Source organism: Adiantum capillus-veneris, chromosome 18 (genome assembly GCF_014529385.1).
Source record: "Adiantum capillus-veneris isolate H3 chromosome 18, ASM1452938v2, whole genome shotgun sequence".
NCBI classification, from domain to species: Eukaryota; Viridiplantae; Streptophyta; class Polypodiopsida; order Polypodiales; family Pteridaceae; genus Adiantum; species Adiantum capillus-veneris.
Window position 1 is genome coordinate 81,725,154 of NC_140948.1, and position 72,089 is coordinate 81,797,242.

The following is a 72,089-nucleotide window of genomic DNA, read 5'->3' on the forward strand; positions in this document are numbered from 1 at the left end:
CTCAAAATTAGAGCAAAATGTTTCCTGTACAGATTCTACCATAGAGTTGATTGATGATACAGATGTTATAGGTCAAAGCAAGGGTGATGTTGAGAGCAGCATGACCATGGATTTGGGTATACCAGATTTGTCAAATTTGGATATACTAGATTTTGAGGACTTGGTTATGCAAGTGTACGTGTTTGAAGATCTGCAAAATGTTGATTCAGAGGGGGTGCAAACTCCTTCATTGACAAGTTCTTGTGACGCCGAGCTACCAAAGTGGAAAATTGATCTTGAATGTGATGATGGTGATTCAGAGGGGGTGCAGACTCCTTCTTTGACAAGTTTCTATGACCTAGAGCTACCGATGTGGCAAACTGATCCTGAATTTGTTGATGATTTAGAGGGGGAGCAAAATTCTTCTCTATCAAGATTTTGTAAGATAGGGCTCACACTATGGCAGAATGATCATGAACTTGATGATGCTCATTCAGAGGGGGTGCATAGTGAAGTGCAATCTCTTGGTGTTGAATATGATTGGTTTCATTGTGCCGATGATACAGACAGGGCAGTAGATGAAATTTTCAATGTGCATGCTGAACTTTGTGCTACAGAAGTGCAAAGATATTTGGATGAGGGTGAAAGACTTGCAGAGAAATTTAAAACACATGTGTTCAGTATGCATGTCATATGTGGAAATCTTAGTTTACAATAGCCTGAGATGTGCAAGATGGAGGAACCTTCTGAAGTGGTGGACCGAGACCTTATGTGCTTATTGGACGAAGCTTTGGAAGGATTCTCAAATACAGATGCTAAGGATAACAATCAATCTAGATTCATGCATGAGCAAGTTTATTCAGATGCAGCTGATGATGACCTTATGCAGTTGTTGGATGATGCTCTACTTGATTTTGAGCCTCTACAAGATAGAGAATTGTTTTTGATGCATCTTGCGAGCCTAATGAAGAGAGTTTTTCTAGAGAATTGATGTATTCATATATGCATGATTGGGATTCCAATACTAGTGAGGGTGATCGACAATTGGATGAGCCAGTTGCACAGGGGATATGGCAGTGTCTAGTGATACCTGATGCTATATGGGATCTGATGTTACCCTATGATGTAGGAGATTTTGAGCTAGCTTTTGACCCAAGAGATGACAAATATATGCATGGTCCATGGCAATTGACTTATATGCCATATGATCTAGGAAATTTTCATGAGGATTTGTGGGTTAATTTATGTTTATGCTCTACTGGTTGGAAATTCTTGTATTTTCCCTATGATCTTGGAGGATGGTGCAAATTTTTCAAAGGAATGCTCATAGTGGGTCAAATGATTGGTTTCCCATTTGATCCCAAGGGGATACTGAAGTGCAAGTTCCAGATTTGAAGAGTATCAGTTATTTTTTGTAGCAAGTTGCATGGTACAAGGTTTTGGTTTCTAGATTATGCTAAGTCAGAAGAGTTTTTGGTTACGCGTTCAATAAAGATACATGGTTGGCTTCTAGTTGACTTCTTTGGACAATTGATGAAGTATCTTTACATCTTTTGAGTTGGTTCTGCTACCAGAACTTGAAGTAAAGGACTTGACGGTCATTTCGTGTGCAGACAGAGTAAGGCATACTTGATCTTGAAAGGGTTCCCTAAAGAGAGTTTGATGGTCAAGCCGTGTGCATCATTAACTGGAGAACTTGAGTCTGGTGGGGTTCACTAAACACGTTTTCCATAATTGAGTGCTTTGGAGATACAACATATACGGTTTAGAGATTTGTGATGGGAAGCTACCTAATGATTAAGCTAGAACATTGATGATAGGGTATAAGCCTTATATTATTTTCCATATGTTTACCAGTTACATGAGTCTGATGATGGTAATGAGCTTAAGGTACCTATAGCAGATGCAAATTCAAGTGCAGTTGGTACAGACCGGAGGTTGTGCAGGTTCAGAGGGGGTGGATGTCATGCAGCTCCGATCCCATGCTAAGAAAGATACCAGAAGGATGCACGTCGAGCTTGTTTGAAGCTTACATGATTATCGATCAGTGTTCAAGGCTTGGTAACAAGCTACCTTTATGAGTAATGTATGCTAGATGCGGCTTAAAAGGGCCAATAGATGTCTTAATGATGCTAAAAAAGAGTATTCTTGAAGTAAGCACAGATGGGATTTTATGATCTAGAACTATAGTGCTTGAAGTGCTCTACTGGCCTGTCTTTACGACTTGTCGATTGGAGCTACAATGAAGAAGTTATAGTAGTTTGAAGTTTGAGTCAATTGCGTACCGGATTGGGCAAGTGAAACTGAGGGATAAAAAATGAAGTGAATGCACGGGGCTAAAGTGCTCACTTTGTGGAGTGCATCGGTCTTTTCAGATTGTCAATTGGAGCTCTCGTTTTGTCGAGATTTTAGCAGATTAAGTTTCATCGGGGGCCAGTTCCGTATCAGTTTGGTCGCCTCAATCAATGTGCCATTTGAGAATTTCTGGGCTTCAACCACGTTTTGGAATATCTTGCAGTTAGTGGAGCAGTAAGTGCTTGATGAGATTTCAGCTAAAAGGGGCCCTGTCGTATTTGGCATATCTTAGCCGATATGAATGCCAAATGTGTTGTGATAGGCAATGCTTTGGTTGATATGTTGTGCCTGACAAAAATTTCATTTATTAGAGACCGCTGATAGCAGGAAATTCCCAACATGGATATGGCTTAAGCAGTTGCAAAGTCAAGGGTCTCTCTCAAAATGCAATCACCTATACTAGCATCTTGAAGGATGTGCCAATATCCACGACACATAAATTGTAGCAAAATTCACGATGGTATTGTCAGTCAAGGACTGCTGAAAATCAAAAGCCACTCTAATTATTGCTTTGGCCAATGTGTATACCTAATGTGGTGCCCATTAGGAGGTTCTTTGATTAATGTGACACCAAGGGCCATTAACCCAAAAGGCCGCCCATAAACTAAAGGCCACCCACCCATGACCTAAAGAGGGGTGGCCACCCAATTAGGGGGGGGGGGGGGGGTCTCAGGACTAAGTGGCACGGGCATGGGAGGGTGGGATCTACGGTCGGGGGATTGTGGGCCGTAGATCCCAGTGGCGGCGCCGAAAGTAATCTAGGGTACCCTAGTTTACTTTTTATAATTAAAAAGTAAACTAGGGTACCCTAGATTACTTTCGGTTGCCGCCCTTGTGCATACATGTTATAAGTAAATTAGGGTCTCCACATTTCACAACGCGTGCATGGCGTAGTGGTTAGGGTGTGCGCCTCTCATGGGTGAGGTCACGGGTTCAAAACCCACGTAGGTACCCTAGTTTAATTTCAAAACTCGGGTACCCTAGTTTACTTTTTACAAAAGTAATCTAGGGTACCCGCATTCCAGATCTACGGCCCACAATCCCTCGGCCGTAGATCCCACCCTCCCATGCCCGTGCCACTTAGTCTTGGGGGGGGGGGGGGGGGGTTGGTTAAGTGTGAATGAAGGGAAAAAATAATAATGGAGAAGGAGTGCAGACAGCGTAAGCGAATGTAGGGGAGAGAAGAAGGGCTAGCGGCGACCGTGGTGATGCTCCAATGGCGTCACCCAAGAAGACAAAAATTTGCAACTCTCCGGCGCGCTCAAATTCGGCTCCACTCTCGTCGAGTTTCGAGTTGGCCCACCTTGGCCCTGCCACATCACCAGGTGGGTTGTCACGCCGTCGTGACAAGCCGAGAGGAAACTTTTTAGCCTAAAAAAGAGGAGAGCTTTTGGAGAATAAAGGAGGGGCAAGAAAGGGAATTATGGCGTGAAAGAGCAGAAACGAAAGAGAAAGAGGGTTTTTTCTGTGGCATGAGAATGAAGTAGAGAAGAAGGAGAATATTGAGCTCTTTCTAGGGGCTCTCTCGCTTCCTCGAACAAGGCATGACACTCTCCCTCCCTCTCTCTCTCTCTCTCTCTCTCTCTCTCTCTCTCTCTCTCTCTCTCTCTTCTAGAGAGGAGCACGAGCAAACAAGAAGGGGGCTTGTGAAGCAAGCTAGGAAGAGAAGCATCTCTCTCTCGCTCTCGAAGCGTAGCAAAGAGGTCGAAGCTAAGCAAGGCGGATCTCTCTCTCTCTCTCTCTCTCTCTCTCTCTCTCTCTCTCTCTCTCTCTCTCTCTCTCTCTCTCTCTCTCTCTCTCTCTCTCTCTCTCGTGGAGAGGAAGCCATTCTTGATCAAGAATATAAGCAATAAGATGCGGATTTGGCAACACAGGGGAAGTTTTTGTGACCAAATCATCATAATTAGCCTTACGTTCATCAACATCGATCACCAACGGACATTTTGAATCAGTGCACGCTAAACTAAGTTGGCCTAGATTTTGTAAACAGGAGCTTAAACTCCTTAATCTGCAATTAATCATCTTAACCGTGTTGTTAACAACACCGCCTTGGCAATTGTGCTCGACTTTTGTCAGCATTAATAAAATTTTGTTTATTTGTTATTGCACTTCCATTTTGGAGAAGATATTAGGCACTTGTGCGGTGTGGTACATCTCTTCCCTCTCTCTTCTCCCACAGCTAGCAGCCCCGGTGTTGACCCGGCTCACGTTTCGAACACATATCCCCTGACAACGGGTTTTCATCGAAGCTTGGGCACTTCCATAGACAATCCCACACACTTATTGGAAGAGACAAAACCCTAATTAGTGTCCCCACACACTTGAAAGCAAGTAAAGAGCAGTGTGGGACTACACTATGTGCACCATAGGAGAACCCTCTTCAAAGAGGTTGAAAGTGTTAATATTCAACCACAAACAAGCATGCCTTTGTCTTACAATTATGCCACTATGAATGATGTGGCATTTTGAGCCATTTTTGACCCAAAATGGGTACTTTTTTTCCATTGTATGGCCTTTTTTTACCATTTCACACAAAAATGACCCATTTTGAACGAAAATGACAAACGAGCTAGGAAAATTCCCTTGTGCTCAATTTTCATATTAAAGGTCATTTTTTCACTTGGCATGACCTCTAAATAACATCATTGATAGTTGCACATACCGGCTGCTATTTGATCGAATTGAAATTTTTAGAAAAACGAGTGTGCCACCATGATGCACTTGCCATATGTACATTATTAAGCCAAAAGATACCATATATGTGGTAGTCATTTGTGTGAACCAACTCACGATCGTCAGGACACTTTTTTCCTCACTAGGAGATTTTCTTCCCTATGCATTGTATATACACCCATCGATCTGGGGCTAACTTATCTTTCTATTTGCACACTAAGAAATACGCTTGTTGTTGTGTGCCTTGAGCTTCTTCATCTCCTCCAAATTGTGTGTGCATCCTTGCAACCCTAATTTCAACAATTGGTATCAAAGCAGGTTGATAGTCGCCAGCCTTGCCAGCACCCCCTACTCAATTTCTCTAAATTGGGTGAGATTTGATGAATGTCAGCAAGTCGAGCAATACTTCAGGAAAGCCCATGGCACTTGGTCTGCTCAGAGCTTTGATTCGGTCTTATTATAATCTCTCTTTCCACTACAAGCAATATTGTGCACGCAATTTTCCTTTGTGTGGAATTTTTGTCAGTGCATTTTTTGTTGAATTGTCCCTTGCAGTCCTCTTCGGGTTGTGCTACACAGCACGTGTTAGTCCTACTTTGTTTTTCTCTTTTGGAGCAGTTTTCACATCAAGTGCAATCACTTACCATGTTTGTTGTTGAGGACAAATTGAATAGGGATAACTATTCAATGTGGGCTTACATGATGATGCATGCTCTTGTGTCAAAGGATGTTTGGAATATTGTGCAACGCATTGATGTACATCCGCCTTCTGTGGATACAAGCTATGTTGAGGATGTTATAGGTTCTAGCACATGTATGTTGCTACTAAAGTTGTTTTGCCTATAGCTGAGCAATCTTGTTGGGATGTTAGAGATGCACAAGCTCATACATTGATTGCATAATCTATGAAGTTCACTACTACTCCTCATTTTCTTAGCAAAACTAGCACAACAGGCTTGGGATACTCTAGCTGGTCTTTATGAAAGTCACAATTGAGGCAAAAATTGCATTGCTGCGTTGTTGTGTTGTGGCATGTTTACAATGTGAATTTAAATGTTCACCTCTCTCTTTATGGTTTTAGATATGTGAGACCAAATGCGACAATAATTTCATATATGTCATGTAACGGTTGCCACGGATGTAATTGTGGACATTTCTTACTAGGGAGGCAAGACCCTAGACGTGGCACTATGGTGTGTTTTCTTCAAATATAATATGTGAAGTTTAATTTAGAAATGTGTAAATTTCATGTGTGCGGAGATGGCGCACTCGTTTTTCCTAGAAAGTTCAATGTGGGCAATCTCGTCCAAAAATAGCAACTTTTATATGCAACTAAAAATGATGCATCTAAAGTGCTTGCCAAGTGAAAAAATGAGATTTAGCATGTAATTTAAGTCCAAGGGGGTTTTCCACAAGTTTAGGGGTTTTTCCTAGCTTGTTTGGGCTTTTTAGAGGCAACAAGGGGCATTTTTTGGGCTAAAGACTGCCATCAAATGTTCAAAAATGGCCAAAAGTAGCTCAAAATTCTACACCACTCAGGGTGTCCGTGATTGCAAGATGTGAAGAGATTTTGTGAAGAAAAAAAATATCACCACGTGAGCCTCTTTGTGAAAGGATACACAGGCTTCTTCTATGGTATGCTATTGTAGTCCTGTATTGTTCCTTGTATTTGAGTGTGTGGGGGTTCCAATTAGGGTTTCTTCTCTTCAAACATATTTGTGTCATTGTCTATGGAAGTGTTGAAGCTTCCATAAAATGGCCTCAACAAAGAATTGAAGGACAAAGAAAGAGTTTTTGAAAGGGCAAACATGTATTGTACATGTGCAATGTCTACACAAGTCATCACACACACAAGAGTTTTGAGTCGATCTTGGTTATTTTTAGCGTGAAGCTTTCATGGATGGAGTTCTGTTCATATTAAGTGTGTCTTTTGCTTTGAATCAACTATAATTTGCTTGATTTTGCCTACGAACTCTCAAAATGAGAGGCTTAGTGCTTTCCTAGCTCCACTATGTACTTCTTAACACCAATTAGGTGAACCTGACCCAAAGCAAGCTAGGGTGAGGGTTCCAAAGCAAAAAATCTTTAAAATTATGGAGCAACAAGAGCAACAGTGGATGATTTTTGACCAAGGTACAATACAATAGTTTTTTGACCAGGGGATGTTCTTATGCAACATCAACAAGCTGCAGAAACAAGGGAGATGTTAGTCACCAAGGCCCTTCAGTTCATTGTGAATAAAATGGTTTGATTTGAAGGTAAATATGTCACAAAGTATCTTTGTGGTTATGTGAAAGAGATGGAGTTATCCCACATACAGAGTTGATTGGGGAGCGATTCAAATTGGACTTAAAGGAAGAATACTTCATGGATTACTCTAAGAAGATAACAAAGCAAATTTTGTTAGAGTGGGTTTCAAAGATAAAAGAAGGGATTTCTCTTATTGAACTTTCAAGGGAGTTTGAGTGACGCTGTCAGGAGTTTTTTGGAGCAAGGAATTGCGCATATGTACATATCCATGCATGGTGCATCGACTAAAGGATTGCCCATTTTCCATAGCCATGGTTACGTGGGGCCCACATGTGTACAGGTAGGACAACATGTACATAGTGCATCGATTTTCACTATTACCAGTACCAGTGTGTTTTTTCTACAATAAGGACGAGTTGGTAGCGTGTAAAAATTCTCGAGGAAGCTATCCGCGGGCCGACGACATGAGGTAAGCAGGTGCGTCAGATGGCATCTAGTGGCGTCAGGAGGACGAACGGGGTCAATATTTGCACACGGATGAGGACGGACACAACGTGGGTGTTTTCTCGTGAGAGTTATGCAGAAAGGTCATCATTAGGACCACTTTTTGGGGCCACTTCACGTGGTTGCGAGACGCATTATTGAAAAGAAATGAGTGCCAAGTGTGCGGATGATGCAAAAAGGTGACAACTATGCACTGCGAGGTCAATTTTTGGCCTGTTCGGGGTCCGTTTGAAGTCAACTAAAAGGCCAAGGGTGACCAACTAATAAAGCTAAGTGTGGGAACTGAAAAAACAAAGAGAAGACCAGAAAAAACGTGGAGAAGAGAGGAGGAACAGCCGCAGGTGTGTTTTTACTCATTTTGGAGCTTGTTTTGGCCGTAAACTAATCATCCGAGGTCGGATTTGAGCACTTTGACATTGTAGACTGGGGTTTTGGGCCGTTCCGGACGCAATGGCGCTGTCCATTTTGCCAAATTCCTCACTCTTTTTCTGCTATTTTTCTGTGTAAGTTTCTCCTATGAGCGAAGTTTCTGCTCTAGTTTGTGATTGTATCTGGCTTATTTTACCCATATTTTGTGAGCTATTTGCCCCATTGGTGTTGGCCCAAGCTCAATTGTATCTAAACATCATAAATTCTCCTCTTTTGAGCTGAGTTTTTTGGGTGTGTGTGTGTGTGTGTGTGTGTGTGTGTGTGTGTGTGTGTGTGGAGTGGGCAAGTGGATAGTCTCTCTCCTCTCACTCCGTCTGTGTGTTCCCTGTCTCGGCCAGGCTGGTTGTGTAAGCCGAGTGGTGCCCCATAATGTGAGTGTGTATCATCCCAAGAGTGTGTGTCGGGTCGTTATAGAGGCGTTGTGTGTGTTTCCATCCCGCTCACATTCTTTTGGTGCCCCCACGGAGGATCTTCTTCGAGTACCTTTTGATTCGAGCTTCAAGCTTCGAGATTCGGGATTACAAGTTGCAGACTACAGATTACAGGTTACAGGGACATGTACAGGTACAGGTACAGGGACAGGTATAAGTGATTCACATAGGTACAGGTAGCTGAAGTACAGTGATATACTAGCATTGGTGTCACTTGTAGTTGTTGTGGGTATGCATCATTTGGCGCCTGTTTGAGCGCATTGTCTGTTGGATTGTACGTTACTTGTGGAAACTGCCATTGTACGCATTTGTGGAGCCATACTTGGTTGTATTTGGCAGTCCCAGCCATTTCTGAGACTTGGTCTGGAAGATAGTCATTTCTGAGACTTGACTATACGCGATTTGCATTAGCCTTCGTGTGAGGGTCAATAGCGTGAGGTTTTTATTGAGCTGGGGGATTCTCAAATGTAGAGATCCTTTCGGTGATACAGGTAGCTGGAGCACCCTTTTTTTGACCTCGCCATAGGCTATGTACTAGTGAGTCCTACTTGATGCTCGGGTTCTATTGTTGACAGTTTATGCATACATATACAGTCTATATTTTGGGTTCCTACTGTTCTATTTCTGGGGAAACTCTGCCAAAATTTTTCCGAGTTGTGATGGCTGGTTTTTTGGTCTTTTAAGCCATTTATGCTATTATGCTGCTGAAATTTTGGCAAAATCAGAGGATAAGACAGGTGTGCTTTCTTGGGAGTTATATGGTTGACTTTAATGGATGATCAAAATGGACCTCAATTTACTCCTTTTCATTTAACTCAAAGAATTCATATAAATGTTCATGTGTCCAGGAAGATTTTTTTTCAGCAGCGCATAGTCTTTATGTTTGGGCCAAGAAGATTACGAGAGATCTTGGAATGTCCTTTGCCTGTTGTAATTCCAATGATCAACTACGAAAACTCATTTGATGTGCATGTGTTTGTCCTTATCTAAAGTTGAGCTCCATTGAAGTTTTTGGGAATTGAGTCAGTCAAAAGTTTTGGGTTCTTGCACGTGTGTTTGAAGGGGTTCTCAAAGCATAGTAGCTTGGGTAGCCATGGCTTTCTCTTATCCGGAATTTCATGGAAGAAGTGGGGAAGATGCGGAAGACTTTCTGGAGCAAGTTGAGGTGGCATGCATAAGCAACAATATGTGTGATGAGGACAAGATTTTGAGGCTATTTGGATTGCTTTTGAAAGATGAGGCCCGTGTTTGGTTCATGGATTTGGAAGCTAAAGAAGCAGTGGCTTCTTCTTATGGTTTGAGTCTTGACAAGTTTATAGAAGCTTTTTTAGAGCGTTTCTAGGTCTTTGAAGATACAAATGCAGTATGGAATGAGCTCAATGCTCTTAAGCAAGGTTCTTGTCAAGGTGTTGATGCCTATGTACACGGTTTTACAGATTTATGGACTCGTTGGTGTGTTGCTCTTAAGGATGAGACCCCCCCTTGTTCATTGAAGAAAAGTTTTTTTGTTGATGGTTTGTCACCTTGGTTGCGGTTCGAGGTTGAGTTGAAGAGGCCCGAGTCTTTTGAAGATGCGGTATGCATTGCAAAGCACAAGGAATGGAAGTTTAAGCGTCTTGAGGAACATGGTATTAGTACAGGTATGCATGTGCAAGATGGATTTGACATGGAAGATGAAGTTAAGCCTAAGCAGGTGAAAAGTAGCCTATCCTATGATGTTTCTCGTTTCTTCCCAAGGTCTATTGTGAAGCGTAAAGAGGTCTTGCAGATTGACAGGTTTATGGAAGAGCCTAAAGAGGTGAGTAATGCTTTGGATACAGGATTGAAAAGTCTTGAAGAGGATGCATTGGCTACTTGTGTACCTTGTGATTCTGGGTGTGAGTGTGAGGTTGAGGTTATTGATGATGAGCACGTATATTTGGATACTAGTTCCTTGGAAATTAGGGAAGAGGGCAAGGTTGAGAGCGATTTTGTGGATTTGTTGGATGTGGAGCCTGTTTTGAAGCCATATGTTGATGGATGTGCAGTGATTGAATCGATTTGTGAGCATGATTGTGGTTTAGAGCAGGGATCTGTATTCTTGGAGACTGATGAACCCATGCTAGAAGCTATGGATAGTGGTGATAGCCATGATTATGATGTGGATGAAGTTATGTGTGATGATGAGTATGCTTATGATGAGGAGAAGGGGTTTGGCATATATGAGTCCAATCTCAGCTATGTGGATGCCTATGCTAGGGATATGTGTGATGCGGGGATACTTTTGTGCTTTGGATATCAACAACTTTACCTTAACACAATGCTTTTAGCTACTTGGGTGCATGATTTGCAGGTTGTTGCTATGGCTGGTGAAGCCAAGATGCCAGGTGATGAGTCACTTGAGTTGTCTCTATCGGCGGTTGGGTTGAATGTGGCATGCAATATTTATGCTTTTGGAACTCCAGACAGGGCGGATGTGTTAGTTGGATATGCCTATGGTCCATTTTGGTTAATTGTTGACAAATGTAGGTGTGGTGTTATGATGCTTCTTGTGAATCAGGCGATATGCCTTTGGCCTTTTGATCCAGGTGGAATGAGCATCTACTAGTGCTGCTGCTGAGCATGAATGCTCTAGCAGGCTAGGGGGTGGGCAAATTATGTCAGGAGTTTTTTGGAGCAAGGAATTGCGCATATGTACATATCCATGCATGGTGCATCGACTAAAGGATTGCCCATTTTCCATAGCCAGGTGGTTACGTGGGGCCCACATGTGTACAGGTAGGACAACATGTACATAGTGCATCGATTTTCACTATTACCAGTACCAGTGTGTTTTTTCTACAATAAGGAGGAGTTGGTAGCGTGTAAAAATTCTCGAGGAAGCTATCCGCGGGTCGACGACATGAGGTAAGCAGGTGCGTCAGATGGCATCTAATGGCGTCAGGAGGGCGAACGGGGTCAATATTTGCACGCGGATGAGGACGGACACAACGTAGGTGTTTTCTCATGAGAGTTATGCAGAAAGGTCATCATTAGGACCACTTTTTGGGACCACTTCACGTGGTTGCGAGACGCATTATTGAAAAGAAATGAGTGCCAGGTGTGCAGATGATGCAAAAAGGTGACAGCTATGCACTGCGAGGTCAGTTTTTGGCCTGTTCGGGGTCCGTTTGAGGTCAACTAAAAGGCCAAGGGTGCCCAACTAATAAATCTAAGTATGGGAACTGAAAAAACAGAGAGAAGACCAGAAAAAATGTAGAGAAGAGAGGAGGAATCAGCCCAGGTGTGTTTTTACTCATTTTGGAGCCTGTTTTGGCCGTAAACTACTCATCCGAGGTCGGATTTGAGCACTTTGACATTGTAGACTGGGGTTTTGGGCCGTTCCGGACGCAATGGCGCTGTCCATTTTGCCAAATTCCTCACTCTTTTTCTGTTGTTTTTCTGTGTAAGTTTCTCCTATGAGCGAAGTTTCTGCTCTAGTTTGTGATTGTATCTGGCTTATTTTACCCATACTGTGTGAGCTATTTGCCCCATTGGTGTTGGCCCAAGCTCAATTGTATCTAAACATCAGAAATTCTCCTCTTTTGAGCTGAGTTTTTTGGGGGTGTGTGTGTGTGTGTGTGTGTGTGTGTGTGTGTGTGGAGTGGAGTGGGCAAGTGGATAGTCTCTCTCCTCTCACTCCGTCTGTGTGTTCCCTGTCTCGGCCAGGCTGGTTGTGTAAGCCGAGTGGTGCCCCATAATGTGAGTGTGTATCATCCCAAGAGTGTGTGTCTGGTCATTATAGAGGCGTTGTGTGTGTTTCCATCCCGCTCACAACGCTATGCTCAATTGTCTGGAACAAAGTGAGGTTCTTTGGATAGTGAAAGATAGAATTGTTTCTTCAAGCCCCATAGGACCCGAGCTCCAAGAAAAGTTAAAGCTATTGTTAGAGGATAAGAATAAAATAGAGTTTAAAGGTAGAGCGGAAAGAGGTTGAAGATGCAATCTCATTGCTTGCTAAGAGGCAGCATTGTAGGGACAAGATGGTGCTACTCCTACCTCTAGCATGCCCAAGATTCCAACAAAAGCTGCTAATGTGACTCCGAAAGGTGATAACTCTATGCTTGACTAGATTTTTAAGGGCATGCATGAAATGAAATTGAAGTTGGCCAGGCTTGAAAATAAAGGGCTACCTTTTGAACAAAAATCCCAAAGTAAAGAAGGGTTTGTGCATAGATGCATATGGTGTGATTGTAGAAACCATGGCAATAGAGATTGTAATAGCTTTAGTTATGCTTTAAAAGGGCATCTTGTGTTTTTTAAGGATGGGAAGATCCACTTGCCGGAGACAGGTATGTTGTTAAGTGCTAATTTTGGAAAAGGGAATATGTGAAAGTTACTAGAGGATATGGTGACCAATCATGCAATCTCTGCAGTGGAGGTCACTACCTATGAGGCAAAGACACTACAAGAGGTACTTCACATTAGTGACACTCACAGTGCGACGTTCAAAAGTGAAAATCTACGGCGTCGCTATGGGTTTCGCTATGAGCGTTGTTATTTTCTTTGTTAACAAAGTGACGCGTATAGCGAGGCTCATAGCAACACCCATAGCGACGTCGACAGGGATAAAAAATAAATCGAGAGCGTCAAAAACTCAGATCTCAAATCTTAGTTTCGACGCTCTAGCAAAACCGGGAAACTCTCTCTCTCTCTCTCTCTCTCTCCCCCCCCAACACACACACACACACACGAGGAGAGAAAGGAGAGCTAGATATGCTTCTTTCCTCTCCTCTCTCTCATGTTCCCTTCCCCTCTTTCTCTCTCTCTCCCCCTCTCTCTCTCTCTCTCTCTCTCTCTCTCTCAAAGATACAGTGTGTGTGTGTGTGTGTGTGTGTGTGAGAGAGAGAGAGAGAGAGAGAGAGAGAAGAGAGAGGTAAGGGGAGAAAACAAAGAGAGAGAGAGATAGACACTGTATCTTTGAGAGAGAGAGAGAGAGAGAGAGAAGAGAGAGGTAAGGGGAGAAAACAAAGAAAGAGAGAGAGAGAGAGAGAGAGAGAGAGATAGATAAAAAAAAATAGAGAAAATATGAAATGAAATGTTATATTAAGATTTAGGATTATGTTAGATTTAAAATTAGGGTAGATTAAGATCTAAAATTAAGTTAAATTACATTTAACTTATATTTAAAATTTATGGTAAATTTAAAATTAAGTTAAACTTAAGTTTAGGTTAAGATATAAATTAGATTTAAGATTAGGTTAGATTACATTTAGATTTAGGTTTATGTTGAGTTTAAGATAAAGTTAGATTTAGATTTAGGTTTATATTTAAAATTAGGGCAAGATTTAAAATTAGCTAAGTTGGATTTAAGTTAGATTACATTTAGGTTTATGATTTAAGATTAAATTAGATTTATGTTTATTTTGAATTTAAGATTAGATTATATTTAGATTTATGTTAGATTTAAGATTAAGATAAAATTTAAGATTAGCTAAGTTAGATTTAAGATTAGATTAGATTTAGATTTCAGTTAGATTACATTCAGGTTCAGGTTAGAATTAAAATTAGATTAAATTTAGGTTTATGTTGAGTTTATGTTGGGAGAAGAGGGGGAGATCGACCGCTTAACTATTCAACACAAGCTCCCAAGCATCACCATCAACCTGTCCACCTCTTCTTCCAATTTTCAAGCACACACACTCACACCTAGACTATGACACACATACACAGTAAACATAGAATTGACATAGACATGCTTGTAAAAGAGTGTAAGAGATGTATAAGGGATATGTTAAAGGATGGAGACTAGATTAGAGAGTACACAACAAAATAACCATAGCATAAGAGAGTAGAGAAGAGAATCTGCAAGAGAAAGGCCTAAATCTAGCCCCAAACTCCACGGCACTTCTCTTGTGGAGTTGGTATTTAATATATATTATTTTTTAGTTTAAGGTGCCAAAAATTGAGGCCCCTCTTTTACAACCACTTCACTTTTGTAAATGAGTGAAGCTCGTTAGTTCTTGCATGACCCATAAGGGGAGTTCCCACTACAACTATTTACAGAGCCATAGTGGCTTATTGAAATGATATTCTAAAATACTGTGCAAATATAAAATGGCCAAGAGTAATTGCCGTCGCCTCTTCATCAACTCCCCGCATTCCACTCTACAAAATCATCATCAACTCAATTAGTAAAATAAATAGACAACACATAATTAACCATTACGCTAGCTATCCCAATTGCAGCTAACCACTACAACAGGAAGGTGCCCAATCTCGTAACATCCCTCCCACCAGGGATAGCAACTGTCCTCAGTTGCTCAATAGAGAAATCAACTGGACTGTGAGTGATGAAAAGTGTAGAGAAGGTTGGGAAAGTTGCGAAAAAACTTTTCAGGCATCCATTTGGCATCCTCTCTAGGGTGGCCCTTGAAAGTTAGAAGGTAACGGTTATAAACCATTCCAGTGTGTGTAGTGGTGGTCTCATGATTAACTATTTTATCATGGATGAGTTGCTCTTCTTGGTCTCATGATCAACTATTTTATCAAGGATGAGTTGCTCTTCTTGGTCTACAAGTGAAGGTGGGTCTTCATAAATGTGGTGTGTAGGTAGGGTTCCTCGGAATGGGCGTAAAAGACTAATGTGAAAGGCATTGTGAATGTGCCAATGTGCAGGTAGTTCTAAACGGAAAGAAACATCATTAATGACAGCTGAAATTTTGAAAGGTCCATAAAAACGAGGAGCAAGCTTAACAAAGACATTGGTATCAACACTTTTGATCCTTCGTTTTTGGATACGAAGTAAAACATGATCATCTTCTTTGAATTGATATGCCTTGCGGTGCTTGTTAGCATGCTTGGTGTAAAGTTCTTGTGAGTGTTTAATGGCAGAATGCACACTTGTATAAATATCATAAAAGTCAGTAGTGAAATCATCAGCGGCAGGCACAACATTAGAAAGACGTGAAGCTGGAGTAGGAAGAGAGTGACCATATACAATTTCAAATGGAGATTTACCAGTGGCAGTGTGAGTGGTGTTGTTGTATGCAAATTGCAAAATCTGCCCATTTCTTAGGTTGAGAAGAAACATAAGCCTTTAACAAGTCAATAATAGTGCGGTTGGTGACTTCTGTTTGACCATTAGATTCAAGATGAAATGCAGAAGTGAAGTCAAGTGTAGTGCCAAGATTGTCAAACACAGTAGTCCAAAAAGCACTACAAAATTTTGAGTCTCGATCAGAAATAATCACTTTAGACAAACCATGATGTGGGAAAACAGTCTTAAGAAACAAAAGTGCAGCTTGATGTGCTGTGAGTTTTCTTACAAGGAATGAAATATTCTTGTTTAGAGAAACGGTCAATAATAGTCCATATCATGTCATGTTTGTGCATTGTGAGTGGGAAACCAATGACAAAATCCATTGAAATATGTTCCTAAGGTCTTTCAAGAATGGGGAGAGGGTGTAAAAGTCTCAATTTTTTACCTGTAGCTGCTTTGATTTTTTGACAAATCAAACAAGTTGAAACATACTATTTAACATCCATTCTCATAGTAGGCCAATAGAAATCACGACATAAATTTTGAAAAGTTGCAGTGAATCCTCTATGTCCAGCATAAGGTGGTTTGTGCAATTCTTCAATAATTAATGTACGAAAAGGTTTAGTCACGCACAATTTTTGTTTGAAACTTAAGGAAGTTTTCTTGAATAGTGTATTCGAGGAATGTGTGTACAGAATTATCAAGCATGTGCAACCATGTTGTTTTGAAGTCATCATCATGTGCATAAGTGTCAGACATAGTGTCAAATGAAGTTCCCGTAATGGTTGATAGATGATTAAGTGAGGGTCTTCTACTCAAAGCATCAGCTACAACGTTTTCTTTACCAAGTTGGTATTGAATGTTGGGCTGAAAACTTTGGATAAAAACGGCCCACTTAATATGTCTATCATCTATTAAGAGCTGAGAAAGTAAATATTTGATACTTTGTTGATCAACTTTAATGATCAAGTCAGTACCCATTACATAGTGTTTCCAAATTTTCAATGTATGTACCACAGCAATCAAATCTTTATCATAAGTACTGAACTTTGCTTCAGACGGTTTGAATTTACGACTTTCAAAAGCAATTGGATGGTTATCTTGCATAAGGACTGCAACGATACCTTTTTCACTAACATCAGTGACTACCACAAAGAATGGTCTTTCAAAATCAGGCAATTGCAATACAGGTGCATTAGTCAAAGCATGTTTAAGTGCATTAAATGAGCTTTCTTGCAAATCAATCCATTCATAAGGCGTGTTTTTCTACAACAGGAGAGTCAAATAATGTGATTTGAAAGCAAAATTATAAACAAATTTCCTATAATAGCTACAAAGACCAATAAAATATCGTAGCTCATGCAAGTTTTTGGGTCTAGGCCATGATTGAATGGCTTCAATTTTCTTTGGATCGACATGTATTCCCTTACCCGATATAATGTGTCCCAAATATTCAATTTCAGATTGAAAAAATGAACTCTTTTCAAGATTCAAATACAAGTGACTTTGTGCAAGCAGATCAAATACACTTGTTAAATGTTGTTTATGCTCTTCTTCAGATTTACTGAATATCAAAATGTCATCAAAAAATACAATCACAAAATCTTGATGGTCAATGAAAATTCTATTCATCATATGTGTGAAGGTAGTTGGTGCATTTGTCAAACCAAATGGCATGACAAAGAATTCATAGTGTCCAGTTTGTGTTCTAAAAGCAGTTTTATAGACATCATGTTCAAACATTTTAACTTGATGGTACCCTAATTTGAGGCCAATTTTGCTGAAGATGTTTGCCCCTTTCAGTTTGTCTAATAGATCATCCACTCTAGGAATAGGAAACCTATTCTTAATGGTGATCTTGTTTAAAACCCTGTAGTCGATACACATACGAAAGGTTCCATTTTTTTTCTTGACAAGAAGTACTGGAGCTCCGTATGGTGAACTACTAGGTCGGATTAGGCCTCGGTCAAGATCAGTAATTTGAGTTTGTATCTCCCTATGTGCGGCTGGATTTACACAATAAGATGCTCTACAAGGAGGTTCACTACCCGATATAATGTCAATTTTGTGGTCTTCTGGACGTGATGGTAGAAGTCCAGGTGGTAGATCATGCATGAAACAATTTTTAAATTTGTGAGAGAAATTTATCATGTGTGGAGTTACGTGAAGTTTCAGTTTCAACAGAAATTTGATTTATCAATACTCGATATGTTTTCCCCTGTTTTTAAATTGCTCGTTTGGCTTGAGTGAGAGAGAAGTGGAAATTTTTTATGTGCCAATGTTGCTTGGATGGAGAAATTTTTATTATTATGAGTGAGAGACATTGTACGTGTTTTATAATTAATCAACGGGTCAACTTCATGAAGAAATGGCATTCCCAAAATCATATCAAGACCATGCAATAGAGACTTGAGTTTTACAATTAAAACGTTGATTAGTAAAAACAGTTTTGACCTTGTGAGATGATGAGATTTAAGAGAGAGAAAGTTGTGCCAATTGTGTGGAAATGAAATCATGGCTACTATCATCATCTAACAGAATGGTGACATTTTCACCCTTAACAGTGCCTTGCACTTTAAACAAAGTATGAGGAGATATAGGAGTACCTGAGGATGGGTTGTCATCGTTATCATAATTAGGATCATATCCCTCACCGTAGTTAGCTTCCACTTCATTGTCGTCGGGTGTAGCATCTTCCATGAGGTTAAGAGTAGCTCCGTTGGGGTGGTTGTTGTTGAAGGATTTTTTACTTGAATTTTTGTTGACTCCATTGGAATGGCCATTGGATTGACTATTGCCCTTAGTATGACCATTTGGGCACTTATCTGCATAGTGACCATATTGAAAGCATTTAAGATACTTCACCTTTTTGTTACCATTAGAATTTGGAGGAGAACGTTGGTTGAAAGAATTTTGGTTGCCTCGTTTTACTGGGTGTTGTTGTTGCTCGTATGAGGTTGAGCAGTTATAGGAGAATTGTCGAATCTACGTCTTTTGAAAAAAGTACGGCTTTGGTGTTTGTTTCTGTCAAAGTTAGTAGAGAAAGGAGGTCTCTTGTTGCGGTTAGTATTAGCAGGTTGATCTGCGTGAGAGGAATGTCCACCTTTTTTCTTTTCTGCGTTGAGAGCCAAATTAATAGCCTCTGACAGAGAATCTGGTTCGAACATATCTACCTTAGCACTAATTTGTAGTGCCAAGCCTGATATGTACTTTCGCTTCAATTTCCTGCGACTAACATGTTCAATAGCTTGCAATTGAATTAAACAATTCCAAAAACGGTCAGTGTAACCCTGTACATCTTTATTTCTACCTTGTCGAATTAAATCCCATTGACGTCGTGCTTTAGCTTTGTATTGTGTTGACAAAAATTGGGGTAAAAACACTTTTTTAAATGCATGCCAGGTGCGTGGTCTTCTTCCATGTTGTTTGGTGGCGTTCCACCACAATGCAACGCTGCTAGTGAGATGATTTGATGCACATTTTACCATTTCACGCTTGGGAAAGTCATCATCATGAAAATAGTCATCTAGTTGGCTAAACCATGCTAGAACCGTGCTAGCATCTTTAGTGCCATCAGAATCCTTGAAAGTGAAAGATTTTGTGCTAATTTTATTTTTCTCGGGTGTCGGTGCAGATTCGGTGCGTGCAGAATACAATAATTTATCTTCAAGTTCTTGCCTTCGCATGCGTTCATATGTGAGTGATTGTTGCAGATTTTGAAGTTGTTCCGCAATCGTGGGCACCTGAGGAAGGTGTGCCATGATTGCGTGCTTTTTATGTTTCTCTTTTTTTATATATAAATAATTTTTTAAAGAATAATGCTTAAAAAGAGCTATTTACTGATATTTACAGGTACAATTTGCGAAATAAAAGAGTAAAATAAATAACAAAAATGTAATGTACTTAGCTGAAAAAATTCGGTGGCGTCCAGTCCGGAATGGCGATGCGCTAGGAAATTGCTAGAAAAGTGGACGGTCCGACGGTGCGTCACCGAACCGGTTGAATTTTGTAGCGTCCACTCTCCCGTATCCCAAAAGGTGGTGGTAATTTTAGCTTTCAGTTCGGCGAAGAATGGACAGCAATATTTTCTTTTGAACAGCGAGAAAGAAGGCTTGTGCAGCCAATGAAGTTAGTCGAATTGGTTTCAATGGAGTCGGTGGCTTGTTGCTGATTTGGCTTGGCGAAGACCGACCAAGCGAGTTATAAAAGGGTGCACGAGTCCTTAATAAAAGGGCCAATTTGATCCTTAGGTTGAATGGCCACAATTGAATTGGAAAGCCTTTGGAGGCTTGTGTTAAATGAGACTGAGGTTTATGTTAAAATGGAACTGTATGTTGCAGTGGGAGGCCGAAGTAAGTGGATTACTGCAATGGGCGACCGGCCAAAGGACTTAAGCCACACCTTTTTTTTAAAGAAGGTGTGTAAAGGCTTTATATAAAGCCTTGCATGGTGGCAACTGGCGTGCAGACTCCAACAGACAATGCGAGTAGTAAAGGAGGATGGAGACGGTGCTACAATGGTTTTTGGGCTGCGAGCAAGGACAGGAAAATATTCAGCTGTCCAGGGCACTCAATCCAATGCTGACCTTGCAAGATTTGAGCAGGGTCGGTGGTTGAGTCCTTTTGCATGCAAGGGAGGTTTCCCGCAATCGACAATGGGTGGCAGCCCTCTAAGCGAAATGAGTTCTTTTATTCCTCGAATCACGGTTTGCAGGATTCGTTTGGTGGATTGCCGATGCAACTTCAAAAGCCCTCACAAACTCTTCTTCTTTTAATCTTCTTCTTGATATTTAGTCTATTCCAAGCTTTAGCCGTCCAAACTTCCTTCTGACTCCTCCGATGTCGGATTCGGCTCTTGTTTTGTCTCTTGCTATTCCTTTCCAACAATCCACAAGATTTAGCTAATATACTGAATTGTTAAGCTTGCCATACCAAATTTGGATTGTCGGTAAGTGAAAATTACTAGCCGATTTGCCAATTAATCGTCAGATAAGCCTTGATTTGCAAATCCGATGCTACAAGCTTGAAAATTCCTCTTTAAAATTCGACAATCAGGTTGTCGGTTGCCACGAACCTGTTGGAATTAGGGTTGCAGAGAAACACACACAGCTTGGAGAAGACGAAGGAAGCTCAAGGCACACAATAGAGAGTGTGCTACTTAGTGTGCAATGGAAAGATAGATAGCCCTAGAGTGATGGACGTATATACAATGCACGGGGGAAAAAACCTCCTAAAGAAGGAAAAAATGCCCCGACGGTCCTAGTGTGTTCACACACATCACTACCACATGTATATGGTAACAAATCCCCCCTGGAGTGATGCGGTGAACGAGAGCTGGCACATGAGTAAAGGGAAGTGCCATGCCCTGAGGACAGGATCAGTCCACAAAGGGGAGTAAGCCCAAAGCTTTGCGGAAAGCTTCAAGCTTCTCACGAGACAATGCCTTTGTGAAAAGATCTGCAAGGTTGTCCTGTGTTGGCACATAAGCCAAGCTGATCTCTCTTGCTGAGAGCCTCTCCCTGACATAGTGGTAATGCACCTCAATGTGCTTTGTGCGAGCATGAAAAACTGGGTTCCTCGCAACTGCCAATGCGCTCTGACTGTCAGTGTAGATAGTGTTGGCAGTGTCCTGTCCAACACCCAAGTCAGCCATAAGGCGTCTGAGCCATACACACTCAACCGTAGCTGTGAAGACTGCCTTGTACTCAGCCTCACAACTCGAAGTGGCCACAGTAGGTTGCTTCTTGCTCAACCATGATATACATGAACTGCCGAGCATGAAACAAAAACCACTTGTGGACACTCGTGTGTCAAAACAACCAGGCCAATCTGAGTCCGAAAAAGCATGTAAGTCTGGCGGCAATGATCTCCCCTTGGGATAAAACAAGCCAAGATGTAAAGTGCCACTAAGGTAGCGGAAAATCCTCTTGACAGCCTGCCAATGCTTAGACCCTGGGCTATGCATAAATCTGCTGACCTACGAGACTGCAAACTGAATATCTGGCCTCGTGTTGCATACATAAATGAGGCAGCCAACAGCAGTTTGGTAAAGAGTGACATCAACAGGATCGCCAGCATTATGTAGACTCAACTTCAAACCTGTTTCCATGGGAGTGGCAATAGGTTTGCAATCCTCAAGTCCAAACTTACATAGCAATGTCTCTATGTAACTTTTCTAACACAAGGCAATACCACCATCACACTGCTTAAACTGTATACCCAAGTAATGATGCAACAGCCCCAAATCTTTCATCTTGAAAGTAGCATTCAAATCAGCCTTAAATTCAGCAATATGTCTCTCATTTGGTCCAGTGATCAGCAAATCATCAACATAAAGAACCACAATGAGAAATACATCATCCTCATGCTTTACATACAATGTGCTTTCTGTTGGACTGTTACGAAAGCCTCGTTTGACCAAATGAGTGTCAGCCTTCTCATACCAAGCACGAGGAGATTGCTTCAACCCATACAAAGCTTTGTTACATTTGCACACCTTATCCTCTTGTCCTTTCTTGACAAAACCGCGAGGTTGTGTTACATAAACTTCCTCAAATATGTCACCATTCAAGAAAGCAGTAACAATGTCTGATTGATGTACATCCCAACCAAAATGAGCTGCCAATACACATAGAGAACGTACAATATTCATACGACAAGTGGGAGCAAAAGTCTCTTCATAATCTATGCCTTTTTGTTGTGCATAACCCTTTGCAACAAGTCGAGCCTTATGGCGATCGATCTCACCATCCGGCTTGCGTTTCAACTTGTAAACCCACTTCGTACCAATGGCCTTTTTGCCAGGAGGCAAATCACATAAAGTCCATGTGTCATTCTCTATAAGTGCATCATATTCTGATTTCATGGCAGCAATCTAATTTTCTGAATTCTGTGCTTCATCAAAAGACAGAGGCTCCTCAACATCATGTAAACTAGACACAGCCAAAGCATAACAATCTGATGCATAAGATGCATGGCGAGAGCCTAAACGAGTACGACTAGATAAAGGTGCATCCAATTTACTGTCACGCAAAGTGTGCACCAGCCATTTTGGCATACCTCTAGCCTGCTCATTTTCAGTCCTTTCCTCATCAAGTACATCATGTACATCTGCATCAGTAATAGGCTGTTCGAAAACATTTTCAGAAACCCCCATAGGCTGTACATTTGCCTCATTGGAACTTACATTCGTATTTCCACCACTGAAAAGAGGCAACAAAGTGTCATAAATGTCCTGTGAGCTTACATTACTGTCTCTAGTACATGACAGCAAGGGCTGAACAGAATCTTCCACAAACACTACATCCCGTGAAACCAGAATACGTTTTGTTTGCGGATGATACAACCTGTAACCTTTGCTTTCAGCACTATAACCAACAAAAATACATTTGACAGCTTTATCATCCAATTTTCTGCGCTGCACTTGTGGCACCAAAGCATATGTCAAACAGCCAAAAACACGCATGTGCTCAATAGAAGGCTTTCTATCATGCCATGCTTCATATGGAGTAATAGACTGCAAAGCTTTCGTAGGACACCTATTAAGTACATAAGTGGCACACATGATGGCCTCAAGCCAAAAAGAATGCGGCAAAGCTTGACTTTTGACCATACATCGTGTCATTTCCGTTGGTGACCTGTTCTTCCTCTCAGCAACACCATTTTGCTGAGGTGTATAAGGAACTGTACATTGGTGTTTTATCCCACGACTAGCCAGAAATGCATTAAATTCATGAGACATATACTCCCCCCCTCGATCGGAACGGAGGGTGCCCATATTACATTTTGAGACATTTTCAGCCATAGCCAAAAATTGTTTGAAGCACATAAAAACTTCGGACTTCGCTTTAAGCGGAAATACCCATGCATGCCTGGAGTAATCATCAATGAAAGTCACGAAGTACAGGTAATTGCCCAAGGACGGAGTTTGCATGGGCCCACAAACATCACTATGCACAAGCTGCAACCTGCATGTGGCCCTAACTGAACCATCCTTTGGAAACTTAGAACGCTGCATTTTACCCAGAATACAGCCTTCACAATCATGTTTGATTGGTGCTTCAAGAGGTGGCAAAGAAGCAACCATATCAGATTTCTGCAAACGCAGCAAACTGGCAAAATTCAGATGACCAAAACGTGCATGCCAAAGTTTTGCATCTGAAATAGCCCTTGAATTTGCAACAGCATTTGCAAAATTTTGTCCACACTTGTCATACAAAGTGAGCTTATACAGCCCACGGCACAAAAGCCCAAATGCAACAATTTCATCACCAAAACAAAGATCATGAACTGTACATCTGTCATCCACAAATTTGACTACAAGTCCAAGTCTAGCAAGTGCGGATACAGACAAGAGATTCTTCTTGATCCCAGGTACATAAAGTGCATCAACAAGTGTGAAGGAACTGCCATTAGCAGCAGTGAGCACAATCTTTCCAACTCCCTGAACTGGATAAGAGGCGTTGTTGGCACAAGTGACTGAATTCCCATGAGGGACAGACTCGAGAGAGGTAAACAATTCACGATGTGAGGTAATGTGCTTTGTAGCACCACTGTCGAAATACCACACATGTGAATCTGCAGCAACTGACAAGCATGCATCATGGACAGCGGGATTGTAAGTGCACTCTGCGCTAAAAGCCCATTCTGCATCAACATCAGCATCACAATCTCCTTTCACAGAAGACTCAACAATGGCTGCATTTGTAGTGGAACCAACATTTGCAGTGGAACCACCCTCTTTCTTCTTAGCCTCTTTGGCCTTCAACTTAGGACACGACTTGATCAAGTGATCATTGGCTTTACAATAATGGCAACGCATCTTCTTTTTGCCCTTATCACCAGAATTGCCAGACGAAGTGCTGCCAACTGAAGCATTAGGAACAGAATTTTTGCCACTCGCAGCAGAACCATAAGAAGTGGCTGCATTACTGTTACCACCCTTTCTTTGAGAAGCAATAAAAGCATGTTCAACTGCACGCTGCCTAGTCCTGTTTTTTCTAGAAAGTGACTCTTGCAACAGCAATGTGCATAATGCATCAAACTTGACAACTTCAGGATTTCCTTGGGTCATGAGTCTCCAAGTACTAGCAAAAGTCTAGTAGGAATCTGGTAAGGCATCAAGAACAGTCTGCACAAGGGAACGGTCCGAAATGACTTCACCTGCAGAAATGAGTTGCTCATTGATATCCTTGACACTAGCAAGGAAAGTGTCCATATCATCTTCCTCATGCATAGTCTTCGACTCTAGCTCTTTACGCAGCAAAGCAATTTTAGCCTCATTGCGGCTTGCATAAAGACTTGCTAGAATATCCCAAGCCTGTTTTGCACATTTTGCTGAACAGATGTGAGGTATAATGGTGCGCTTCACAGACAACGCAATCAATGCATGAGCCTGCGCATCCTTAACATCCCAACGAGCTTGTTCTGCCGTAGGCAAAACAACTCTAACAGCTGCAATCCTTGCAGCAAGACCTGCAACATCCTCAACATATAAGCCCACATAGGGTAGTTGTCCCCATCCAACCTGTCCTCAGCAGCAAACATCTTGAACACATCTGTGTTGTTGTTATCAGTCATGGTAAATGCTGCACCTGATGTGAAAACTGCCCGAAAATAGGAGAAATGGAGCGAGAACAACTTGTGCTATATAGCACAAACCGTAGAAGACTATCAGGCACCTGTTATGCAAAAAACGGCACTGACAGAAAATCTGCACAAAATGACGAAATAGCCTGTGCAAAACTGCTCGTAGTGGAAACGGAGGCCGAAATGAGCCCAAATCAAAATTCTGAACAGACCGAACTCTTCGAGCTCTCCCAAAATATTTGTCGACCTGCGAACGCTCGCCAAAGCTCACTGAAATCGGAGAAAGTGAGCAGGCGTGTGCTGGAGCAGTTAGCGACTAAGCCCAGGAGGACGTGACCTGCTCTGATACCAATTGTTGGAATTAAGGTTGCAGAGAAACACACACAGCTTGGAGAAGACAAAGGAAGCTCAAGGCACACAATAGAGAGTGTGTTACTTAGTGTGCAATGAAAAGATAGATAGCCCTAGAGTGATGGGCGTATATACAATGCACGGGGGAAAAAACCTCCTAAAGAGGGAAAAAATACCCCGACGGTCCTAGTGTGTTCACACACATCACTACCACATGTATATGGTAACAGAACCTTCACTCTGATACCATTGTTGGGAGAAGAGGGGGAGATCGACCGCTTAACTATTCAACACAAGCTCCCAAGCATCACCGTCAACTTGTCCACCTCTTCTTCCAATTTCCAAGCACACACACACACCTAGACTATGACACACACAGTAAACATAGAATTGACATAGACATGCTTGTAAGAGAGTGTAAGAGATGTGTAAGGGATGGAGACTAGATTAGAGAGTACACAGCAAAATAACCATAGCATAAGAGAGTAGAGAAGATAATCTGCAAAAAAAAAGCTTAAATCTAACCCCAAACTCCACGGCACCTCTCTTGTGGAGTTGATATTTAATGTATATTATTTTTGAGTTTAAGGTGCCAAAAATTGAGGCCCCTCTTTTACAACCACTTCACTTTTGTAAATGAGTGAAGCTCATTAGTTCTTGCATGACCCATAAGGGGAGTTCCCACTACAACTATTTACAGAGCCATAGTGGCTTATTAAAATGATATTCTAATCTACTATACAAATATAAAATGGCCAAGAGTAATTACCGTCGCCTCTTCATCAACTCCCTGCATTCCACTATACAAAATCATCATCAACTCAATTAGTAAAATAAATAGACAGCACATAATTAACCATTACGCCAGCTATCTCAATTGCAGCCAACCACTACAACAGGAGGGTGCCCAGTCTCGTAACAGTTTAAAATTAGATTACATCTAGATTTATGTTAGATTTAAGATTAGATTTAGGTTAGATTTTAGGACATGTCAATGAAGGCTTTGCCCCAAAAGCAAACACTAGGTACACAACAATATGTATATTCCCATCAGAATACACCTATTAACTCATCCACTAACCATGTTCAATTAGCTCATAATCACCATATGTTCAATTAGGTTAGATTTAAAATTAAATTTTGGACTTAGTTTTTATATTAAAGTCTACCTTCGAGATTACGAAAAAAAATTAGAGTTCGGCGAACAGTGATCCCTCTCTTCGTCTCTATGGATACGACCTTAAGCTGGAAAGCTTTCAACGGCATGATACTCAAATTGAAGGCCAACATGTAATGTGCTAAGTAATCCCTCGAACAAGGATGTGTTGTGAAGAGATGTTAAGATGCTGTGAATTGCTACAACTAGAGAAGAGGCAAAGGGGTTTTGTCCACTACATGCACTGTCATGTAGACTTGGGTGTGTAGATTTCTCGTACCCACAAATATAAGCATTGAACAATAAAGACGAGATAATAACCCAATGGTTCTGATCTCCGTGCACTTCTAGACCGAGGTGTGCGTAGATCGGACATGACTCAAGAATGTGAGGTAGTTTATAGTGTGTGTGTGTGTGTGAGAGAGAGAGAGAGAGAGAGAGATAATACAGAGGATGCCAATAGAAGATTAAATTTATGTCCAGGTTATAAGGTTTTTACATTCATTATGAGTAGTGACGAGGATGTGGGGCCATCCAACCGAAACACCTATCTCTGAACAAAGATCTTATGTCCTTATAATCAATGCAACCATGCTGTACGATGGACAAGACACATTTCTTTGCAACACATTCGCGAATTTGGCGAGTTTGATCATCTATTATAGATCTAGCCCGGGGGATTCACTATTAGTAATGGAGGGATGTCACCTACGTGCATCCAAATTAGAGAAACCCCCCTATATACAGTATCTTACATGCTGAGCTACCCCCCTACATACAGACAAGATACGGACGTTCTCACAATGAGCCATCCCCCCTCATACGGATTTCGTACGGAATGTAATGGCCGACTATTTTATGTATACTAGTAACATGACAATTTAGAAGCAAATAACATATAACCTCGTGATTGAGATCCTGAGCTCGATATTGACTAGGTGCATGAGTGTGAGCCTTGAGGATTTTGCTTAAACAAAAAGACCTAGCTGAAGAGAAAGAGGACTGTGGATAGATTTCATCCAATTGAGTGTAGAAAGACCCCCAATAGGGAAGAAAAGGCATATCTTCAAGATTAAAATACTTTTCCTTGGGCTTAGCGATGAAAAACAAATCATTAACAAACTACAACTTCTTTGGAGTAGAGATGAAAACAAGTGTACCATTACTATTTAACAAACTGATTGGACACTAGTGAGCCATGTGCCAACCAAAGATTCCTTACTATTCTTGTGCAAAGCTTCTCACACACTAGCAAGCGTCTTGTTGGCCTACCATGGATAGTGACTATCCTCTTGTTCTATCTAAGGCTGTGAAGGAAGGAGCTTATGACATCTTCTCAATCTATCCACCTCCTTGTCCTTCCTCCCATAGTAGCATCTTCGTCACTCTCTTCATCCTCGCTGTGCTACATTTCAACTTGGGATTTCGTTCTGCAAACAAATTAAGGGGGCATATTTGCTCCATAACACAAAGAGGAGAAGCTTCCGCCTAGCTAGTGTCAGGATGAGCAAGGAGGCGGGAATACCTACTACTTTATATGGCCTCAAGCTGCTCTCCATATAAGCTAGCTCCTTGCAGCACTTCGAGCATGCAACCACCTTGACACGACCTGTCAAAGCTGATCAAGCTCAATCTTAACTGCATCAACCTGCTTGAACTTTGCCAATATTGTAAGCAAGACCTCATGCATTTGTGAATCTAGCTTGGAGCTAAAGCCAGATAAAGAATCAACAAACAGCTCGGCTTCATGATATTTTGATAAATCACCCAAAGTTTGAAATGCGTCAAGAAGTAGCAGCTCATCAACATGTGACCCTTGAGCCAAAACCAATAAGCTTTATTGGGTAAATGAGCCTCTAAAAGTGTGGTGCACACCTCAATGTGAGAAAATCAAACACTTAAGAAATCATTGTTGATCATATCCACATCCTTATTGTGCCTTCTTGTGACAACCATTGTAGCGAAGTACCTTATACTTTTGAATGAGGCACAAAAACCCACCTCGCCTTTTGGTAGACTTTCATAGCTTTTTGGGGCAAGTTGATCTTTTGCAATACGTCTAGCAAGAGACAGATGCACATTATGCAAGGAACATAGACACAAGGTCTACTAGAGGTCACTTTTGTTGGTGGTGCAGTGTCTTGGACTCTCATTAAGAGCAATGTACGACCTTATCGGCTCTCTTTTTTTTCTCGGCTTCCTCAACTTGGCATGTCTGCTAGTTAGTAGAGACCGAGAAAATACAACATGACATCAAAAGCATGACACCTACATATAGATATCGACCAAACATTTTTCACAATGACCTGATAATTAGACATCTGGTTTCCTCCAAAACATTTTCAAGTGCAATAAGTAAATAAAACATTTCCACTACAGCAACTTGGATGGATTTACCTCTTTGCGGTGGCTGGGGCCAGAGGCCAGACTGAATTTTCTCTCCTTTCTTTTTTGCCTCTAGAAGTATGATCTTAGCTACCAGCTCCCCCGTAAATCCCCTGTCAATCCAACCAGCTGACAGCGCATTCACTAGCGAGGTATAAAGTTCTCAACTGCTTCCTGATCCATTCAGAGGTCTAATGGCCTCTGCTGCAGCACTTGATACAAGTGGCTCAGACCTCCTCGCTGTACACAACAATTCTCGAGATGGCAAAACAGAAAGAATTGATAGAAGATGGTTCGCCACCAGTTTTGATGCGAGTTCAAAATGCGGGTCGACATCAAGTCCAATGGTAGCTCCTAACAAACTCAATGCTACCTCTTCTGGGAGGTCCTTGTCTTTGATGATGTGTTCAAGCAATTTACCAGCCCCTCCCAATAGCTTATCTTGAGTAAGGCCGCGTGTTACCTCAAAAGCCCCTAGCTTAGCATGCTCTGGATACTCCTTCCCTTTACGTAAATAAGGCAGACAAGACCTAAAAGTAGCCCACCACAATGGCCTGCCATATCTCAGAGCCTCAATGCGACTAGCAATGCTGTTAAGAGTTTTAGCGGGAAAGAGCTGTAGTGAATCCTTTCCTGAGATGTCTGTTGAGAAGGTCCCCCAGATTGGAGGTGCTAGCTTGACATTACCAGCAGCTACTTGGTCCAAAGGGTCAGCCCAATCCAGAGCAGAAAAATTTGATATTTCAGAGGATGTGTCCATAAATAGAACAACAATTCCACATCTTCGAATTGCACGGGTGACTCTTCTGATTGGAAGGAAGCAGTTCAACTGATTATCATTCCTCACCAGATGCCTAGCTTCCAGCTTCTGAGCATTCTGCATCATACTGTTTGGCCATAATCTCACAAATTCCAAATGAGCTTTGGTTTCCCACGTGGCCCATGTAATCTGCTTGCTTTGCTGAATTTTAGTCAAACCATCTTTCTGAGTGATCACACCTAGAAATTTCTCGGTTTGCTCTTGCACCTCCTCCCAATAATTGTTGCCTTGTCTTGTCTCAATCAAAAACTTTTCATGACTCCAATCACTATTCTTGACTTTATCTTCCAGCACACACAAGTAAGCCAAAGTAAAATTCATGCAAACTAGTTTCCCTTGTAGGCTCTCATCACTGCCAAGATGCTTCATAGCTTGTTGATGGAACCATTCTGAAATCGGAGAGATCTTGGGATAGCCAGTCCTAGCTGCAAATGAACAATAAACCACCCATACATCCTTCTTCCACAATTTTCATACCAACCTGCTCTTCCCCCAACCACTAGACTGGAAAAGGCCAGCAGTCGGAGCATAGCCATACCCTTGCATTATGCACGTCAAAGCCTAATGCATAGTGGAGACATTGTCTGGGTTCTGGAATTCCATGTTAAATGCCTTTTCTAAAAGATCGTGAAAAAAAGAAAACATCAGAGAGCAAGGGCAGAAAGCTTTGCTTATCTCCAGTCAGTCGGCTTACCTGTGGTACTCAAATTATCAGGTTCTATCCGCTGTTTTTTTTTTTGGGTAAGCCTGAAAATAGAGAATGAAGCAAGATGACAGGTGCATTTCAATCGTCAAAGCCCTACTCATAGACAGAGATAGAATAAACTCTTTGCAACAGGGAGGCCAAATACATACCAGACAGCACGGGGCTCTCAGAGGAACTACCCTGCTCTAGAGAAGGTTTCGCCCGTACCTGCTCCGGTCATGAAAATATCCACCTTCCCAACGGTATCCTTTCGTATCTCTGGCCCTGCTTAATCAACCTAATAATTTCTAAACATACATATATTTGCCCGATTGTACAACGGATAACGGCAAGACTACAGACAATATTTACATCCTCAATAGATACATAGGATCTTCGAGGCGTACCAACCTGTTGATTGGATATGAGCACCAGGATTCATGGTGTTCATTGCTTGATTGAGCATGTACCTGTTAGGTCTTGTCGCAACCAACCGTTCTGCTTTAGCAAAGAGTCCAGCTATCCCTACAGCAGGATCTGAAAGTAAAGTTTTTTTAATTCATCTACCCTAAAACGCTCATCAGAGACAAAAGAGACGTTCAACTTAATGGCGATTAGGAGCGACCTGTAAGGTAGATCTCTGTTTCCAATGCACGCAGAATCATGTGCCGCTCTAGTGAATATGATGCGGGCATAACTGCTACAACTTTGTATCCTTTATGGATACCAAAAAAAGCCAGGGAGATGGCAGTATTTCCGCTAGTGGGCTCCATTAGAGTAGCAAGCCTAGGTTTGATCAATCCACGCCTTTCGGCATCTTCAATCATACTGTTAAGAGTCACAAGGAGGCTCAGAAGCATGGCTGCCAAAGCAAATTGAGCAGGCGCAAATGCCATGCTGTTGGACAAAAGAACGAACAAGCATTCTTATAGAAGTGCGATGCGGTCCTTGACATAACTGAGGGGTTGGTGCCACTCTAGCTTCCCAACAATTTGAGCTAGGGCTCCTTCTTTGCTGGCTATATTCTTGAGCTCCACCAGAGGAGTCCATCCTATTAGCTACAAAAGCCAGCACCAAGCACATTACACATACAAAAAGGATTCTCTCTCTCTCTCTCTCTCTCTCTCTCTCTCTCTCTCTCTTTCTCTTTCTCTTTCTCTTTCGCAAAAACGAAACAATATAATCAACAAATCCAAGAGATCAGTTACATGAAGCACATTGATCAAAGGACAATGTATAGCTACATTTACAAAGCCTTGCAAGGTCTGAATAATTGTGTTATGCCATGGGCCAGCCAGATGGGTAAACAGGTTGTCAACAGGGCTCTTTCCTATAATGTTGTGCTGGATCACAAAGCTGAGGAAGGCCAGCATAGCAAGCCGGCCATTTGCAATCTCCTTCTCCTTGTATTCCAGAGAAGTAGGGAAGTTGAAGGGGTTGAAGATGCCTCCAGGTATCCAACCTCGCCAGGGGGCAGAGTAAGCTTAGGGTTGAACAGATCGGTATTCACACTGCCAGGGTACTTGATGTCTTGCCATCTTCTCACCTCCACATAGTGGAACAAGATGAACTCGATCACAAAGAGAGTGGAGGCGGGGGCGAAGTACTCGACCTTGCCCGCATCATACCATGCACGAACATTGATGAGACCAATCTTTGTCAAGATGTCGGGGATCAACGTGCCAGCTACTCCAAGCATTGCCCACCTTCCATTTTGAAGCCCTTCTTGCACATACCATTTGAGGTTGGCAGGATCCTCAGCCAAGCCGAGGGGGTCAAAGCCATTGTCACCAGCAAGGTTTCTATCAAGGTAAGCAGGGGATGCCAGACTGGGGATCCATTTTCCTTTCTTTGCCTTGGCCTTGAAGGCACGAACAGGGGAAGGGGCAACAACAGAGGCCACCCTAGAAAGGCAAGAGGTGCTCCCGACTTGCATAGACACGAAGAAGGGCAGGAAATGCCCAATGTCGCCTGCATGGTAGCCATTTTTGCAAGCATACACGAGCTTCTCACTCTTGGGCCCCCTCTTGTTCTCTCTGCTTCCTTCTAAGCGCTTGATTGCTCGCGACTTCTCTCTCTCTCTCTCTCTCTCTCTCTGTGGCACCTCTGTGAACCTAGGTTTAGTGTAATCCCACCTACAAATTTTGAAATTTACCTCTAAATTTTATTTCTGAAGGTGAGAAAACCTACAAAATTTTGAAAAAAATATTGTAATTTGGTGTAAAAACCTTCAAATTTTGTCAGTTTACCTCTGTTGTTTCACATATGTAGGATTGCCAAGTTTTCGGATATTTTTTTTCGAGCGCTAAGTTGGAGGCAATGTTCTCCTTTTGCGTGGAAGGGTCGTGGATGCCCTCCACGGGTACGCCCTCAGTCTGCATCGTCTCCTGCTTCCAAACAGTGAATGCGACCCCAGTACGACTCCACCTAGAAAAAGAGAAAAAATGCAAGGAAAGACGAAGCAAAATCGGCATGAAGAGATTCAGCTATGGATCTGAAGGGTGTAGAGAGGGAGAAAGACATACCATGGTAACATAGGGCAAGGCACAGGAGGGAAGCTTCAGGAGGAAGGGATGCTGTCAGCGTGAGGAAGATGGCATCCTAGGTAGTGGTAGAGATATGGAAGAAGACTTTCTTTCTCTCTCAGAACTTGCCAGGGACCGAACATTTGGGACAAGGAAGTCGCAACAACTGCACAACTCAAGCAAGGGCGAGCGTGTGGTATGAGTATCCCTTAAGTTTAAGGCTCTTTGTTTTAACCTGCCCAGAGTGCCCACACGCGGGATATTTTTTTCGTAAAGGCATAGGGTAAAGGGGCCAATATAAGGCACCCTCAGTCTCTAGCCCTCTACATTGAAAGAATGGCCTCCCTTGGTGAAACCTTTGTGATGTAACCCCAAGCTTGAGGGTTCGAGGCTCACGGGTTGCGTTCTCTTGGGTGTATTCTCTTCCTTTATTGGGGTGGGTGGTTCCCACGGTTGCCTCTCGAGGTTGTAATGTACATCAATGTACAATTGTAAATACATGATATGTGTAAGCAAGGATCTAGATGAGAAGAAAGAGTTTGAAAAGCTACTAAACAATGCACGCACATGCAAAGATTGGGAAACTTATTATAGATTACAATGATTGGTATTGTGGGTGCAAGAGAAGCTCTTGATCATGCCATTGGTGTTGCTATTGAGTTTGTATATTAAGAAGAAGAAGAGAAGAGTGACTTGGATGATGTGCAAGAAGACAACAATAAATAAAATGAGGGTGTAGATGTGGAGACAAAGCCTATGCACATGGTGGTATCGATAATGATGATGTTGAAGAGGCTAATGAGGGTTTGAATGTCCAAGATATTGATGCCTTGGCTACATAAAAGAAGATTAGTCAAGTTTATGGTAGCATCGACCCCAACAAATCTAGAAGCTTGTTGTACAACTTGTAAAGATGTTAGCTAAGGGAGAGGACAGGGAGGTACCATATCTTTTCGTTGGTATAGCTATCTTAGTTTGCTAGTGGAGTAAATCAACTCTTTGAAATACCAAGAACAACACCCTCATGTGAAAGATTCTTTAATTGGCTTGTTAGGCCATGTTCTTATGGCATAAGCACTTAATATCCCCCCCCCCCGTGGGGTAGGTCCCCCCTCCCTTATGCATATGGTATGAGCATGAAATAATGGGGGGCTACCCCTATTGTATACGCTTATGTTTGACCTCTAAAAACCCCCCTCTTGTACACTCATGTGATACCATACGGAAATCCATAGTGAATCCCCCGGGAGATCGAGTTGTTGTCAATTATAACTTGTCGGATTCTAACGTTGGCCAACCTGCAACAATCTTGCAACCCAATAGATGTGTACACATGCGCTTTGGTCAAGCAGCATACGTGAGGCCACAAGTCTTACAGCTCGGAGGATGATCATGCAGACCACATTCCCAACGAGGCAATGTTTGAGCCCGAGATCAATGAAATGATCGAGATGATCATGGATTCAAAAAGGCTTATCTATGATGATATGAAAAGTGAAGCCGATACGCCATTGTATGATGGAGCACGTGTGTCTAGATTGAAGGCGCTCTTGGTTCTTCTCAACTTGCAGGCAAAGTTTGGATGGAGTGACACTAGAGTCACAACGCTTTTTAGGTGATTTATTACAATGTGTTTACTTCAATATAAAACTCTAGATGTATAATGATTTGATAGATTACTTACACAAGTGTACCGCATTTTTTGCAGTGTAGATTGCTCAAAGAGCACATACTGTGAGCTGATATTGTGATGCCAGATTCTAAAGAGTAATCAAGAAAGATCTTGCGAAACTTGGGGATGGATTACAATTCAATTCACACTTGTCCTAACGACTGCATTCTTTTCAGAGGGGAATACATAGACATGGAGAAGTGTCCAAAATGTGATTCCGAGAGATATCGAGTAGATCTCCACGGACAAAAAATTCCACAAAAGGTTTTGCGACATTTTCCTCTGCTTCCTTGCATCAAAAATTTCTTCGAATGTAAGTCCATGGCCGCCCTAGCATCATGGCACAAGGAGAATAGATCTTCGGATGGTGTGCTACGGATTCCTGCAGATTGCGCAGCCTGGAAACATATAGACGATACATGGCCGAATTTTGCCATGGAAGCTCAAAATTTGCACATAGGCCTGGCTATAGATGGCATAAATCCATTTGGTCAGAGATTAACATCTTACAGCGTATGGCCCGTTGTCATCGTCAACTACAACATTCCCCCGTGGTTGACTACTACGAAGGGGCACCTGTTTCTAAGCTTGATTGTGCTGGGGCGGCATAAAATGAAGAATATGGATGTGTATCTTTTTCCACTATTGGAAGAGCTACAATAATTGCGGATTGGCATAGAAGTGGTGGATATGAGACGACACAAAGGTCGACGGAATGCTTTGATCGAAGGCGTTCTAATGTGGACCATGCATGACTATCCCGGACTAACATAATGCTCAAGTGATTTACACTCAAACTCAAACACTATAAATCTTGGTTTTTGTCAAGCTTATCTATTGTCATGTGTATACCATGAAGGGCTTCAAACAAGCGGATATAGAGTATGTGTCACATGTGGACCTAGACTTAACGCACGTCGGGCGCCCTCACTGAAGAAGCAAACCTACGAAGGTCATCAAGCGTATCTTCCAGAGAATCATGAGTTACACGGTGGCTTTTTGGGAAGAGAGCCACCGAGGATGTCTGCACAAGCATGGTTAGAGCAGAAGGAGATGTGTGATGATGGTTTGCCCCTAGGGATGAAGAGACTCTCTCTATGGTACAAGTTACCATATTGGCCCAGACTCATGATCAATCACTTGCTCGATCCAATGCACGTATTCAAGAATGTGGGTAATTTGCTGTGGGACCATTTGATCGGCAAGAAAGATACTTTGGGAGCCAGGGTTGACCTTAGAAATGTAGATTGTATGGAGCAATATTGGCCGCAGACAGCACTCGATGGATCGATAAAAATCCCTAAAGCACCATGGATTTTGATAGGAGCCCAAGAACACAAAGTAAAAGAGACCATTCGATATGTGCAGACCCCCACTGGTGTAATGCACTTGCTCCGAACGTGTTTCACTAAAGAAGGGAAGCGTACCGGTTTGAAGTCACGCGTCTGGCATAAAATGTGTCAGGTAAGTTTGAAGTGGAATATATCATAGTGGGAATTGTGTAACAAATTTGTGTGGACTTTAATATCATTGCTAGACGTGTTTTGCAGTTTATTTTACCGGTGGCCATTGAGGGATGTTTGTCTCCTGACGTCCGTAACACAATCTACAAACTTGCAAAGTTGGTGCAATGGATCTCACAAAAGGAGATTGATGTAGACTCCATACCATTCACCAAAATAAACGTTGTGGAGGTTGTGTGCATGTTTGAGAAACACTTTCCTACTACAATGCTAACCATTCAGGTGCATCTTCTTGTTCACATAGTTGATGAGGTGGAAATAGCTGGCACAGTACGTTCCAGATGGATGTTCTTCAGAGTCCCTAATTTACATTGGAGAGTGGCTAGACGGATTTGATAAAACCCGAGACACGCTATGGCAAACCATAGATGATGAGTGCATATCTGGGATTGTCATGTGCAATCTCGGTGTTGAGAAGAAGATGATGGAAGATCTAGAGGCTAAAGTCAACCGATTTTGCATGTTTCACAATTTAGTGATGCAAAAGTGGATTTCACAATACAAGGACGCAAAGCAAGAGCGACAAAGGGTACGAATCAAGTGGAGACGGGGAAGACGACCGCTAATGCATTATCCGATGAGTCTGGAGAACCTACCAACATTCATGAGCTTAAGGTGGTTGCACAACCAATTGAAAAGCGCACAACAGTGCGGTGAAGAAGTGACTGAAGAGGAGTGAGAGTACTCTCGGGGTTGCGCGACCAAGGTAAGTTTGCATGTACGACCAGCTGAAAATGCCATGAGTAAGAGAGAGAGGTCTGCTTTTTATAGAAAAGACCAGCAATTTTTCTCTACTATGCAATAGCTTCCATGGTTGCCCAATCTATGTGTGTTGCAATCCCGCCTCTTCCCAATCTTGTATCTGAGCTTCTGAGGGAGTGAATTAGGGTTTCCCCTTATCAAAATGGTGTTTGGGCTTCAATATAGAAGCTCTCAAATTCTGCAAAATCAGAAAATGGTCGCCAAGAAGGTGGAATCTCGAGAATTCCTTTCGATTGTTTGATGTTACAATTAGATCATGCCGTTCACCTTTTCCACTAGACCATTACACTGTGGATAGTATGGAGTGGAGTGTCGGCATGTGAGTGACTAGATTTTTCATCAATTCTCCCACCAAGTCGCCTCTAAAACCTGACCCTCTATCAGATATTATCTCCAGAGGTGTGCCAAAGCGGCAACAGATGTGCTCAAATTTGAGTTTTTCCAATTCTTGGGCTGTAATGCATGTGGTGGTTGCTGCTTCCGTCCGTTGGGTCATGTAGTCTACACCAACTAGAATGTACAATTTACCCAATTGGGCCCTTTGTAAAGGACCAATTGCATCTATTAACCACTTCTCAAACGGGCCATATGAGATGAGAGGAGTCTGTGGCTCATAGGTTAGTGTGCGATCACTAGATACTTAACAAGCTCTACATGTTTTACACCAATGATGCACATCCCTGTTTAGACTAGGCCAAGAGAATCCTACCTGTAGAATCTTCCTACTAGTAATATCTAGAGCAAAGTGGCCGCCGCAAACACCATCATGGAAACTTGATATCGCCTTCGTGATTTTGCTGGAGATTGGCACTTGCCTTAGGATCTGGTCTTTGCCCTTGCAATACAATGTGTTGTTTATAAGGCGGTATCTTGTTGCCTTTTGGACAAGCCATTGTTTCTGGCCCTTGGTATACCCTTCAAGACATTCTCCTATATCTAAGAAGCTGATGATATTAGGCATATCATTGCTACCCTGAAAGAGGGACAGCTTCAGTTTGATTGCTCCTATGAGAACATCTTGTATTCTTTCTTTGGCTAGAGCATCTGTTTCTTCATTTTCTATTTTAAGGACATGAAATAATTGTACCGCTTCAAGATTTCTTAAAAAGATCCTTAACTTGGCGTAAGTGGCCAAGCAAAACCTGATTTTTACAAACCCAAGTGCCATTTATCTACTTAATCAAGAGCATGGCATCGCCAAACACATTTAGGCGATGAACCCCTTTTAAAACACATTGTTCTAATCCAAGAATTATGGCCACGTACTCTGCTTTGTTGTTGGAGTGGGAGTGTAGTAGCTGCCCATATAGAGAATAGCTTTTCCTTTTGCTCATTGAAAATGACGATGCGAGCTGCATCATCCTGGTCCACTGCTCTTTTGTAAGCTCCATCCAAATAAAAGAGAGTGAGCTCCTTCTAGCTTAGGAATCTCCACAATTGGTGTCACTCCTTGGCCTTCTGTGCTGACCTTTAGCTTCTTCTCATAGTGACGATGAGTAAGAATCCCTTTTAGACTAGCTCTGGTGGAGTTCTCCACTTGCATAGTGTAATCAAACTCTTGTAATCTAATGAGCCACCTAGAGATTCTAGATGAGACATCCATGTGTTGCATTACATACGGAAAGGCTTCTTTCACTGTTAGAGTTACAAAGGGCCTAGGCAATATATAGGAGAGGAACTTTGTAGTGGCAAACATCAATGCAAGCACCATGTGCTCTACTGTGGTGAATCCTTTTTTTGATGGGGTCATGATACGACTAGAGAAGTAGATAGGACGCATGAAAGAGGTTTGGGGGTCCTTCAGCATTAGTACGGCTCCAAGTGTATCACTTTCTACATTAGGCTTAACATAAAATGGCTCATCCCAGCTAGGGGGTGCAATGGTGGGAAGTGAAGCTAGGATCTATTTCACTTCGCTGAACTGTTGCTCATTTTCTTCACTCTATAGGAAGACATCTCTATGGGTGACTTGTTGTAAAGGGAGAACCACTTTAGAGAGCAAGTGAATGAACCTGCTCAAATACCTTACCTTTTGAAGGAAAGAGACCAATTTCTTAGCTAATGTGGGTGATGATAAAGACACTAAGCTTAAACCTTGCTTGGGTCAGTCTCAATCCCTTTTGCTAAAATTACATGGCCAAGAAGAGTGACCTTGCTTTCACCAATGTGACACTTATCCATGTTAAGCTGGCCTCCCAAGGTTTATAGCCAAAGTATAGCTAGAAGAAAAAAGTTAGATAGCATTGGAATGTGGCCGGAGCGTTGGTGAGGCCAAAAGGCATCACTCTGTAAGCAAAACATCCCCATGGTGCTATGAAGGTTGTCTTTTTCTAATCTTCTTCTGCAATGCTAATCTGGAAGAAGCTTAAGTAGCCATCAAATACTATGTAGCACTCATGACTTGCTATCTCGTTGAGAATCTCATCTTGGAATGGGAGGGGAAAATGATCCCTCTTTGTTACTGCATTGAGAGGTCTGTAGTCTACACAAACTCTCCACTCATCGTTTTGCTTTGGCATGAACACCACTGGAGAGACCCACTCTGAGTCTTCGACGGGGTAAATGAAACCTGCCTGTAGCAAATTCCTTACCTCTTTGAGCAATGCCTCTTAAAGGGAAAATGTGTGGTTTGTTGATTCCTTCTCCTCATCATAAGCTAGAGCGTTGAAGCTCCTCAGAGACCTTGAAGCTCTTAAGCTCTTAATCCTCATAATCTAAAACTCCAAAGATCTTGAATCTCTTAAGCTCCTCCTCCTAATCTCCTCCATATAAACTCTTAAGCCTCCACCTCCTAATCTCCTCCACATAATCCCTTAAGCCTCCTCCTCATAACTTCGAGAGCTCTCTATCCTGTAGAAGAAGGGAAAAGCTCTTAAGCTCGCATAATCTTCAAGCTTAAGCCCTGAAGCCATTCTAAACCTCCCTAATCTCCCAAGCTTAACCTATTTCGCTCTTAAGCCATTCCTAAACCTACTCGGAACCTCATAAGCTCTCATTAATTGCGGGGAAGCTTTCTCGGATCAACCAAGCCAAAGCTCTGGATATCATTAAGCCTTGTTTAGCCATTCGAATCGAACCAAACTTAAGGCTAATCACGATAAACCCATTCAAATCAGAGATTTAAGCCATAAACCTTAAGCCAAATCAGACGGGCATTGGAAGACGGAAGTTCCTATGCCTTGACGGGAAGAAGCAGAAGGTAGTATTAAGCAGTTCATTATCACTTTTCTTCATTAGAATCTAGTTTAAGCCATATTTTTTCTTGTAAGGAGCATAAAGCCTCCATTAACGATTGATTAATGATGACTACCGTGGATTAACTGGAATTGAGAGTATTGTTTGTTTTGAGCTCTGCATTGTTAATTGTGCCTGCTGCATCTCTTTTCCCTGCACCTCTCACAGTAAGGGGCCCGGTGCCTTCCCGGCTCACCTTTCGTACAATTATCCCCCAACAACGAGAGGAACCGCAATACTCTTCATGAGTATCCTCTATCAAAAGTGAACAAAGAGTTCAAAGAGTACAGGGAGACAAGGGGTTTTGGCCATGTACCATTGTGAAGCGGAATTGCAATGGTACAAGACGAAAAGGATTCTCGCCTGACCCAAAGCGAGAAGAAGCTTTTTCTACAGGTTTCCAAGGATTAACAGAGCATGGGTCAGTATGTTTTATGAAGCTTGAGGATATGAAAAGAAGTGCACGACAATATGTATATAGTGTACAGAAATACATGAAACAAAATGGTTTCATAAAGGATAGTGAATACATTTCAGGTTTTTTTGAACAAGTTTCTCATGTAGATACTATGCTTGAGCTTGAAGCTATAATGGATTATGAGCATGCAATATGGAACCCACATTGTGGAAGTATGCTCTATGGAAATGTATGATGTGATTGAGGCTTTTGAAGATAAAAAAGGTTTCAATGCTAATGAAGGACCGGAAGTGCATGTGGAGACCAAGTACAAAACGGTGGCAAAGAAAGTGAGACCAATGGCCTTACCTTTACCATCAAATTGCAGGAAAAAGCTAGAGCAAGTTTCTTTGCAGCCAAGTCTCACGGATCCAAAAAGAACTGGACACAAGTTCACAATGGAATCCTTAAAAGAGATAAAAGTTGGCTATGAGGAGTTTTTAACAGAAGAAGAGTTTTAAATAAATGCTTTCAAGACATGGTAAGGCTTTTGCTTTCCAGCCACATGAGATAGGGTGTGTTGATCCTAATGTTGTTGCACCTATGGTGATCTTCACTATCCCTCATGTACCTTGGAATCTACGCCCAATTCCAGTTCCGAAAGCACATTTGCCAAAGTTAATAGGACTACTCAATGAAAAGATTAGCATGGATATCCTGGAGCCTTCTTGTGTGCCATATTCAAACAAGTGGTTCATTGTGCCTAAGAAGAATGGATCTTTGCGGTTCATACAAGATATGCAACCTGTAAACAAGGTTACCATCAGGAATGTGGGTACATGACCTATAGTGGATGAATTTACAAAGGCGTTTGCAGGAAGGTCAATTTACTCAATGGGAGATCTCTATTCAGGGGTGTACCTTACCTCAAGGAAAAACCAATTCAGTTGCACACATGATGAATGGGATGAACATGGTTCTACGTGACTTCATACCTCAAATCACAATGCCATTTCTTGATGATGTGCCCATCAAAGGATGTGAAGACAAAGATAAAAATGAAGCTATGGATTCAAGGGGGTGCCGTAAGTTTGTTGCAGACCATATCAAAGATTGTGAGAAGATTTTGACAAAGCTGGAAGAAGTTAATCTTACCCTGTCAGGGCAAAAATCTGTATTTGGTGTCAATGAAGTTTTGATTGTGGGGCATATGTGTGGTCCTTATGGTAGAAAGCCTTGTCCAAAAAAGATGGATGCAATCAAAAACATGAAAGAAACATGTACAACTATAACTGAAGTTCGAAGATTTCTTGGTGCTTGTGTCTTCTATCTTATTTGGGTACCACATTATGCACATGTAGTAGATCCCCTTTATAAGTTATTGAGAAAGAATCAGAAGTTCGATGGGATGAAGAGCACACAAAATCCATGAGATAGCTAAAGAAGCTACTTCTTTCATCGCCAACCTTGAGAAAGGTAGACTATGCATGTGAGAGACCTGTCATTGTGACCGTGGACATGAGTCCTACAGGATAGGATGGGCAATAGGGCAAGATGACGATGAAGGAAAAAGGTATGTGGTGAGATTTGAAGCCAAGATTTTGAGTTCTCGCCAACGCGATTATGCACAAGTAAAAAGGGAACTATGGGGGGTGGTGCATTGAGGTCTGACAAGGAGTACTTGATAGGGGCATCAGTGGTTGTGGAAACTGATTGTTTGCCTCTTCTTGGAATGATCACAAACTTTTCGACTCCTGATATTGCAATGCTGCGATGGATAGCCTACAGAAAGTCCTTGAATCCTGAGTTCAAGCATATTGTAGGAAAAGACAATCCAATGGCAGATATGCTATCTAGGGCAAGGTATGAAGATGAACAGGACATGATTATTGAGGGAGATGATGTAGGCACAAAGTTTTACACCATTGATCATGAAAAGAGTAGTCATGCATGTTTTGTGTCTCACTTGAGTCCTTTTCAGAGGAACTATATGAGGATGAATGGCTCTTGATATGTCGATACTTAAGTACTCTGCAGAAGCAGGATGAGTGGACTGAGCAGGAATTTAAGAGAATAAGAAGAAAATCATATGGATACTTCTTGAGGGATGGCTACTTATGGAAGCATCCTAAACGAGGAGTTGGAACACCATTGCGGGTAGTATGCGATAAGGTTACTCAACAACAAATTATCAAGGAGTTCCATGAAAGTTTATGGGCAAGACATCAAGGTGTATGGGCAACATTTGCCAAGGTAAAAGAAAGGTATTGGTGGAAAGGAATGTATACGGATGTGGCTGAGTTTGTGGAGTCTTGTGTGACATGCCAAATGTATTCAAATGTACGGCATCGTGATGCACTACATCCTACTAATCCATTAGCCATACATTACAAATGGGTTGTGGACTTGGTTACAATGCCTTTGGGACTTTGGCAAATGAGGTATTTGGTGCTTGCAAGAGAAGATTTGTCTAATCAAGTTGAAGGGCGCGCATTGAGGACAAAGCGTACACAAGTTGTATGTAAATTTATTCTTGAAGATGTGATTTGTCACTATGGGTGTGTGGGAAAGATAACTACATATAGAGGAGAATTGGATGCTGATGAAGCAAGGGAATTCTTCTCTAGAATGGGCATCAACCTAGCTTTAACTTGTGCTTATAACCTAGAGGGAAATGGCAAAAGTGAAAGAGGGCATCCTCCAATAATCAAAGCTTTAGCTAAGGCTTGTGAAGGTAAGCTTGGAGAGTGGCCAAGGTTACTGCCATTTGCATTGTGGGTTGACCATACAACACATAGTTCAGTCACTCGCTATATGCCTGTTGAATTGATGTATGGTCAAAAACCTGTGATGCCAATTGAAGATGTAGTTCTTACATGGAATGTATTGCCATGGGAAGATGGAATGAGTAGAGAAGACCTTCTTGCATTGCGCATACGGCAATTAGAAAGAAGGCCTAAAGACATTGAGCTTGCAAAAGCTCGACTAAAGAATGCAAGGTTGAAAAACAAAGACAGATTCCACAAGATGCATAGGCTCAGACCAAAAAACATTGAAGAAGGTGATTGGGTGTTGGTGTACGGTAGAAGCCTTGAAAACCAACACTCTACAATAAGGAAGCTTGAAAAGAGATGGTTTGGTCATTATGTTGTCAAACATGTGCATGGAAATGCAACTTACACCTTGCATGAACTGGATAGGACAGAACTGAAAATTCCCATTGCAGGGAAAAGAATTAAATTATTCAAAAGAAGAGGGAATGTTGATCCATTTAATGTAAAACCAAGTGAAGAGGATGATGAAGCCAACTATATGCAAATGGCGAGGATGAAAGTGAGAATATGGCGTTTGACCATGAGTTTTAATGCTCTACAAATGTTGTTGTGGCACATACCAGAGGATGTACAGGTTCAGAGGGGGTGGATGTCATGCCGTGGCACATACATAGTGTGAAATAAAAACATTCACCTCACTCTTGACCCTTCTCGATGTATGAAAATAAAAGCAATCATGTACATATTGTGATATATGTTGAAGCGTCTATTGCGGTCATTATCATGTACATACCTATCCGGGGAGTCGTGGCCCTGGATATGGCACATTTGCATGCTTTTCCACTTGATAAGATGCCTAATTTGGTTTGACAATGTACATCGTCCAAGTGTTTCATGGTCTCATCTCGCCTACAAAGACTGATGCGAGCAAAAATTGCCAAAAATAGCAGCTAGCAGGCACCGTTGCAGAATTGCATGGAAAGTGACCCAAAATGGTATATTGATGAAAAATGATGCTTATCGATGCTTTTTATGCTTATAAAAGTGATCCCACAAATTTGGGAATTTTCTCTACTCCGTTTGGGATTTTTTGCATCAAAAATGACATTTTTTGGGTAAAAAATGAGCTGAAAATGGCCTAGTTTTGGTCCAAAATGAAAAAATGTCCTAAAAATTGACACAGCTGAAACTTCCGTGGGTGAGAGAGAGAGAGAGAGAGAGAGAGAGGGCCGTTTTTTACAAAAAAGACCAGCAATTTTTCTCTACTGTGCAATAGTTTCCATGGTTGCCCAATCTATGTGTGTTGCAGTCCCGCCTCTTCCCAATCTTGTATCTGAGCTTGTGAGGGAGTGAATTAGGGTTTCCCCTTATCAAAATGGTGTTTGGGCTTCAATATAGAAGCTCTTAAATCAGAAAATGGTCGCCAAGAAGGTGGAAGCTCGAGCAGTCCTTTCGATTGTTTGATGTTACGACTATGTAATTGGGGGCAAGGCTACATGATACCATGAAAGAGGTTTGGGTTTTGATTGAGAATTGTGCTTGTATGAGCACCGAGGTTTCATGGCTGAAACATTAGTGTTTTTCAATGGTATTTTAAAGTGAAATTGAATGTGATTTGGTGATCCTCTCATCATAATCTCGATTACAAAAACAAGCAGACTCCAAGCACGATAGGAAAGAGGGTTTGTGACTTTGCTGTCACGAACGCTCTTAGATTTTCTGTCACCCTTACAAAGAGGTTTGGTGATTCTCCACAAATTCTTTTTCACAAAGTGTTTGTGAATCTCATCACGAACTCTCACAGCCAGAGGTTTTGCACCTTCCCGGTTAGACCGCACACATTCCGACAGCGGTCTTTGCTCTCAGGTGTTTCGACACTACATACTAAACACCTGGAGTGAAGTGCCAAATGAATTAAAAGACAGAGTCATCATCATGGTGCATGACGAGTTTCCCGTGTCAAGTTGGGATGAGCGCTTCAATGAAGACGTGATGAAGGTTCGAATTCACGAATACTGCAAGCACAAGGGTTCTGAAGTACAAAAAGCAATAAAGCATGGGTGAAACAGATCAGATTGGCTGGCCAAAGAAGATTGAAAGAATACAAAGCGAGCAACGTACAAGAATCTTGACAAGTGGAAGCAACAAAATGAGGCATCCAAAGCGCGAGTAGAGGCAGGGAGCTCGCACCACTTGGGGAGAGGCGGGTGGGCATCATTTGAGGCTGATTTTGTAAGTGTTTTTGCATTGCTCTTTAGGTTTGGTAGTTACATCTATTTTTACTTTTAAATTCTAACATAATGGATTCTTTGTATTTTTTGAACAGTGGTCGATGACAGGACGTGACCCCACACCGTACGAGCACGAGTATATAGGTAGAAAGGGCTTAAACGCCCTGATCGACATTTTGAGTTTTCGCGGCGACATGGTTAGTATTTCACTTTACTCTTTTACATTTGTTGTATTTTAATGATAAGCTAAGAAAATAGATTGTTTTGTCATTATATGTTTATACTTACAGAAAGTCTTATTGTTTTTTCTGCAAAATCCGACAGATATGCCGCTTGGACGCGATGAGACGTCTGATTAGATAACGTCAGTCTAGCCGTAGCCAGCAGATAGCATTAGTTTTCTTTTGTCATAGCATGTAGAATGAGATGACGTGTATACGTCTTTTTGTAACTATTGGAAAACCATGTATTTTCTCAATAATGACAATTGTGTTGTAATTATTACATTTGCAAAGCTTAACAATCAAGTAATTTTTCCTATGATGTGTATAATTGTCATTGATTTACTTTTGTCCAATTACTTTTCTCAGTTTTGTATCTTTATTCTGCAAACAATACTATGCATGATGGAGTTAATGGTTATATTGTCTTGTGGGTGACTACTTTGGGTCTATACCTTGCACTTTCTTTCAAAGGTGAATCTGGGCTTATCTTGGATTCATTTAGGTTTACTCTATTCTGGAAACATTCAATATGGTTGATGGTTGAATTCCCTGCCACCCAAAATTTTTTACTCTCGGGCGTCGCTATAAGCATCTCTATGTAAGGTTCTGCAACATCACTATAAGAATCGCTACAGAAGGGCTATAACTGTCACTATATGCGTCGCTATATAGCGAAGCGTATAGCGACGCATATAGAGACGGTTATAGTGACGTTCCTGTAGCGATGCTATTAGCGACGGTCTTAGTGACACCGGGGAGTATAAAAACCCAATTTATTTTAGTCGCTAAAAGCATCACAAGTGCACATAACTTCTTGTAGTGAGATAGAGCCCATTCCAAAGAAAGGATCAAAGCATATTCATGATACTTTTGAGGATTTCGTTGGCTTGTGGCCATTTGTGGTGGCATCAACTAAACAGGTGTTACATGAAGCTGGTGATTGCATACGCCACACAACATGTTGGGATGATCCTATGGACTCTTTGTTGGTGCATGCTTATCTTACAAAATGCTATACCAATGAAACAATTGTAGAAGAGAAGTGGAGGCATGAGAATGGGAACAAAATACCATCTACTTCAAAGAGAGTTAGAAGAGCAGGAGAAGGAAGGATCCAGGACCTTCTTATGAGGCTTCACTGTAAGTTCCTGAGGTTCCTTTATATGAAGTATTTATAGGAAAGAAGGTCAAAGAGCGAGGAAAAACAAAAGCAAAAGGTCCTTTGTACAGGTTACAATCTAACATTGAAGCTTCTACAAACTTAAAACATGTATTGGAGGAAAGGATTTTGAACAATAAAGTTGAGTTTACTTTGGGTGAAAGCATAGCTAAGCGTGAGTTCCACGAGGAGATTATAAATATTATAAAAAGAAAGAGGCAGATTCTTGTTGAGTCTATTCCTCCACAATCATAGGGAGAAGGAGATCCATTGAAGACACAAGGGATACATGTACAAGAGAAGGAACGTGATGTATAAAAGATTGGGGACTAGCCCATGCACATATCTGCCCAACCATGCGATATATATGCCCTTGGCTTGCTAAATATAGGCCCCTTGTATCACATGTGTGTCCTGGCCACCCGTGGTTTGGCCCATCTTACCCTATGCTTGATGTTACTCCCCCCTTGGAGAAACGTTTTTGTTCTCGAAAACAAAAGTGGTGATATCTTCGTATGAGTACTAATGTTTTCCATAATGGCATCCCTCATGGATCAAACTGTCCATTTGATCGGAGCACGGTTCAATAGGAGGCTCAATGAAATCAAGAAGAACATCTTGATTTTCCACATTGTTGTCCTTTGCAACCAGTTTGTGTAACTAGCTTATATCCAACATAGTGTGTAGACTTATTTATAACTCATTAGAGTATTTTTCAATGAGTTACCGCTGCAACTAAGAGGTGTCTGAAAGAATACCTTTTCTCAACTTTCCATGAAAGTGACATGCTGACATAACTGATGAGCAAAGATTAAGTCCTTGAATTGTTATCATTTCATTAACAATACATAGCTTTAATATACACACAAACAACCATCCTTGAAGGTTGTTCAACAATTCTTGTAGTTGTCAAAAGTCTTACTAGGTATCCCCAACAATTTTTGGCCACTGAAATTGTTCATGATATGACGTGCTCAAAATGGTCTAATATATGGATGTGATGAGCTTCAAGGGACTCTATTGCGACACATAATTGGAATAACATGCACCAATGTTAGTCCTAGAGACTCATATTCTCCACGTGGAATATGTCTCATATAATGATGTCCAAAAATATGACACCCATCAAGTACAAGATGTACTTGTGTGTGGAGGTAATTGTAAACACTCAATGACATGAGTGAGAGGGACCCTCATAAACCTTGCTCTACATTGGCTAGGCCAGATTCCATGAGTTCCTTGACCATGATGCACCCCTTGTGACTAACAACATGTGTCAAATGAAACCCTACCCTATAAGTCCGTAATTATAGAGTGCAAAAATGTATCTGGTACATTACTATCCCAAAATTCTTTTCTCCTACATGACCTTGTCATGTGTCTGAAGAGAAAAATGGATGAGAGCATTCTAGCATATGCACCTCACTTGGAAAACTCAATCAAATCATGTTTAGAAAGGAAACTAAGAAAAATTTTGTGCTTACTTGGAGGTTGAAAATAGTTTCCACTTACTCGAAGTCAAGTGTACTGTCCAAACATGAAAGGTACAACCTAAAAGGTACACTACCAAAAATTCAGCCTCGAAAGACTTAGTATGTCTTTAACTTGTGAAACACTAAATGAAAAATTAATGAAAATAAACCAATACCTAACTGGAACCTATGGATGTTTCCTTGGCAATCAGAATCCTTTGGTTAGATTGTGCAGGGAAACTGCTTAAACTATTAGTTAACTATAACTAGTTCAAGCTATCATGTTACCAATAGTGATTGTAATCAACTTGGAAAGTTGAAACTATCCACTACCCCTTGGTAGATTGAGGACTCTTTTCCTTGAAAGTACAATTGTGACGAGATCAATCAATGACCATCAACACTCATGGAGTGATTCGGCATTAGTTGGTTCATGCCCCTTGAGATGCCACTCCTATAGGCACAATAGTGCTATGAAATAAACAACAAATCCTACCAAGTTGGAATGATCTTATTCAGAACTGGATCTTGAAACAATCTTATCTCCAATGAAAAGAGAAGAAAGATTACCAACACCAAAAATAAGTCGTATTAGACTTTCTTTGGTCTTGTTTTAAACAAGAGATTACCTGCTTGGAGGCTCTCTTAGTCAATTAATGTCATCCCATGAATCAATTCTGTAAGGCCAAGGGAAAAACCCAAGGGGGTCACAGAACCAGGCCAAGGGCCGACTGTTAGGTGTGGACAAGGGTTTCTAAATACGGGGGGCCAAGGGCCTATATAAAGGGTGGTAGGGCGGATGAAACCTCACTGCAGTTCTCTCAAGTCTTACATTGGCATCAGAGCTAGGCTAATTTTGGGGGGAAGGGCGTGGTCCTCTTCACTTGTCTGCATGCTTTTGCATGCTCATGCAACACTAGAGCATGGAGGAGAGTCATACCATACCCCAAGCGATATTTTTTGACCAAATACAAGTCCGAGCAAATAAGTAAGAGAGCGCATGGGTTTTTTCATGAATGCCTCTCACCCACATGGTTTGAAACTAAAGAAACTAAATCATAAAATATATGACACTGTACAATCGTTACCATATCCATAATTTTCAAAATCGTTGAACATAATTTTCTTTGTACTGCACGTAATAATATTTTAAAATTGTAGCATGATCCAATGGAAACCTCACTTGAGGATTTCAAGATGCTGACCTTTAAAATGAACTCAAAAACTTACATAACCATAATAAATTCATTCCTGTGTTCTAGTACCATTTAGGCATCCCAAATTGAGTGACATAAACATTAAAATTTCATTTCTATTTCGCATTGTTATTTAAGCATCCAAAAATGATATAACATAATGCATTCCAACATAATTTACTTAACATTCGTACATTATAAAGAATTGGTACAAAAAGGTTGGACTCTATGAAGAATCACGTTTGTCATCAATAAAAACATTCCATTATGACATGTCTCGTAGAGATGGGAGTTGTATCGCAAGTCCATTGCCATCCTCTATGTAAATTGACAATGCACTTTCACACAACAAGCAAAATTTAAGCCAATCAATAGACACAATGAAATAATTTCATCCAAATTAATTTTAAATGACGAGAAACCTTGTGTCAAGCACAACACATGCATGCCATGATGCTAACCGTGTGACAACCACACGAGCAATACCACACCCTAGCTCCAAACAAGGCCGCAACAAAAGCTGTACTTTGCTTCAATCCACCGCGCCAAGGCTCCCCCCATTCTGATTTAGCATGGGAGAGATTTGGAAGATAATTTGTCATGAATGAATATGAAGGCTGAATAACAAAAATGACAAAAACCTAACAAAAAATGAAAATAATAAGAAGAGTTCAAACAAGCATGTAAAGCAAGAGCAAACTCGCTACAAATCTCTATGCTGCCATTCCACAAGTGTCTACCTTCTCCAGTGCTTTCTTGTCCACATCTTTTGTTTTCACCCCTAAAGAAACCTCTAATGGAAAGAGATAGGGCCTCGATATCGCCTAGCTTCAAATTTTATCTCATCAAAGTAAAACCCATGTGTGAAACCATGTGGCAATGGTGCCCCACCTGGCACATACAAAAAATTAGAGACAAGCTAGGTTTCTCTTTCAAAGACATGAGCAAGGAGGCCTTCCCTATGTAGCCAACTACACGCATAAGGAATCAACCAATCACAATGGAATAGGAGGACAATCAAATCAATTGAATATACATGTACTTTGTAATACATCAGCACCCCTATGCATATATATATTATGCTCATCGCTCATTTATGGTGCTATAGTGACCTCATCTCTCATTTCCCATGGAATAATGTGAAGGTTGTTCTCTTGAGGAGCCAGAGTGTCATCAAGCTCATGCACAGACCCCTGACCTATATCGATAGAGTGAATTTCTTCCCCTTGAGTTTCAAGACCCTCTAACATCTCGGTTGCTGACACAAATGATACCTGATCACTAGTCTCAAGAGGTTGTTCTCCTCAGAAGCCAGAGTATCAAGCTCATGCACAGACCCCTGACCCATATCCATAGAGTGAATTTCTTCCTCTTGACTTTCATGACCCTGTGACATTTTGGTTGCTAACACAAATGAGACATGATCATTGATCACTACTCTCAAGAGGTTGGGGAGAGACTATATCTAATCGTCTACCCCTCTTAGATCATCCACGTTGTGTGGGACCGAGACACAAAATAAAAAACACACATTTCAATTACTATATTTATACTTACATTGAAAAATTAGACAAAATTCCCTGTACACAATGAAAAAACTTATAAAGATAAGACACACAAGGATTTTAAGCATTTCAAAGTTCTTAATAAATTTTGCACTGAATGAAAATAAAAACGAAGTCTCATTGATATAAAAACAAACAAAAAAAAAGCTTTTTTACAAAGCAAAAGAAAAAAAAAAGTTTACTTCTTCTAGACATGCATGTCGACGGGCATGCCTAGAGGTAGCATTCAATCATCTAATTTACTATGATTGAAAGCAAAAAATAATTCTTCTCTACATTATCAAAACATCCAAGTTCAATCAGTTCATTGTCTCTAAACATGCACGTCGACGGGCATGCTTACAGGCGTCATTGAATAAAAAAATTTGTGGTAAGGACACAAACCAAAAACAATACTTTTCTACAAATCAAAGACCAAAAATTCAAAGCATTTTACTTCTTCTAAACATGCATGTAGACGTGCATGCCTAGAGCCAACATTCAGAAACTTAATTTACTATGATTGAACACAAAAAATTAGTTTGTGTACATAATCAAAACATCCAAATTCGTTCAATTCATTGTCTCTAGACATGCACGTTGACGGGCATGCCTAGAGGTACCATCTAAACAAAGTTTTGTAATTAGGCAAAAAAATTAAAAGTTCTTATCCACAAACCAAAAGCATCACATCTCAGTGTTAACAATAAAGGTTATTGTTTGTAGGTCACAAATAACGTTTAATGAGATCACAAACACCTTTTTCTTTGACTTTTTGTGATTGCATAGAGAGGTCTTGCAAACACCACACGCTAACGCGCGGTAATTACTGCATGCTGTAAAAGAAATTTGCCCTAGCAAAGGAAATGGTTGTTACTCATTCTTGAAAAGAGCCCACGGCGGCATGCATTGATTCCACAAGAAGTTTTGGACAAATTCTCACAATAATTCCCACATTGTGACTTACCTCAACATCATGAGCTTTTGTGAGGGAGGCATCGCATACCTAGCTAGGTATGATTGGGGGTAGGGGACTGCCGGCCCGGTGGGGGGGGTGGTGGTCCCCTGCCCCCAATCGTACCTAGCCAGGTATGCGGTGCCTCTCGAGCAGAAGCTCAGGATGTTATGCATTGTATGAAAAACACTGATAAAGACTCCGTTTTCCTACATGAGAAAATTTCAAAATCTTCTTCCAGCAGGTGCATGATATATGTACGCAGCCATTGCTAAGGAGCTCATGGTGGTGTGCATCGAAAGATAAGCAACGACAGTAGTTCGAGCTCACGATGGCGTGCATCGATAGTTTCTCAACTAGCCAAGAAGCATTTAACCTGCTGGAATGATTTGCATTAGGTTTTTCGTCCTTGCAAGGACCTCACGGTGGCGTGCATGGATTCCAGTAGCCATATCTAAGAAGCACTCAACCTGCTCGCAGCCTAGCAGTACTCAGCATGCACATAAAATCTTGCCCGGAGCCATCATTCAACCTGCCCGCAGCTGGATGAAACCTACCCGCACCCATCTCCAATGACCATTTAACGTGCTTCCACCTGCTCGTAGCTGAGAAGAACTCAGCAAGCGTTTTGATTTGCATTAGGTTTTACGTCCTTGCAAGGACCTCATGGCGGCGTGCATCAATTCCAGTAGCCATATCTAATAAGCACTCAACCTGCTCGCACCCCATCAAGACTCATCAGGTCAGGCACATAAAAACTTGTCCCGAGCCATCTCTATTTCGCATTTAACCTACCTTCGCAGCTGGATAAAACCTACCTGCACCCATCTCCAACCTGCCCGTAGCCAAGAAGAACTCAGCAATCGTTTGGATTTGCAATAGGTTATTCATCCTTGCAATTGTAAAAGTAACTTATTACTTTATTAACACTAAGTTGGTAACCTAACAGAACATAAAAGTGTCCTTTCAGGGTTTTGAAAAAAACCTCCAAAACCATAGTAGATCCACTCATTTTGTAAAATCCTTTCATGAGGTTATAGTTCAAGCCCTACTACACATGGAAAAAATAAGAAAATTGTAAAATTTCTCATCTTTTGGTCACACTAAGCCTCCAAAGTTGATGGAGCAGTACATTTTCATCAAAACAGTCATTTCTTACGTTTTGTTGCAGAAAAATAAGATTAGGGATTTTTGTAGGACTTGAGATAAATTCCCTAGTTAACTCTAATGGGTTGGTGATCAGAACATATGATTTCTTCTCACTCACTATTTTTTGTTTTGCCAAAAGAAATAGGTACAAAAAAGTTGAATTTTTACCATTCTGCAAACCTATCATCAAAGTTTCTATAGCCACGCTCAATACAAATAATATATGCATCTTTTCTTAGTTCCCTATTGTCCTTTAGGCTCATAAGGAGCCATGGAGCATGTCAAAAGAATAATACATCTCTTACCAAGGGGAATCTTGGGGACAAAGATGAAGTGCTAAATATAGCAAACATGAAAAAACTGGGTTCAACATTATGAGTTGTAGAATCCCATAGAAACTATTCAATATCTAGCCAAATTTGATCCTTATGACTAGATATGGTTACTACCTACAAAATGCATGTAGTTGTCACAAAAAACTAACAATATTGAAAAAGCTATACTTGATATACTAGAATGTTTCGTTTTCTTCTATAATTGAAAAAATCAACCATCGTTGTCTACTATGCAAAATAGGGTATTAGGTGCCCCAAAACTCAAGGAATATTAGCTTTATGCTACAATATGTGACATAGAAAATCAAAAGTGCATTTGGATATCATGAAAGCCACCAAAAAAATCATAGAAGAGCTAAAATTGGCTTAAAAACAGGATTTGACAATTTTTGTAATTTGGTCATAACTTACAACTTTAACATTTATTTTTCCCTAGAAGCATCAGGACATGTTGAGGACCTAAAGATAGTTCTCTAGCATTATAGACCTTACAAACATGAATTCTAGAGTGGTGTAGTTGCAAAAAGTTGAAAAAAGCCAAAAATAGGACCTATTTTTTCACACAGTTTAGGTTGTGAAATGTTGTGCAAGGACAAGGTTAAAGATGGAATTGATATTTCAAAAAAATGTCGAGTTTATTTCAGCTCATGAGACAACTTTCTAGACAGATAGCACCTCAAAATCCATTTTGAAACTCTTGACATAATTCAAGGAAAATGGTCACTTAACAGGACATAAAAGTGTCCCGGGACATAAAAGTGTCCCATTACCAACCTAGTGTTAAGTGTGGACTTCTTTCCACCTATCTCTATTCCCAAAGTCTTTACACTTAATTCCCACAGGGACCCCTTCCACCTATGTAAGTTTCAACATGTGTCTATTCCCACCAACCTATAATTCACATGTGATGGATAATTACCTTCACTCCCTCAACTTGTATATAAATCCCTACCCTCATTTATAACAAGGTGTTCTTTCTCCATTCAAGTGCAATCTATTGTCACTGCTCTATTTCTATCTTGCACTCTCTTATGTCTTGACATTAGCATATTAATTAACAGTGATATTAATCACATTTAACTTAATCTCTAAGTTCTCACATGGTATCAGAGCAATAGAACTTAAGATTAGTTTTTTCGGTTCATTAGCGTTAAGAGCATTCCATTCTTTCTAGCCCACACTCGAAGCCTCACTCTCCATTCTTTTCAAGGAATCCAGAACCTCGAAAGATGACCGAGTTAACTTCTTCATCTTTCACATCCACCTACAAGCCCCGCTACATTATCGACAAGCTTAACGGCACTAACTACCAAGTGTGGAAGATTCGGATGGAACTCTACCTCACGCAGCTGCAACTTTGGGACGTCACGTCAGGAGTCGAAGAGCAACCTGACCACCTCGAAGACGAAGATTCATCATACTTCAACGACACCTACAATACTTGGCATAGTAGAAACAATAGTGCCAAGATGGAGCTCATTCTCCATTGACAAGATCGACAAGTCCAAATGGTGAACAAACTAACTACTGCTAGCGCCATTTAGAAGTTCTTCGAGAAGAACTATGAGCACACTGACCTCGTCTACCGAGTTTCCCTGATCAAGAAATTGGTAAACGAGGTAAGTGTGCTCATAGTTCTTCTCGAAGAACTTCCAAATGGCGCTAGCAGTAGTTAGCTTTTTCACCATGTGGACTTGCCGATCTTGGCAATAGAGAATGAGCTCCATCTTGGCACTATTGTTTCTACTATGCCAAGTATTGTAGGTGTCGTTGAAGTATGTTGAATCTTCATCTTCGGATCCATTTGAAAGTTCTTCGAGAAGAACTATGAGCACAGTGACCTCGTCTACCAAGTTTCCCTGATCAAGAGATTGGTAAACACTACCATGCAAGAGGGTCAGTCATCCTCCAAGTTGTTGGAGACGTGGCAAATACTTCTAGATGAAGTACTTATCTCAGGGCTTGCCAATATCCCTGAAGAGCTTCAAAGTATGCTCTTATTGGCTTCTTTACTTGCATCATGGAGAGCCTTTATCACTACACAAGCCACCACGGCTAACTTGTAGCTACAAAATCTTGTAGCCAAGATCCATCAGGAGGAAACGCTTCGCGACCACACTAGCAGGTCGCAGAAGTCCACATCACTTGTCACTATGATAAGAAACTCACGCCCTTACAACGGCAAGAAGCCTCAACATTCGGGCCCTCCTTGACAACACAATAATTCTGGAAGAAAATCGCAATTTCAAAGCCACCACAATCACCAAAATTCAAAGCAATGTGCCAACTGTCATCCCTTTGGACAACTAACAAAGGATTGTCAACAACCATGCAGTTAAGATAATCGTCCTATCTCTCACTCTAATCTATATCCTTCTTACCCTCAAGGGGGGACACACCATGGCCATCCATCTCCTTTTATTTATGGTCAAGCTCATTATGCTAACATATCTACTTATGATAGCCCACCTTATCCATTGCAACTATATGCCACCACTAAAGCTACTTCATATCCCAATATCTGGCTACTTTATACGAGCGCCACCCATCATATGACATATCACCTACACTAGCTATCCAACATCACTTATCTAGAACACCCTCTAGAAGTATGCCTCGGTGATAACAACATCCAGCTCACCAAAGCCTATGGAGATGCTGTCATTAACCTACCTAATGGCCTACACACCACTATTTCTCACGTATATTATGTCCCTGGTCTCAAGAAAAATCTCATCTCTGTCAGTGAGCTAATCGACAATGGCATCATCATCAAATTCACGCGAGAAGGCTACCACATTTCGGCACTAAACAAAGATGGTCAGTATATCACACTTTTGGTCCCCAAAACTGGGCGTCTTTATCCATTGGGTGACTCATCGCCTGCCTGTGCATCTGCATCATCCATAAAAACACAAGAAAATATACTCAAATGGCATTATAGACTAGGAAACATTTCTCAATATGTTTTGCACCAAATCACTCATCGCCAACTTGCACTAGATCTTCCCAAGCACCTCACTCACATCACACTTTCTGAGGGCTGCATTCTTGCTAAAGCACATCACGTCCCATTCCCCACATCATCATCGTAAGCCACTGCACCTCTCAACCTCATACACTCTGATGTTTGTGGCCCATTGCCCATCAACTCCGTCATTCTCAAAATACACAACTACTTACTACATGGCCGAGAAATCCTGATTCCTCAACCTTCTCTCATTTTTGCACATTCACGGCATTAGTTGAGACTAAACATGGCTGCCACATTAAAACTCTCCGCACACATCATGGTGGGGAATACACTTCTCATGCATTCAAAGATCTATGTTTTTCTGTTGGCATTCGACATGAATTCTCCATCACCGACTACCCACAACAAAACGGTCGTGCCGAGCGCAAGAATCGCACACTATTCGAAGCTGCTCGTGCCATGCTTCTTCAAGCTAGCCTCCCAAACACCTATTAAGAAGAAGCTACCGCCACTGCGTGCTACATTCAAAACCGCATTCCATCCACCTGCAATCGTACTACTACACCCTACACCCTCTGACACGGTCACCCACCTTATCTTGGCCACCTTCGCATCTTTGGAAGCATTGCATACCCACTTGTGATGCAACCTCTATCAAAACTATCACCACATGCTCAACGCACGACTTTTGTTAGCTATGGTGATCCCTTTGGCATCAAGGCATACCACCTCTATATCCCAGACCATCACAAGTTTATCTTTGCCCGCACCGTCATCTTTGTTGAAGAATTCATCATCTCAGGCAAATATTCTCCACCATTGCACCCTACATTCTCATCACCAGTCCATTCTTCTCATCAATCTTTGTTGATGGCCTCACCCACACACACACCCATGCAAATTTCCCACCCTTCTGGGCAAAATCTTGAGCCTCCCTTCACCATCCAAAGGCCTTTCCTCATCGCCCATCCACCTCCTCGTGTCCCGCATTCTCATGCACAGCCAATCGACAACACTTCTGCACCACCTCTTGCACCCATCTCCTCACAATTGACACCATCACCAACATCGTCCATTCCGACTACCGCTACTTCCATCACACCGCAGACATTCGGTGCTCCACCTCATGAGCTCCCATCACCTTCACTACCGGTCTCACCTTCACAATCTCCATCCTTTTTCTGCAACTCCCACGAAGCCTTGCCAGGTACTCCCATCCCAGCAGATGTCGACGAAGTCAAGCCCCATAGCTCTACTTCTGCCACCTTGCCATTGCAACACACCTCGGCTTTACACTTGGACCAATCTGTCTCTAGCTCACATGGCCGCACCCGCTCTCTTCGCGAGATCGATGAAGCCACCAATTTCTCTGATATCCTTAGTGATGAAATGATTCTTGAACATCCACCAGAGCCTCTTGGAGATGTCCTTTCCCTCTCTGTTCTCGATGCCCTCGCTTCTAGCGAGAGCAAGGAGTGGCATGCCGCCATATTGAATGAACTCCAAGCCCTCAAAGAAGCTAACACTTGGGAGCTTGTGCCACCTCCTAAGAATCATAAGATTGTCTCTTGCAAATGGCTATTAAAGAGGAAATACCACCCCAATGGCTCAATTGATCGCTACAAGGCACGCCTTGTCGCTCGCGGCTTCACTCAACAACAAGACTACAATATCTACATGTGGCAAATCTCTAAAGGCATGGCTATCTTAGGCACATCGGATGACATTCCTCTTCTTGGCACATCGGAGTACATGCTTCTGCAAGCAATTGACCGCATCTCTCACACCTCATCTTGTAATTTTAGTTTGATCCCTACTCGATGAACTTCTCATCGAGGGGGGATAGCATGTATCTACGACATGGATACTTCACAAAGCTCTTTGTTCGTCAATCTCAATGCGTTACAACGAGACGTCCACCCTTAAGAGGGATGTAAAAGTAACTTATTAATTTATTAAGTTTGGACTTGTTTCCACCTACCTCTATTCCCAAAGTCCTTACACCTAATTCCCACATGGACCCCTTCCACCTATGTAAGTCTCAACATGTGTCTATTCCCACCAACCTATAATTCACATGTGATGGATAATCTCACTCCCTCAACTTGTATATAAATCCCATTAGCTTCCCTCATTTGTAACAAGGTGTTATTTCTCCATTCAAGTGCAATTTATTGTCATTGATCTATTTCTATCTTGCACTCTCTCATGTATTGACATTAGCATATTAATTAACAGTGATATTAATCACATTTAAGTTAATCTCTAAGTTCTCACAGCAAGGACCTCATGCTGACGTGCAGTGATCTCAACAAGCAAATAAAACTTGGTCACATGTTTGGGAAAGTCTTAGAAAAAACCCAAGGTGTGGTGTATTTTAACTGGCTAAAATCCTAAAATCCCGGTTAGATTTTGAGCTTGCCTTGAAGAAAACCGGAAAATTTATACAAGTTTCAGTGTTAATATTGGCAAAAGGTTCTAATTTGGACTAAAGAAATCAGGAGAATTTCAAGTTTTTCCTTATTTTCATTGGTTAGGGGAAATGTATGGCTCTAGCCCCGTCTAAGACTCTTTAAGAGCAAACCGGCACTACGAGTAAAATCTTTCAAATTTGCATGATTTTTGAGTTATTTCCTCATAATTTTTGCCGACTTTTCTTCCCTTTTTCCTTGTTTCAAACTAGCTAATCTCGAATTTGAACCGGCTCTAGGCTAAGCTGAAATAGATCTTTCTGGAACATTGACTTGGGAGCGCATTGAACTTGCATGGAGTAGTGATGAAGAGATGAGCATGCAGTAGTGATGAGTATCACATTGTAGAGGGAGATTTGTAATGCAAAAGGAGTTTAGAATTTTTGTGCCAATAACTAACTTGTCTAAGACCAAACATGCTAGCATGCATATATCTATTGGCTTCAAGGAGAAAATTAGCTAGTCTGAGGCAGCTGAGACAGACATGGCAATGGCACTGCTACAAAGTGCCATATACAATGCTTATCTTAAATGTGTTAGGTCTTGATATTGGGCTTGGAATTAAGGATCTTGCACATAGGTTCTTGAATTAATCATCAATTGTATCAACTGCCAAATCATTGGTTGATTTGACACACTCTTCAATGTCAAATATGGCTATGCAAACCCCAGAAATGAATAAGGCTCCCTTACGAGAGAACTCTGAGTGTTAAAAAGATGCGACCCATACTTGTTGATGTGGACCAAGTACTTGAAGAAGATAGTCATAGACCAAAATATGTGATAGTCACTAAGCGTGTGGGTGCAAGCAAAAACTCTGCCTAGAGTTGGTGAGTGTCTAGAAGAAGTTGAATGTACAAAAGATGGTTTGGGCTATAAGAAGAATTGAGCCTGGTTGAAAGATGACTTTCTTTGGGATGGTTGGTGATCAAAGTGCTAGATGTGGTTGATTCATCAATGAGGGGATTTGTAGCTCCATGCTTTTGGGGACGCAAAAAGTATGTCACATCTCCTACAAATCCAAGCTGTTTGGCTAAGAGTTTTGTGTGGTTTTTCATCTTGAGTCACATGCATACATGTCGGATACATAACATGATTGGGGGTCCACCTGGCCCGACTCTGAGGGTTTGGGTTGTAGTAGTGCAAGGAGCAAAACAGTTACTATTGCCAAGTGAAGCAAAACACTTGCAAGAAAATAGATTTTTTCGTCAGCAAGGGGCTTAAGATGCAAATTTTAGCAGTGGTTTGAGAGCAACAAATAGAGTTCCTAGTGACTTTTGGCCTAAATATGGGAATGGGAAGCTTGTTAAATGGAGATCAAAGCTTACAAAAGATTTTCAAACAAGAATCAATTTGGGGATCACCCTTGCAGTAGAATTGGTGAGAGAAGTGATTATTGTGCGCAATGATGCACATGTTTTCTACATTAGCACCACAGAGGGGTCCATGGCAAAGAGGATCACATATTTAATCAGAATCTCAAATTTCCCATGATGCACATGTGAGGACCTCCAAAATACAGAATCCAAAAAAGCAAACATATGTGCCATGCAAACACCTGTACTATGTGTTTCTTCATATTTTTGGGTTGGACTCACAAGCTCATGAATTCATGCCTCATGCTTCTTTGGCCAAGGTAGAACTTTTTCAAGCTCTTGGAGGGACTCCGGCAAGTGTACCCTACTAGGTTACTTATAGCCTAGCGCTTGGATTTTGTGTCAAACACCATTGTAGCCATTTTTTCTTAGCATTTATATTTATTTGTAGCTTTTATCCATGGACTTTATAGGATGGAGTTTTGAATCTTTTGGCTTTGCCTTGTGAGCAACACATTAACTTGAGAAGTATTTAGTATATGGTTAAGTATTTTTCCTAGCTCTATGTAGATTTATTCACAACTTCTATCCTAAGACTGTAACCTTACAAAGTTGACTATATTTTCCTGTAAACAATTGACGATCGGCAATAATGGGTTTGACCGTTTCATTTTATTTGAATTTGTTTGCTCGGCTTTATGATGGATCGGATAGATCGCTCAAAGATTGGGATTCCTCGTGGAGAAGAGCCCTTGATAAGCGGGGAAGGCTTGGTCAAAACAAAACCACAGCGTTTGCAGAGCTGCTTGTCGGAGAGGGGGGAGACAACGACGACCTCCACCAAACGTCGAGAGGGTGGGCTTGACGTGATCACGAGGCCCAGGGGAGCAGGGTTTGTCCCATGAGAAACGGCCGGGGAGCAACAAGCAACATGCTCTCTCTCTCTCTCTCTCTCTCTCTCTCTCTCTCTCTCTCTCTCCCCCCTCCTCCATGACGCTCTGTATGCCATAACCGACTACTGTTGGCTTTTATTTTCACACTAAAACACCCAAGGCCATAAGGCCTTAGGAAAATTTAGTTTTCATAAGGGAGGGTACCCATGGACACGGTCCCCCTCTCATTTGGTCGGTCCTGGAGTTGGACTCAGAGCTCGGCAAGCCACCGTGCTGGAGGAAGCGATCGACGATGCAACAGAGAAATTTCAAAATTTTTTAAATGCACAAACGTTACACAAAAAATTATACGCATCTTCTTGTTGGAAGACAAGGCCACCTGGCCAAGGAATGGCCATACGACTACAAGGACTTTCCAAGGAACATGTTATCCAACCAAGATATGCATCAAGATTTGGGGATGGATTCGAAGACTGTGTAGGATACAATCGGGTCGAATTCTTTCCACATGCATGCATGACTGTCCAAGGGATATAGTACTCAAAGATTCCTAATGGAATTTTGTATCGATTGAAGAACCTTAGGTGCATTGCAAGGCATATTGGTACATCCACCAGGTACTCATGTTTTTTTGCTTCAATTTTGCATTGATTATGCAATCATTTGCATGTTCTTTAGGGTTGCGAATTCTGACTTGTGCAACGATTGCCGCCCAAGAGGTATGTCAGCCTTCACCAAGCATGCTTTATTGCCGCTACAACACGACTATTATTGAACCTAGCCAATTTCATTTCTTTACATGGAATATGTATTAAATGGTTGTGGATTTCAAGGAAATTCAACCCCTTTCAGAGATCCTCTCAAGAAGAGGGAGCACACAGTGTCCCGACAAGCATCGATAGGTTTGAATTATAGCAAGGCCAAGACTGACACGGGATTCTATGATGCTCCTCAAATTTAATCAAGGTTGCTTAGCACTAAATGCAAGTACATGCAAGGCATGTTGCTTGAGCGGTAAACCTATGACTAGTATGGTCAAGTTACTCGGCAAGGCCGACCATTAACTACAATTCCACGAAGCTCTCAAGCAACTTACTAGGGCCTGAATCCTAGGCAAGTTGTTTGCCTATGATGCACTCAGACAAGGATGTGATCCACCCATTTTCAACAAGCGTGATCCGACGAGTGTCACAGGTACATACGGTACAGTATTGGGCAAATACGCTTTGTTTATGCACTTACTGTCCATATTTTTATGCTTCCACTACGGTATATTATTTGAAAAGGTGGATAATTGATGAGGTTAATTTTATTTTGACTTTGTTTAATGTGACATCGTCATAAGATACATTACAGTAGCAAGGCTCCATATATCGACACTTAACAAACTAACTTGTGTATTACGTTGGCTATTATATTTCTGATATCTCCTCCTTGTGCTACCTAGAGGAGGGGGAAAGCAAGGCTTTTAGGAGCACGATTTCATGCATTGGATGCATAATCACTTCAAAGACATTGTAGCTTGCTAGGGAGCATGCAACATAAGTACACAAAGCACATTGGAAATCACATTGACACCCACAACTATGATCTGAATCCAATGTCGACCACAACACATACGAGATGCTATTACTTTCAACTTTAAGTTTCAATTTTGAACTTATTCACTTTTGTAGGAATTTTCACAATGCCAACTTGACAAGCAAATGTTGCTTCGATCAAGCAGTGTTTGATAATAGATGACACTTGATAGCTAAGTTGTAGATGCTATCTCTATTAATATCGGGCAATCTCATGATTCTCAATAAGCTGCACAATTTGGCAAGGCTGCTTCTCTATGCAATTTTGACAAGGTTGACTCTTTTCCAGCTTTGACATATGTGTGTCAAGAGGAGCACCTGTTTGCTATGAGCACTCAGGTTACGTTCTATCTCATCTTTTTAACGAACTTATGGGAAGCAAGGCTTCACTTCAGGGCATTTTGCATAGAATTTTCCAAAGTTTGGAATATGCTATTAACATACAGACTTCAAGAAACTTGGCACCATGTCTATCAAATTTTCTCTTAAAGGTCAGCATGACCCATGCCATGATGGCATGCAAGGTACATTCGATAGCTCTCACTTTCTCAGCATACATGGCTAGGAGCTAGGCTCAAGCAATGGCCACTCATCTTAGAGGGGTGACAATGCTAGTCAATTTCAAGTTATGCTTGCTTTTTCTACAATTTAACCTTCCAAGTTCAAAAATACTTCTCTAATGTGCAACACAAAGTGCTTTGCCAGATTTCATGTGAAGCAAGGCTTCTCTTATGTGCCAAGGTATTATCAATTGACTTTAGATCAAGGATAATGGCACAAATATTTGGCACTAAGTGGATATAATTTCATAGTTGGAGTTTGACAGCGATGCACTATGATCTATCCATGTCGTGAAATCATGCAAGGCATAATAGCAATAAATAGCTCACAAGGTTGAGACTGTAATTGAAGCAAAGGGCTTTACAATCCATTTTTTTGATATGCATGCATGTCATGCAAATACGATGGCAATACAACCACCCCATCATTGTATATGCTTCCACAATACCATCAACTACTCTGTCTACAAAGATTTAAGACTGGTGGATGGGCTTCTGATTGTTGTATATGTATCCCATATGTATACAACGGTGAGCACTTCACATTATAGGTTGTATGCACAAGGTGCAACCAATCCCACTAACAATTCTTATGGGTAGCAAGTAGGCATGGCCTAGCTATCAAACAACTGATTCATGGGAAGACATGAATACATTAAGCGATCGAGCCTTCACGCAGGTCGTCTCTTTTGTAAACACCTGAGAAGATCTAGTATCACTATTTGACATTTTTCTCTTCAATTCATAGAGGAAGAAGATTATCTCATGACCTAGTTGTGAATAAGATTCCAACTGCAGAAGATATGTTGCTTAGTTGTTATAGCATTGAGTATATTTCTAGGAGTGGTTTTTTCAGGAGTACGACTCCGGTAATACACAATCACTGCATAGATGTTGAGAGTCATGATTTGAACTCAACACAGTTGTACTTTCAAGAAAAGAAGTCCGCAATCTACCAAGGGGTCGTGGACAAATTCAAGGTGGTTTTATGGTAAGGCACCCTTCTAGTTGTATGTTTAAGGTTTGCAAAGTGTGAATGTGACTACATGTAAGTGAACGTTATGTTCAATCTCCAAGTACGCATTTGATTTGGTTTATTTCCATTTTTGAATATGCTTTGCTTGATTTTTTCAAGTTGGATGAATAGGTTTGAATACTTCCATCTATTTTTGCTCTTCAGAAAGATGACAAGGTCATGGAGCCAAGAATTTTGGGCCGTAGTGTCCCAAATACATTCAGCATTTTGCACGATTTTCTTTGGCACATGTTGTCACATGGGATACATCATGGTCTAGGAACTCAAGGAGTTTGGTTTAGCCAGTGTGGAGCAAGGTTAATGAGGGTCCTCTCACTCGTGTCTCTTAATGTTTGCAATTACCTACACACAAGTACATCGTGTACTTGAAGGATGTTCTTGTTTTAGACATCCTTAGTTGAGACATATCCACATGTGTAGATATGAGTCTCTGGGACTGACACTGGCACCCGCTATTTAAATTATGTGTCATAACAAAGTCCCTTGGTGCTAGTCAAATCCATTTATAAGACCATTTACGCACATCATATCAGGAACAATTTCAGTGGCAAAAAATTGTCAAATATTAAGTCAGACTTTTTAAGGTACAAGGGTTGTTAAACAACTTTAATGGATGGTTGTTTATACATGTAGCAAGGCTTTGTTCTATTGATGAACATGTTAAGGTACAACTATTGTTAAACAGCTTTAACGGATGGTTGTTTATACATGTAGCAAGGATTTGTTCTATTGATGAACATGTAAAGCCAAGGGCAAACCCAAGGGGGTCACGAACCTAGTCCAAGGGCCAAGACAGACATGGATATGTAGTTTTGGATCTGTTTTTGCTAATTTTATGCACACTAGGTGTTATGGACCCTAGTGTTTAGCAAAGGCTGATTTGGAACGGCATGCACATTCATGACATTATTTACTTAGAAAGCATCTTGCACTCTATGTGTAGTATCTTTATGCGATTACTTTTGGATCTACCAATCACCAATAAAGGTCATGGATCAGTTTAGGTGCTTGTGGATCTTTCAAGTTAACCAAGATGGTTATTCATCACATTGTTGATTCCTAGCAATGTTGTACAACATTGTGATACATGTTTACCAGTCATTTGAGACGATTGTCTATAAACGATGGGGAAAACATACCTCACTATTGTGAGTTATCCAAAGAGGATAGGCATATTAAAAAGTGTAATCTTGTGCTAAAGGATATGCAAAGCACGTACTTTAGCACCAAGCAATCCAATTAAAAAGCATGTATCACTCTAGTTGGAGTTTGCTAATTATAAGGTAAAGCATGTTTGTGACTAGGTTTAGTCTCTTCATGTTTAAGTCAGGTTCTCAACCTTGAGGCACTAGTTATGGTGGGGTAGTTCATTGAGGCAATAAGGTAACAAGTCAAGAACATAAGTTTTGAGTTACGTCAGCTAGTTACTTTCATGGAAAGTGAAAAGAGTTACTCTTTGCACACATCTTTATTGTGATAACTTGTTTAGCAGGGTCATGTGGGTTCTAAATGGAGTTTACACACAATGTTGGTTACGTTCCAATTACACAAGACGGTTGCAAAGGGACAACAATGTGGAAAATCAAGATGTTACTCTTGGTTTCATTGAACCTCCTTTTGAACCGTGTTCTAGACAAACAAATAGCTGGGTTTCTAATGGATGCCACTGTGGAAAACATTAGTGTTCTTATAAAGATACAACCACTTTTTGTTTTGAGGACAAAAATGCTTCTCCAAGGGGGGAGTAATGTAAGGCCAAGGGAAAACCTAGGGGAGTCTTGGACCTAGGACAAGGGACAACTGCTAGGTGTGGATGGCCAAGGTCCTATATAAAGGGTGGTAGGGCGGATGAAACCTCATCGCAATTCCCTCAGTCTTAGAGGTTGCTTGATAGTGAGTCCACACCTACTTGCTATCCACATAAAGCATCATTTGTATAGGTTGCACCTTGTGCATAGAGACAATAATATGAAGTTTTTGCCATTGTAGTCATATACAACGATCACAAGAAAATATACGATCCTCAATTGTTATCAGTAAAAGGTTACAACTATGGGTAACCCCTCGGGTAACCCTTGCAACATCAGCAAGAGAAGTTTCAAGAAAATTTGTCAAAAATAAATTAAGTCTTATCTTCTCTTAAAATCATGTGAGTCTAGTACATGTAGACACCACAATGAGTGAAATTCACCGTGAAGATGAGGCGGATGAGGTTGTCCTTGAGAAGGTAGCAGATGTTATAGCGGAAGCGTAAAGAAGGATGCCGTGGAATAACTCCCACCGTACATCTACGCCATGCATGTGTTAAGTATGGAGCTTGATTTACCCTTGTAATTTTTTGTGGTAAAAGCGCACATTTGTAAGGCCCCCATTATGAGGAGAAGCCATCGTGCGTGAAGGAAAATCACTCACCGGAAACCAAAATTTTCACGGACAAGAATCAGGGGGAAATTTAGAGGCCTCGGGGGCAGAGGCCCCCGAGACTTTTTTTCACTGGAATATTATGGCCGGACGGCGGCCGGAAAGTGGTCGGAAAACAACATGTCGGTTGGCCGGTAGTCAATGGCTGATGGCCGGTGGTCGGAAGTCAATGGCCGGTGGCCGGTGGCCGAATTCAATGGCCGAAGGTCGAATTCAAAAGCGGACTTGTCTTCTCAAGGGCGGCCACACATGGGCGGATTGGAGGGTCCGATTTGGACTTATTCGCACAAGGGCGGCTACACATGGCTGTCTCTCAGTAGAGAGGGCAGCCCTTTTGGCCTATAAAAGGAGGCCATTTCTACACACATTTCATAGTGTGAAGTTGATGCAACAAGGTGAGTGTGAGGTGGTGAGAGTGAAGCAAGGCGGGAGCTCTATCAAGGGTTTAATCCCTTTGTAAACTACTTCTTCTTTTGAAGTGCTAAAGCCATTGAGTGGCTGCTTTCCCGTGGACGTAGCCCACATTGGGTGAACCACGTAAATCGTGTGTACTCTCTCTCTCTCTACTCTATAATCTCTTGTGTGTGAAATCTATCTCTCTCCATTAAGTAATCTACTCAAAAATCTATTTAGCTACGTCTTATTTTCTTACAACTGGTATCAGAGCAAGGTTTTCTTGTAGCTAAATTATCTCAAGGAAAGGATTCCTTGAATTGAGTGGGAGTTATGGCGGAGGAAGGGAAGCTCAACATTGAGAAGTTCAACGGCAAAAACTACCAACATTGGAAGATGCAGATTGAAGACTATCTCTACCAGAAGGACCTCTATTTGCCACTAGGCGGTCTTGCGAAGAAGCTCGCAACAATGGCAGATGAAGCATGGATTGTCCTTGATCGAAAGGCACTGAGAACAATCCGGTTAAGCTTGGCGTCAACAGTGGCCTTCAATGTTTCGGAGATGAAGACCACGGAGGACTTGATGAAGTCACTTGACGACTTCTACGAGAAACCATGGCATCCAATAAGGTATTTCTTATGAAGCGCTTGTTCAATCTAAAGATGGCAGAGAATGGTTCAGTTGCAGAACACCTAAATGACTTTAACACAAACATAAGTCAACTTCGATCAGTGAAAATCAATTTCGATGACAAAGTACGAGCTCTCCTTATACTATCATCTCTACCGGATAGTTGGGACAACCTTGTGATGGCTGTAAGTAATTCTATCTCTGGTACACATACTCTTAAGTTTGATGATGTTGTGGGTGTTCTCCTAAGCGAGGAAATGCGAAGGAGAAGCACAGGAGAATCATCAAGTGCTGCACTATCAGTGGAAACAAGAGGAAGGCCTAAGGAGAGGTTCAAAAACCAAAAGGGTCGTGATCGCTCAAGGCGGAGCCAGTCACGCACAAAGTCAGTTCTTGAATGTTGGAACTGCGGCAAGAAGGGCCACGTCAAGAAGGATTGCTGATCCAAGAAGAAGAAGGAGATAGAGTCTCAAGACAACAAGACAACATCGGAAGCCAATGTGGCAGGTAAAGTAGAGCAAGATGCTCTAATTCTCTCATTAGACAATGTGTCTAATTCTTGGATAGGAGATTCCGGGGCTTCATTCCATGCGACACCACACAAGCAACATTTCCAAGACTACACCAAAGGTAATTTTGGGTATGTATACTTGGGAGATGATGAAGCTTGTGAGATTGTCGGCAAAGGTACAGTTTCTGTCAAAACTGCTAACGGAAATGAATGGAAGCTTAAAGATGTTAGGCATGTTCCTTCTCTTCGCAAAAAATTGATCTCTACAGGACAATTGGACGATGAAGGTCACAACATTGCATTCGGAAACAAACGGTGGTAGATCTCAAAGGGATCTTTGGTGGTTGCCGAGGGAGAAAAAGTCGGTACACTTTACTTGTGTACTGTTAGCACGCAACCTTCAGCTTGTGCAGCAACTACAGAAGTTGACAGTGCGGTGTGGCACTACCGACTTGGGCATATGAGTGCCAAAGGAATGCAAATCCTTCAAACAAAGAAGCTTCTACCAGGTTTGAAAGAAGTGGACTTAGAGTTCTGTGAAGATTGTGTTTATAGTAAACAAAAGAGGGTAAAATTTCAAAAATCAGGAAATGAAAGAAAAAATTAAAAACTTGAGTTGGTTCATTTTGATGTTTGGGGTCCTACAAGTACACCATCACTTGGTGGCTCATTGTACTATGTAACATTCATAGACGATGCGAGTAGAAAAACATGGGTTTATGTCATGAAGAATAAATCTGATGTATTTTCCATATTTCAAAGGTGGAAAGCCTTTGTGGAAAATGAAACAGGTACCAAGGTTAAATGCCTCAGATCCGACAATGGAGGCGAATATTGCAGCCAAGCTTTTGAAAGCTTTTGTGATCGAAATGGCATTCGGAGACAAAGGACAACCCCAAGGACACCTCAACAAAATGGGATTTCGGAAAGGATGAACAGGACAATCATGGAACGAGCACGAAGCATGCGGCTACATGCAGGCCTACCGCTTGAGCTTTGGGCGGAAGCTGTAAGTACGTCTGTGTACTTAATCAATCGGTCACCCTCAACGGCATTGGATGGGGGAGTTCCAGAAGAGGCATGGACAGGTAAACCGGTGAATTATGCATTTCTCAAAGTGTTTGGGTGTGAGGCTTTCATGCACATAGATAGAAGCCTAAGATCAAAGCTAGATGCAAAGTCCAAAAAGTGTTTCTTCATTGGCTATGGAGAAGGAGACTTTGGGTATCGCCTATGGAATCCTGAAGATGGTAAAATCTTAAGGAGTAGGGATGTAATTTTTAACGAACAAAATATGTACAAAGATTACTTGGAAAGAAAACAAACAAAAGAAACAGGTGATGAGTACATGGAGCTTGAGGACGGTGAAGACTCAAGGACTGCAAACGGTGACAATGTGCAACAACGTCAACCAAATGAGGAGCCCCAACCTATTCCCCGAAGATCTACAAGAGCAAGTAGACCTCCAGAAAGGTTTGTTCCTTCCTTCAACCATCTCTTGATCTCAGATTCTGGAGAGCCGGAATCATACGAAGAAGCTATGCAACATGAATCCAAAGAACAATGGACGAAGAGCATGCAAGTGGAGATGGACTCACTACATCGCAACCAAACATGGGAGTTGGTTGAGTTGCCTAAAGGTAAGCGGGCACTTCAAAACAAATGGGTGTACAAACTGAAGGAAGAAGAAGGTGGGAAGAAAAGGTACAAGTCTAGGCTTGTGGTAAAAGGTTTTTCTCAAAAGAAACGTATTGACTTCAATGAAATATTTTCTCCTGTTGTAAAAATGAACTCAATTAGGCTTGTCTTAAGCCTTGTGGCTGCTCATGATCTAAATCTCGAGCAAATGGATGTAAATACGGCATTTCCTCATGGTGACTTAGAGGAGGAAATCTACATGCTTCAACCAAAGGGGTATAAAGTAAAAGGTAAGGAGAAAATGGTTTGCAGATTAAAGAAGAGCTTGTATGGTTTAAAGCAAGCATCAAGACAATGGTCTTGAAGTTTGATCGATGGATGTTGGATCATGGATTCACAAGATGCAACTCGGATCATTGCGTCTACACGAAGAATTTGGGAGATGGAAAATTCATCATCCTAATGTTGTATGTTGATGACATGTTGATTGCAAGTGCTAACATGCAGGACATCAAAGACCTAAAAGAGGAGCTGTCCAAATATTTTTCAATGAAAGATTTAGGTGCTACAAAGAGGATACTTGGTATGAAAATATCAAGGGACAGGACGAAGAAGACAATAAAGCTATCTCAAGAAGATTACATCAAGAAGGTACTAGAAAGGTTTGCAATGCAAAATGCAAAACCAGTTTCTACACCTTTGGCTGGTCATTTTAAACTAACGAAGGATATGTGTCCGAAGACACAAGAGGAGATAGCCTATATGTCTAAAGTTCCATATGCTGCAGCGGTAGGTTCTCTAATGTATGCTATGGTCTGGACAAGGCCAGACATTGCACATGCAGTGGGAGTTGTGAGTAGGTTCATGGAAAACCCAGGTAAAGAGCATTGGCAAGCTGTGAAGTGGATACTTAGGTATCTAAAAGGGACAACAACAAATGCTTTGTATTTTGGAGGAACTGATATTTTTCTAGAAGGGTATGCTGATGCAGATATGGCAGGTGACAAAGATACTCGAAGGAGCACTACTGGCTATGTGTTCACGGTTGGAGGCACAGCAATAAGCTGGGCTTCAAAGCTGTAGAAAGTGGTTTCACTTTCTACCACGGAAGCAGAGTATGTAGCAATGACGAAGGCAAGCAAAGAAATTCTGTGGCTTCACAGATTCTTAGAAGAGCTTGGATTCAAACAAGACAATTGTGTCTTATACAGTGATAGCCAAAGCGCTATCCATCTTGCAAAGAACTCAGCCTTTCATTCAAGGACAAAGCACATTGAGGTGAGATATCACTTCATACACACTCTTTTGGAAGAGGGACAGCTCAAGCTAGGAAAGGTGCATACAAGTGAAAATCCTGCAGACATGTTTACAAAGGTGGTCAACAAGGAGAAGTTGAGCTTTTGCTCATCTTCAATCGGCATTCAAGTATAAGAATCCAGAATGGAAAGCAGTCACAGATTTGGTTTGGAGATCAGTCTCCAAGTGGGAGATTGTTAAGTATGGAGCCTGATTTACCCTTGTAATTTTTTGTGGTAAAAGCGCACATTTGTAAGGCCCCCATTATGAGGAGAAGCCATCGTGCGTGAAGGAAAATCACTCACCGGAAACAAAAATTTTTACGAACAAGAATCAGGGGCAACTTTAGAGGCCTCCGGGGCAGAGGCCCCCGAGACTTTTTTCGCCGGAATATTCCTTTTCGCCGGAATATTATGGCCGGACGGCGGTCGGAAAGTGGTCGGAAAACAACCGGTCGGTTGGCTAGTGGCCGGTAGTCAATGGCCGATGGCCGGTGGTCGGAAGTTAATGGCCGGTGGCCTGTGGTCGGAAGTCAATGGCCGGTGGCCGAATTCAAAAGCGGACTTGTCTTCTCAAGGGCGGCCACACATGGGCGGATTGGAGGGTCCGA

General features: G+C 41.4%; 2 protein-coding genes and 1 pseudogene across 8 annotated transcripts; all 3 read right to left on the reverse strand.

Moving 5' to 3' along the window:
* Nucleotides 1–26,079: 26,079 nt before the first annotated feature.
* Nucleotides 26,080–31,280, reverse strand: LOC147435946 (uncharacterized). 6 transcript variants are annotated; one of them, XR_015185141.1, is made up of 3 exons: nt 29,113–30,982; nt 28,241–28,324; nt 26,371–28,145 (listed from the first exon to the last, which is right to left on the reverse strand). XR_015185141.1 is itself a non-coding variant. In XM_086488848.1 (3 exons), the coding sequence occupies exon 3, from the start codon at nt 30,287–30,289 to the stop codon at nt 29,264–29,266; it is 1,026 nt and encodes a 341-aa protein (XP_086344974.1). In that variant the 5' UTR covers nt 30,290–30,890; nt 31,076–31,142; nt 31,231–31,280; the 3' UTR covers nt 28,997–29,263. The 6 variants fall into 6 exon arrangements, 3 of the variants coding, with proteins under 3 accessions (XP_086344974.1, XP_086344975.1, XP_086344973.1); XM_086488848.1 differs by lacking the exons at nt 26,371–28,145; nt 28,241–28,324 and adding exons at nt 31,076–31,142; nt 31,231–31,280 and having other exon boundaries at nt 28,997–30,890; XR_015185140.1 differs by lacking the exons at nt 26,371–28,145; nt 28,241–28,324 and adding an exon at nt 26,080–26,349.
* On the reverse strand, nt 30,482–31,501 carry LOC147435947 (putative inactive cysteine synthase 2). The gene is made up of 5 exons (XM_086487811.1): nt 31,231–31,501; nt 31,017–31,142; nt 30,806–30,890; nt 30,615–30,667; nt 30,482–30,537 (listed from the first exon to the last, which is right to left on the reverse strand). Exons 1-5 carry the CDS (start codon nt 31,499–31,501, stop codon nt 30,482–30,484), a joined length of 591 nt encoding a protein of 196 aa, XP_086343937.1.
* On the reverse strand, nt 31,388–32,732 carry LOC147435948 (chlorophyll a-b binding protein 4, chloroplastic-like; annotated as a pseudogene). Its single transcript, XR_015185143.1, has 2 exons — nt 31,850–32,732; nt 31,388–31,663 (listed from the first exon to the last, which is right to left on the reverse strand). The product of XR_015185143.1 is annotated as a chlorophyll a-b binding protein 4, chloroplastic-like (transcript).
* Between the last annotated feature and the right edge of the window lie 39,357 nt (nt 32,733–72,089).

What these genes read in the sequence shown, in the direction of transcription:
- LOC147435946 (XM_086488848.1), bottom strand. Translation starts at nt 30,289, where the DNA reads ATGAAGCATCTTGGCAGTGATGAGAGCCTACAAGGGAAACTAGTTTGC.
- LOC147435947 (XM_086487811.1), bottom strand. Translation starts at nt 31,501, where the DNA reads ATGGCATTTGCGCCTGCTCAATTTGCTTTGGCAGCCATGCTTCTGAGC. An exon ending in AACAGAGATCTACCTTACAG is followed by an intron (nt 31,143 to 31,230) that starts GTCGCTCCTAAT and finishes CTTTACTTTCAG; the next exon opens with ATCCTGCTGTAGGGATAGCT. An exon ending in TGCTCATATCCAATCAACAG is followed by an intron (nt 30,891 to 31,016) that starts GTTGGTACGCCT and finishes TTGATTAAGCAG; the next exon opens with GGCCAGAGATACGAAAGGAT.